At 35.4% G+C, this 72,089-nt stretch overlaps 5 protein-coding genes and 1 pseudogene across 5 annotated transcripts; 3 read left to right on the top strand and 3 right to left on the bottom strand.

Annotated features, from left to right (window-relative positions):
• The first annotated feature begins 5,533 nt into the window (after window positions 1-5,533).
• On the top strand, window positions 5,534-7,592 carry LOC126703397 (cytochrome P450 71A1-like; annotated as a pseudogene).
• Window positions 7,593-30,843: 23,251 nt separating this feature from the next.
• LOC126701722 (quinolinate synthase, chloroplastic) lies at window positions 30,844-37,103 on the top strand. Its single transcript, XM_050400053.1, has 7 exons — window positions 30,844-31,726; window positions 33,662-33,946; window positions 34,445-34,663; window positions 34,754-34,933; window positions 35,461-35,958; window positions 36,530-36,691; window positions 36,783-37,103. The coding sequence occupies exons 1-7, from the start codon at window positions 30,992-30,994 to the stop codon at window positions 36,861-36,863; spliced, it is 2,160 nt and encodes a 719-aa protein (XP_050256010.1). The 5' UTR covers window positions 30,844-30,991; the 3' UTR covers window positions 36,864-37,103.
• Window positions 37,104-39,940: 2,837 nt separating this feature from the next.
• Window positions 39,941-42,859, top strand: LOC126701860 (manganese-dependent ADP-ribose/CDP-alcohol diphosphatase). Its single transcript, XM_050400281.1, has 2 exons — window positions 39,941-40,206; window positions 41,457-42,859. The coding sequence occupies exons 1-2, from the start codon at window positions 39,985-39,987 to the stop codon at window positions 42,450-42,452; spliced, it is 1,218 nt and encodes a 405-aa protein (XP_050256238.1). The 5' UTR covers window positions 39,941-39,984; the 3' UTR covers window positions 42,453-42,859.
• Window positions 42,860-46,009: 3,150 nt separating this feature from the next.
• On the bottom strand, window positions 46,010-47,281 carry LOC126704281 (uncharacterized). Its single transcript, XM_050403290.1, has one exon. It carries the CDS (start codon window positions 47,279-47,281, stop codon window positions 46,010-46,012), a length of 1,272 nt encoding a protein of 423 aa, XP_050259247.1.
• Window positions 47,282-49,788: 2,507 nt separating this feature from the next.
• On the bottom strand, window positions 49,789-50,951 carry LOC126702572 (high-affinity nitrate transporter 3.2). The gene is made up of 2 exons (XM_050401317.1): window positions 50,732-50,951; window positions 49,789-50,397 (listed from the first exon to the last, which is right to left on the bottom strand). The coding sequence occupies exons 1-2, from the start codon at window positions 50,862-50,864 to the stop codon at window positions 49,904-49,906; spliced, it is 627 nt and encodes a 208-aa protein (XP_050257274.1). The 5' UTR covers window positions 50,865-50,951; the 3' UTR covers window positions 49,789-49,903.
• Window positions 50,952-65,975: 15,024 nt separating this feature from the next.
• LOC126703454 (cytochrome P450 71A1-like) lies at window positions 65,976-67,993 on the bottom strand. The gene is made up of 2 exons (XM_050402410.1): window positions 67,019-67,993; window positions 65,976-66,754 (listed from the first exon to the last, which is right to left on the bottom strand). The coding sequence occupies exons 1-2, from the start codon at window positions 67,952-67,954 to the stop codon at window positions 66,140-66,142; spliced, it is 1,551 nt and encodes a 516-aa protein (XP_050258367.1). The 5' UTR covers window positions 67,955-67,993; the 3' UTR covers window positions 65,976-66,139.
• Between the last annotated feature and the right edge of the window lie 4,096 nt (window positions 67,994-72,089).

Here is a 72,089-nt window from a genome sequence, read left to right as displayed (position 1 = left end):
ATAGAGAGCTAATGGCAGTATTGTTTCTCTTGGGTGATTTTCCAACAACTTCTGCAACACTACCTTATGGTAATAATAGTTCTTTAATTTGCTATCATATTTAATATGAGAAGTTCCATATTATAAAATCCTATTATGATTAGAAATTATTCAATACAGTTGGTGTACTGCATTTCATTCACAGATGAGATGTGAACCACATGTGTGGGATTTATAGATTAGCATAATCAGAATGGACCCAGGATTTTAAGCTAGCTAGGGTCGGAGATTTTTTTTTTTGTTGAAATTAGAGCATTCACAGTGGTAGTACTAAAACTTTTAGTTTTTAGCACCTCAAAAAGTTACTTTATTTATGTTATCTTCTCACTTTACAATACACCCAATATCAAATGTTCTATTTTTTTTATCACTTCATTTAAAATAATATAAACAACTCATTAAAATAAAAAAAGAAGAGAGATAATTTAAGTTTTTTTAATTAAAGGAGGAGATATAATTTTATTTTTAGTTTTAGCTTCTCCAATAACACATGATTTTTTGATTCTTTCATGATAAAATAGTTTTTTTTTTTTTTTTTTTTTGCTAAAGTACAATTACTACTGTGAATGTTTTTATTATTTTTATTAAGTTTTTGGATTAGATAGTTGCTATTTGAGTTATGTTAACTAGGTTGATTGGGAAGTGGGGACTTACAGTTTTGGAAAGAGGATATAATAACTATATATATATATATATATATATATAATGGACCCGAGGGGCTGGGTCCCCATGGACCCAACCTGGGTCCGTCCCTGAGTATAATACACTAAGTACACTAAATAACTGTACTTAATTAAATACTTCAACGCACCTTGACGTTGAATTACTGATATTTTATAGTTTATCATGTTTCCTCTTATAAGTCGAAAAGGAACAAAAGCTCTGCCCTCTACCCCTTGCTCGATCTTTGGAGTCTTAAGGAAGAGAAGATAAGCGTTTCCTTTCTATTATTGATGTTGTTTCTTTTTCTTAATTCAAAGTTTACTCAAGGAAAAAGAAAAGAGGTTTATAGTTTTCCTTGTTGCATATCAATTTTCCTATAATAATTTAATTTAGTTTTCTATAATCTATATATCTTTGGCCTGAAAGGTGGTGGAAAGACATTATTGCATGTATCTGACAGTGAAGATGGTTCAATGAAGACGATTCCGATAGAAGAACGCAGCTCTGAAGGTCTGAGCATTAATAGTAAGAGAAGAGTTTCCTTCCGGAGCTTACGAGAATCTCTATCATCACCACCCTCACCCACCTACGCTCATCAAATAAAAACATACGACTATGAACATGATTCCATGTTATCTGGTTATACTCTTATACATTTACAAAATTTCAAGATGATTAGGCAACAATAGTAATTTTATTTACAAAATATATAAAATTTTTTTTTCATTTTAAAATTATACATATAACATGAGTTTATGAATCAAAAAATAAATAATATCTCATCAATACAACATTTGGCATGCGTGTTAAAAAGAACGGAAACATAAAATTTAGTGATGAGAATTTTTAAAATATAAATCCATTAGGTGAAGTTAAGAACCTTGATGTTAATTTTACAGCAGAGTTAAACCATTTTAACAAATTAACCAATTAGTTAATTTAGATTCATCACAGATTAATTACCACATATTAACAAACACCATATATATCATAAAGCAATAAAGCAATAAAATCAAGACATGCAATATGGGGGACAAAGTGGAAAATGGATGAAACAACACCCCAATAAAAAAACTACTATGAGAGAAACCTTTCCCAATAAGCAATCCATAGAATCAAGAGAAGTTTTTACAACCTAGAATAAAACCTGTACCTAGACTCTAGAATTCCAGTAGATTAAATTACTACAGAAACCTTCTACATCTTCAAAAGCTCTAAAATCTTCAATTATTTGGATGCTTCATGGATGACCCACCCGCACTTCATCAATCAACTCCAAGAACCTCTACAGGATTTGAATTACCTTAGCGACAAGCTAAGTTCTGTGGTTTCCAACTTTGATCACACCAACTGATAAAGATCAGCGGATCACAAAAAGGAGGCTACAATATTTCTCTGTTTGGGACTTTGTTTTTGGCTCTCTACCCATGTGGAAGTGGTTCATAGTAGTCCTTGTATAGGAGACTTCAAAAAGGATTAAAAACAATCAAATGGCTTCAATAAAAACAAGTCAACAAAAATGAATTTACGGTTTTTTATCGATCTTCGATAGATTGAAGGTCAGTTGAAGATCAATTGAAAGACAGTCAAATTTACAGACTCTTCTCTTTTGAGTTGTTTCTTGAACAAATGGTCTTTGACCATAAAGAATGAATTACACTCTTATCTGATAATTACATTGTAATGGAATTTGCTAACTCTAAACCTAATTACGATATCTCTTTCCCTTTAGTAATTTTGTGATAAAACCCATATCTATAAAACTCATTTCTTGTAAGCTACATTAGTGTAGCATTTCAATCCACTTTGGTCCACATTGAGGTCACATTACTCTAAAAGAAAAAAAAATCAATGAATCAAAATCCCAAAGGAAAAAACCACTACAAGGGAAACCTTCCTCCAACAAACAATCCACTATAATCAAGAGAAGTTTTTACGATCTAGCATAAAACCTTTATCTAGACTCTACAATCTTAGTAAATTAACATATTACGAAAACCTTCTACAACTTCAAAACCTCTAAGCTATTTGATAATCTAAATGCTTCATGGGTGACTCACTCGCACTTTATGATTGAAACCTCTAAATGACTTTGAGAACCTCTTGAATACTTGATTTACCACAATGAAACACCGGCCTTTGTGGTCTCAGACTTTGATCACTCCAACTGATAATATATTTTTCTTTCTAATCACAACTAATCAAGTTTGAAAAAGCTATCATTTGAGCAATCAAATGGGAAGTTAAGAACATGGTTGAAAGTTGAAACTAGAGGAATGGACCCAAAGGGCCTCAGGCCCCCCTGGCCCAAATGCCCATTTTTTTTTTTTTTAATATTTTATTTTTCAATTCTGTATTTGTGCCCTCTTCTTCCAAAACCTTAGGCCCAGCTCCTCTCCAATCAACCTAACCCAACTAGCAATTATCCAACCTGAAAACTTAACAAAAACAATAAAAGCATTCACAATAGTAATTGTATTTTAACAAAAAAAAATATTTCACCACCAAAGAACCAAAAAAAACCATGTGTTATTGGAGAAGTTAAAGCTAAATTTTTTGTAACTACAGTAAACTGGTATAAATACCTGTTGACTGTAGCGAGTTATTAAAAATAAAATACAATATTTTTTAAGATTATCTCTCTTCCTTCAATTAAAAAACTCAAATTCACTCTCTTCCTTTATTATTTTAATAAGTTGTTTATATTATTTTAAACAAAATGGTAAAAAAGTAGAACATTTGATGTTGTGTGTATTACAAGTGAGATGGTAAAATAGATAAAGTAACTTTTTTAGGTGTTAAAAACTATATTTTTAAGAGCATGTGCATCAATGTTACAATTCCCAATTATAAGAGGAAAAAAAAAAAACAATAATTCAAATGATTATTAAAGTAAGCCCACTTTGATTACTTCACTATATACATTCTTTTTGGAAACAATGTTGTAGAAATGTACCTAAAAGTCTTCTCCTACAACTTCACATTTAAGGTCTGTTTGGTTGGAAGGGTGGAAAAGTGAAAAAGTGGGAGGATAGAAAATGGTGGGAGGCTAGAAAAGTGGGAGGATAGAAAAAATTTTAATTTCCCTCATTTTTGTTTGGTTGAGAGTGAAAAAATTGAGAGATAGAAAAAGTGAGTTTACATAAACTTACTCATATACCCTTGTTAAAATATGATGCACAATTAAAACAAAAAAAAAAAAAGTGACAAGCAACCCAAAAAAGAAGAAGAAGAAGAAGAAGCAATGACCCAAATTATATAAAAATAAATAAAAATCATGTCCAAAAAAAATGTCTAGTTAAAACAAAAGAAAAAAAGGAAAAAAAAGAAACAAAATAAAGCACCACGCCACAGCTCCAAGAAATCACACACACAAAAAAAAAAATAATAATAATAAGAGCATTTATAGCAATGGAGCTAAAAATATAGCAATTTAGCTCCACCAAAAGTTACTTTATTTATTTTACCTACACACATGCTACAGTAGTGAATCTATTTTAGCTTTCAACAAAATAAAATAATATAAATATCACAATAAAATAATATAACTACTACAATAAAATAATATATCTCACTTCCCAAAAAACTTCCACAGCACCAACCACAACCACTTCTACCACCAGCCACAACCATAACCACACCCACAACCACCTCTACCACCACCACCACCAGTCCACAGCAGAAAAAAAAAAAAAAATAAATAAATAACCCAAATCTCCAATCTTTTTTCTCAACCCAAACCAAACAAAATCACCAATTACAAACAAAATAAAAAATCACCAAACACAAACAAGCACAACGTCAACGAGCTGGGTCGGCGAGCTCCCTGGGTTGTAGACCGACGGCTTGATAAGTAAGCGATCGGCGGCGTGAGATGAGATGAGATGAGGTGATCGGCGGCGTGAGGCAATCGGCGACATGAGGATCGGCGGCGGAAGAGAAGTTTGCTTGAGAGAGTTTTGAGAGATGAGATGAGAGAGTGACTGAGAGAGCTGAGAGATGAGAAAGACTTTTTTATTATTTTATTAACCAGCCGATTTTTTTTTTTTTTTTTTTTTTTTTTTTGCTCTTAGCTACAGTGCACATCTATAGATAGATGTGCACTATAGCTGAACATCTAAAATTTTTACTTATGCCTCCACTGCTGCAAAGTGACTTTTGTGTCTGTGGAGCTAAATTTTAGCAATATAGCAATATGCCTCCACTGCTGTGAATGCTCTAAAGGCAAATGTTCAATGATGCAAAATGCTATTAAAGAAGCAGCAATGTAAAGCCAAAGGCTAAAAAAAAAGAAAAGAGCAGCAATGTTAAGCCCATGTGCTTGCACATGGGCATTTTTGTCATTCAGCCATCATATTTCCTCTCCCAAGTTTTCTCTTCATTTTGAGGAGAAAAATTTTTTGTGAGCCCGAGGAGAAAACACCTAAACCCTACCATTTATTTTTCTTCCCACCCAACCAAATACACTCCAAAATTGTTTCTCTTCCCATTTTCTCTCCAAAATTTTCCATTCACCCTATTTTACTTCCAAACATACACACGAATATCAACAGATCTTAATACAAATCAACCAGCTAATATTTATATTTCTCACTTTATTTTATAGTAGTTGTAGGTTGAAAATATTAGGTACATCTTCATTCTTAATTTTTTATAGTAAATATCATATACTATTTTGTACCAAGATCCAAATTTTTTGTCTCCGAACCATAAACAATTCAGATTTCACATGTCATAAGCATTCCAGCCTGGTCATTGACATTTGCTGAAAGCTTCTATGATTTCTAGGCTGAAATTTCGCTAGAATTTTTTTTTTTTTTTTTTTGTCAATTCATATGGGTGTTTTTGTCTAGAGTCTCTCACTGCATACTATTTTGATGAGAAAAGAAGAGCTAAACAAGGAATGGATCCACTAACCTTATTGCATCAATGGTGGCAAGAGCTACATAGAAGCACTTTGTTCAACCCCCTACCTATTCTCTTTGCTTCTTCTCTTTTCCTTACTCTATTTCCTAAAGCACACTAGAGGTGGCAAACTCAACTTACCTCCATCTCCTCCAAAGCTACCTATAATTGGCAACCTTCACCAGATAGGCACACTCCTCCACCGATCTCTTCATGCTGTCTCTGAGAAGTATGGCCCTCTAGTGCTCTTACACTTGGGAAATGCCCCATTTCTTGTAGTTTCATCCTCTGAAATAGCTAGAGAGATCATGAAGACCCATGATACAGTTTTAGCAAATAGGCCCCAGATAAGGGCAGCAAGAGTTCTCTTCCATGGATGCACTGACATTGCATTTTGTCCCTATGGTGAGTATTGGAGACAAGCAAAGAAAATTTGTGTTCTTGAAATTTTAAGCCAAAAAAGGGTGCAAGCCTTTCAGTTTGTGAGGGAAGAAGAAGCTGCGGAAATGGTCAAGAAGATAAGAGATTCATGTATGAATGGAGCAACAATTGATCTTGGTGAGATCTTTGTTAATATCTCAAGCAATATAATTTGCAGAACCGCCCTTGGTCGAAAGTATGAAGGGGAAGATGGTAGCCAGAGTTTTGGAAATTTGTCAAGGAGAGTAATGGAACTTATAGGAGCATTTTGCTTTGAGGATCTTTTTCCATATTTGAAATGGTTGGATGTTCTGACTGGATTTTCTGCAAGATTGAGAACAACTTCCAATACCTTAAATGCAGTCATTGATCAAATAATTGAGGAACATCAGAAGAGTGATGGTGGTGACCAATCTGATAAGAAAGACTTTGTGGATATTCTTTTAAATATTCAGAAGAATGGCATGCTTGACATCAATCTCACTCAAGAAAACATCAAAGCAATCCTACTGGTCTCTCTCTCTCTCCCTCTCCCTCTCCTAAATAGCATGCTAAGAATTTTCATGGACCAGTTTTTTGCATATAATTTATTTGTCTATATTGAAAAGAACTTCAGTTTATAGGTTATTTGATTATTGAAATTTTCTAAAATAGGATAGGCTACAATTTTTATTAATGGGTTAGTTTGATTTTGTATTTTTATTTCCTTTTGTACCTGCCTAATATCTGCAAGATAGTGGATCAAAGTTAGGTAAAAACTAATATTTTTCTTAATCTTACCACATAATATCCACATAATAATGGCTCAACCACTGCACACACATGCCCAAAAGACTAAAACTAAAGCTTTCCATTCTGTACATCTTACAGGACATGTTTATGGGAGGAACTGATACCACTTCAACAACCATGGAATGGGCAATGGCAGAGCTTGTGAAAAATCCTAATGTGATGAAGAAAGCCCAAGAAGAGGTAAGAAGGGTGGTAGGAGAGAAATTAAAGGTAGATGAGACTGATATAGATCAAATGGACTTCTTAAAGTGTGTTATCAAAGAGACTCTGAGGTTACATGCTCCTGTCATGGTTACTAGAGCATCATCTGGGAGCACTAAACTGGAAGGCTATGATATTCCTCCAAGAACAGGGATCTTGATCAATGCATGGGCAATTCAAAGAGATCCCAAATTATGGGATAGACCAGAGGAGTTTCTCCCAGAGAGATTTGCTAACAATTCAATTGATTTCAAAGGCCATCATGAACAATTCATACCCTTTGGCATGGGGCGTAGGGGTTGCCCTGGGATATCATTTGCAATCATAGAAGCTGAATATGTGTTAGCCAATCTCTTGTACTGGTTTGACTGGGAGTTGCCTGATGGTGTTACTGTAAATGATTTGGACATGAGAGAGGTTTATAGGCTAGTCATTCGTAAGAAAATTCCACTTTGTCTTGTACCAGTACTACATTCTCCTTCATAAGGAGTACATGGTCATCTTTCCTCTTTTTTTTTTTTTTTTTTTTTTTTTTTTTTTTTTTTTTTTTTTTTTTTTTTTTTTTTTTTTTTTTTAATCTTTGTCCTATCCATTTCAATAGAATTGTTTGTTTAATATTAGCAAGAACCTTCTCTTTGTAGCAATTAACATGTCATGTGTACGATTTTATTTTCATTTTAACTTTAGTTATTTTATAAAGAAAGTGAAAAGAATACATGCTAAGTTGTGATGAGTGGAGTATATCGTGGAATACAAAAAGTGGTAAAAAAATATTTTTATGTGTCACATAACTACTACAAGGAATATTATGTTGTGAAAAAAAAAAAATCTATTACTACGTCTATGAATAAAAATCCTCTTTATGTTTCACCAATTACAATATATCATGAGTCTAGTTTTTTATTTATTTATTTGAAACTTAGGTTATTTTATAAGGAAAGAAAAAGGGATGTGTAACAAATTATGATTAGTGAAGCATAGTGAAACACTCAATGTGGGAAGAGGATTTGTATTATACACCTACTCTGCTCATGAAAATAACAATTGTATGTCTATGTATATACAGAATAGGCAATGATTTACGTTTTATTTATATAGACTATCACATGTCCCTACTTTTCTTATTCGTGTATGACTTACACTTGGTCTAAGGAAGTGTTTATGCTAACAAGAGCAGGGACGGACCTAGGTAGAGGGCTAAGGGGGCCCAAGCCCCCCCTGGGTCCAAAAAAAAAAATTTTAGCAAGTAAAATTTTCAAAAAAAAGGGCTTGGGCCCCTGAGTTTTTAGCTCGGCCCCCCCGAGCTTTTAGCCCGGCCCCCCTCCAAAAATCATGAACCCTAGCCCATCATTTGGCCAGCCCAGGAGCCCATGACCCATGTAAATCTTTTTTTTTTTTTTTTTTTTTAAAAAAAACTCAGCTCTCACTCTCAACAGTCCAAAACCAAACGGAGAAAGCAAAAAACGAAGGAAACAAAAGAAAAAAAGAAAGGGAAGTGAGAGGCGAGACAGAGAGATAGAGAGGCGAGACAGAGTAGAGATAGAGAGTACTCAGAGAGACGGAGACCCACTCACCCACGCCGTGACACAGCCGCCCCCGCCCACGCTGTGTCGCCGTGACGCTTGCGAGTTGCGAGACCCATCTCATACTTCAACGGCTTTTCGTTCTCGTACTTCAACGGCTCCACGAAATTACATCTCTGAAATTGAAAATTTTTCAAAGAATTGGGGTTGTGTTAGTTGAAAAGTTCGTTACCTCTAACAACCTTGGTAGTGCCTCTAATGGTGTAGGCATCCAAGTCCTTTTTCCCAGGTCTAGGTTTGGCCATGAGCAAAGACAGAGATTAAGGATGTCTAAAAATAAAAAATGTAGGAGTTTTTAACAAAATGAGAGAGGTTTTTGTTTTTTTTGGGTTTTGCAAGTATCAAATTTTGAGAGAAGAAGAGAAAGGAAACCCAAAAGTCCTCTCCTTCATGGAGGTGGAAGGAGGAGACAGAGAGAAAGAGAGTGACTGTGACGCTTGACTAAGTTACAGTGACTTTATTGGTACAAGAGAGAAGCGTCGCCGTTTCAAATTTTATCAAACGGAGCAATTTTTTGTAATTGCTATAAAATAAAAAAGTGATAAAATTTCAGAGTCCCCTTGATAAAAAATTTTCAACCCTAATATAGCAATTTCTTTTATAGGTTGTTAAATGAAATTCGACGGGCTTACATTAAAAAAGGTCCGCACCAACCTCCCGAAATTTTTTTTTTTCGCTTATTTCTAGCCCCCCTAGCTTGAATTCCTGCATCCGTCCCTAAACAAGAGTACTTATACAAATTGTTTGCAACTAATAGCTAGAGGGACTTGCCAAGTGTAAAATTAATATTGGCTACAACTATTAGATGTCATGAAAGCTAAAAGAAAACAAACATTTTGTTTTTTGAATGAAAAGAAACTAAACATGTTAGCTTCTAAATTAAATCCTCGAATCCACGAGTGGGTCCTTGAATCCAAAAGAAGAAAAGTTCCTAGAATCCACTAGAGAAAAGCAATAGACAAAATTTTGAATTTTTATTAATTTGATAACTAAATTCACTCTAATCATGAAATAGTATTAAAAAAAATTAAAAAAAAAACCACCTAGGGCAACTAGGAAAATATCTAGAAAAAACCTTAATTCGCACTAATCACGAAATTAGGTGGCAAAAACATAGATTTCACCAAAAATAGCAAATTTGAGATAATTGCGGAAATTAAAATCATTTTCTTTAAGAGACATCCCAAAACAGAAAGGATTTTATTTTGACTTTTAATCTAAAAGTTATTAAGGAAACAAATATTACTAAAAATGACAACAACACAGAATTTCAAGGGCTAAATGATGGAATTTGTTAGAAAAGCGGCTTCAGTGCCTACTCCCAGCGGTGCTTCCCTTCATGTCATCAAATTTCACGTAATCCCATTACTGTAGCCAATGACTTCTGCTAGTACTTTTCTACTTCTTGAATTTCCCGTGCGTTGACTTCTAGTGGTCTCTGGAAAATCTGTGTTATCTATTCTACAGCACTAATATAAGTAACTAACCCAATAACAAGAACATCTAATTAGGATAAGGGTGGCTGCCAACTAACTAACTGCCTCGAATTTCCTTATTTAGGCACAAGGATAGCTGTAACTAACCTCTCTTGAATGAACAAATGGGGCTTCCAGTTTGCACAAGTTGCTCCAATATGATCCAATTGACTTGGCATTGCCTTGTAGTCTTAGATAAGGTCCTTAATGGCCTGTTTGAAAGTTTAAAAAAGGAGAGCGAGTAGAGTAGAAGGAAGGAGAGTAATTCAATTACCTTGTTTGGAAGTTTTTTAAGGAAGGAAGGGGAGGAGTTTGGAGGGGTTTCAACCACCTCTAACCCCTCATTTTTAATTCCCCCAAATTGGAGAGATTTGGAAGGAGAGTAAAGTAGATAAATTATTGACTAGATAAATTTCCCAATTTACCTTTTTTAAATTAATAATAGACTAATGTTGCAAGTCCATTTTCAAATAGGGGTAAATTTGTCTATTTTAATCATTTTCTCTCCTCTCCATCTTAATTTTTAAAACATCCAAACAAGGAGAAGGGCTAATTACTCCCTTCCCCCTTACTAATTTTAAAAACATCCAAACAAGGTGGAGGGGAACCATTCCCCTCTACTCTCCTCCCCACTACTCTCCTCCCCTCTACTTCCCTCTACTCTCCTCTCTCTTTAAACTTCCAAACAGGCCATAAGTGTCACCTAAATGGTTGCACTTGAGATTGGACTCCAACTAGCTAGGTTGCCATTGAATGCAACATAAGAAAGTTTATAGAAGAACTGTTTGACCTTCTAGCTTGTCTTAGCAGCAACTTTCAAGGAAACATCTTTAACACTGCTTGCAACCACTAGACTTCAATCAAGACACCTGAAAACAGCTTAGTAGATGCTCTTGCATCAAATAGTCTAATGGTAATTACACAATATTGTGTGGTGCCTCATGTTTCTAATTTGAATCACACCTTTTCCCCTTCCTCACTATCTACCTATTAGAAAAGACTAACACATAATGTATAGAAATGTAATCCTTCAACCATGAGGGAGTCCAAAATTAACAATAAAACCTATAAACTAATCCTTGTATAAGTTGGGTTGAAAACATATCATGTTGCTTCTTAGTAGAATCGCATAAAAATACAATCAAAATGTCATTTAATTTATAATAAATCTAAACTTCCCACAGCCCTTTCATAGGCCTCAAGTGGTGAGCTCTTGGGCTTCTGAGCATCTTGTTCAGCTAGAGATCTTGGTCAGGGTTCCTATTCTTAAAATTCACCCACCTATGTCACCCTATGGATAGTCTTCTTCTAAAACAGGATCGATCAATACCTTCAACTTCTCCAAGCACCCTTAAGAATCCTTCAATAAATTCCTATCTGTAATGAATTCTTTTATCTTCTAGTATCTCAAGCAAAATACTTCAAATGCAATGCATAAGCCTTCAGGGAAACCATGCCCACAGTTAAGGTACTCAAATGCGTGCCAAGTATGTACCACTTTCTCAAGAACAAGTTCATTCCAGTTAGTATCTCTTTTGTGTTGGGCTTTGTGGAGCCTAGTTGTATTTGATCTAGATTATGACTCAACTTGAAATAATATTGTTATGATTTTAATGAGAGATTTTCTAAGGCTTAGTCCATAATTAGGGTTTTATGTTGTTTTGAGAGAGAGAGAGAGAGAGAGAGAACTATACTGCCGCATTCTGTATTTTTCCCCTAAGAATAGTGAAATTCCTCAACTTCGTAGACATAAGCAAATTGCTGAACTATACGTAAATATTGTCTTATGTGTAATTATTTTTTCTTGGCGTATATTTTTTCTCTATTTTTGGATCTCACAGATTTGGGAATTTCGTGGTTATTCCCATCATTTGTTTTTTCAATGCAAACAAGAGGTTTGTCTAAAAACCCATTGGCTACTCATAAGCTCTGCCACGCACGTTTCTATGGATGTAAGCACTTTATGTGTAGTAGTTTAGGTAATTAATACCAGCTGCAACACATTCCTCATGCTTCACTACGTTCATATGATTGATAATTCATCACATCTAATGTAGAAAAACAGAAAATGAGATCAAACAAGAAATTTTGCTTTAGAAAATCTTCACATTAAATCCTTCATAGATTCAAACTAAATCTGAAAACAGTAAATGAAATCAAATTAGAATACATTACAAAACAAGCATTTTGTGTTTTTGAAAATAACTAGTTGCAACCCCGCACAATGCATGGAAATATCTAATTATTTTAAAATAAAATGTAATATATAATTTATTTTTTAAAATATTCATAAAATTATATATTAGGACTAACATAGTGTTTTCTCATACGAGAATTTCATTTTAAATGTATTAAACTATTAACTAAGATTTTTTTTTTTATATATAACTATTTACGAAACCGACAAAGGGCAAGGGTCTTTTTTTACTTTTAAGTAATGAATTTTTTGTTCCCTATAAATAAAAAATTATATATATTTTTTAATTTTATTTTATATTAAGATAATTTTCATCTATTCATATTATGAGCCAATTTGCTAGTGATAGAATATAGTGTGGATTAAAATTTTACAATTATGACGTTTAGAAAAGAATGAGAAAAATAGCTTTTTATTATAATTTATTAAGATTATTTTCTTTGCAGAAACAACAAATTTATCCACTCAAAAAGATTATAGAATGAAAATTATTAGCAAAATCTCATAATTAAGTTTCTATGTGCATCATCATAATAATTAATAATAACAACAACAACAATAACAAAAATAATAATGAAAATACAGTTGTAAAAGCTAAAATATGTCACTCATTCAATTATTTCCATTTGATTAACCTTTGCATTTATCTAAATAAGTGGCACTATAGAGTATTTCTAATACAATTATTAAGAGTACTTTCTCTACAAAAACTATAGTTTTGTTCATACAAAATGATTTAAAAATAAACAAAACTTAGTAAAGTCTCATAATTTGACATCTAATTGAATCACTAAAAAAAAGGAATTTTTTTTAATTGGGAATTGGAATACCAAAATACCTAAATATGCATAAAAGTCGATACAAATTTGCCTAAAAGAGAAACAAATGTGAAATGACAATTAAATCTATTAGGTTTTTTAGATCCCTGTGAACTAGATTATTTAACCTAATTAATTAACCAAGTGAATACTTAGGTTTATTATTTAGATCTAGGTTAAAACAATAAAGTCATATCATGTAAAGCAACAGAAAATAAAGAACACATTGATATGATCACCCAGGAAAACCAAACCGATAAAAAAAACCTAGAGATGATTTAACCTAACTATTCTTAAGGTAAAAAGCAAATTCACTAGAAATAATTGAAGTTTACAATAAGACTTAGACCACTAACATCCTATTGCTACTACATGTAGAACTTACTACAAGAACCCCATGATAACTCTGAGTCCACGAACTACTTCTTTCCTTGGCTTTTGCAACGCAAGCACCCACACTTGTGACTTTGAGACTCCACTCAAAGGTTTAGCAATACAAACTCTCTTGTTTGTGGCTCCAAGATCACCCTTGAAGGTTTAGATCATCAGCTATTGTTGATCTTCATGAAGCAACTTTAGATCTACTGGTTCTAAAGATATGAGAGTGACATCTGGTAATGACTTTAATAGAGGAAGGCACAAAATCTTTTAGATCTCACAAGAGCACCTCCAAAGTCATAATAAAACGTGCCTAGGGTTTCCTTTATATACTAGAAGAAGTAGATCTGAAACCCTAATCCTTTTTGGGCTTGAACTGTTGTTGGGCTGAACTTAAAATTCTACAAACTCGTATTTCAATTGGTTGAGCCTGTTTCTCGATCAGTCGAACCAAGCAGTTTCTGAACTCTTCTTTCTGCAGCTTGTATATTCTTGAATCTTAACTAGTATCGCCTTGAGCATTGTCTAATAATACCTATAGACTCTAGGATTTATATCTAGACAAGTTTGTGTTCACAGTTTGCCAATTGTTCTAAACTTTTAGAATCTAACAAAATCAACAATAACAAAAAGAACCTTTAGGGGGGGGGGGGGGGAAAGTGGTTGAAACAATAAAATGAAAATAAAAAACATCAAAAGAGACAAAATTGGAGAGAGAGAGAGAGTTTACCTTTTTTGCAATGAACAACTTGGAAGAAATAGGGGAGAAAGTTGGAAATGAAGTAAAAGAAATTTATAATAAAATCAATTTGGAAGAGGAAGAGTAAAAGTAGATGAAAGGTTCAAAAAGTGAACCGTAGAATTTATGAAGATGAAAGGTTAGAAGGGTGGAAGTAGATGAAATGTTCAAAAAAGTGAAATCGTAGAATTTATGAAGATATAAAGGAGAAAAATTAAAAATTTATAAAGGAAATCAAATGAAAAATTTAAGAAACCAGTGATTGGAGAAAATGAAAAATTGAACTAAGAAGACAATGGTTGAAAAAGATAAAAGGTTAAACAAGCTAAAAATTGCAAAAAATTAAAAAGGATTGCTAATGACATGACACAAAAAGAGCTTTTGTAAAATTTATTTTAAAGCTTCCACTATTATATAATAGTATAGATAGATGTGTATATACATTTTTTTTTTTTTTTTTTTTTTTTTTTTGCTTAGTTATAATATCTAAATTAAAGTAGATGATGTGTAAAGGTAAAGTTATATATAAAGTTAAACCGTTTAAGATGAATATGTAAAGTCAATAAAGTTAAACCGTTTAAGATGAATATGTAAAGTCAATATATATATATATATATTAATATATTCTCAAAAAAATATTTATATATATTTAATATTGTCAACAAAATTTTGGAATAAAAATTAAATAAGAAAAAGAATGATTGCGTAATCAATGACATAACTAATGAGGTGACACAATATGAACATAGCAACAATAAATACTACGCTTCAGCTTATATATTAATGACCGTTCATATAGTCAAACTAAATCTAGTTTGAATGATTGCGTATATTAAGTTATTCAGAACTTTCAAGACTTTCAAGTGCCACCCATTAATTTTTGGTTCTTACCTAATAAAAAAGGACTAGATGATTTGTATCTTCATAAAGTGTGGTTCTCAAATTTGTAATATCTTTCAGGTTTGTACTATGGTCCTAGGCCTAAGATTAAAACAAACCATAGAGCCAAATGCAACTTTTCTTCCTTAATTTATTATGTTAGCACTGTTTGTCTTTTGCCTAATATAAACAAAAATCATACAGTCGTGAACAAAAAGGCACCATCGTAGCAATTTGTCCATTTTCAATTATCAAGGTAAAGATAAACTACAAACAACCAAGCATGGGCTGATGGGCATTGGGGTCGAGATCAGATCATCCATATAACTCGCCAAAATATATATACATATTGAGATTGCATGAGAAACAATCTTATCTTACCAGATACCATGTGCAAATGTCATAAATTCTAACCTCACGAGTCAGTAGTCACGCTATCCTCAGCCCAAAGAATGATAATAACAGGAACAAAGTTATACAAACTATGCACTCAACTACTGGAGTTTTAATTTCTTGCACCATTATAAGAAAATGAGACCAGTTAACTGGTGTTTCCTTTTTAGAGTATTTATTAATAAACAATTTTAAAAAACTTTTAATATCACTTTCATAAAAAATATAAAAATTGTCAAGAAAATCAATGGTCAAAGTTCTAAAAAAAATATATATATATATATATATATATTTTTTTTTTTTGGTTAACAAAGTTCTAAAAATATTTCATAAACGAATATGACGTCTTCATGAAGTTCATCCCAATTCCCAATTGTTCATTTTGACTGGGAACAAAGAATCCAAGTCAACTTGCCTATCTTCAATAATTATCTTTCAGTCACGAGTCACGAAGATAAATTCCACATAGACTTTTCCTCTTCAATAAAGAGACATAAGTACAAGACCCTGCAAAACATCATAGGAAACTTCAAATTCATGTTTTTTTTTTTTTTTTATCAGATCAAATTCATGTTTTTGTAATAGCTAATGTGCTTTTTTACTTTTTAGGCTCAAATAGCTGTACCAAAGGGCACTTTGACAATCTCTGAGTGGTGAGATGAGTCCTTGAGTTTATGGATTGATTGGATTCTGTTACGGACACGTATTAATGAATAATATATATAGATAAAATTTAAAAAAAGTTTAATTAGAATTTGAAATTAAAATTAAATTTTGTATCGTATGTCTAAATTTATGTGGGGGTCACACCATAATTATCTACTTAAGTTATTTAATATTTGTATCAAGTGAATTAATAAATGCAAAATACTAAGAATCTAATATTAATGAACTATAAAATTTAGGGGAAAAAAAAAAAAAAAAACAAAACCAATCACATATACTCAATAAAATCATTACACAACAAAGATTATTGCATGTTCTATCTTTTCAAAAATTAAAAGAAAAAAAAGATCATAAGTAGTATTAAACTTAGGTAAGAATTTTAATATGTGACAATTACGTTTACTTTTAAAAAAATAATAATTTAACTAATTATTTATATTTTTATGATAAAAATTGTGTTTAACTTTAAATGTATATGTACGTATGCATGTATTACATGCTATTTTTAAAAAAATAATTTGACTAATTATTTATATTTTTATAATAAAAATTGTATTTAATTTTAAATGCATCCATGTGTTTGCATGAGTTACATACTAGTAATTACTATTATCAAATAATTTATTCCAAATTCAAATTCATTATGATTGTCTTACTTTACTTTACTTAATATATTTTTTTTTAAAGTATAAAAATATCATTTAGTGTACCTCCTTAATTTATATATATATATATATATATATATATATATTAATAGATAAAGTTTAGTGAAAGTTCAATCATAATTTGAAATTAGAGTCTAATTTTATGCTATGTGTCTAAATTTATGTGGAGACTACACTATAATTATCCACTTAAGTTATTTAATATTTGTATCAAGTGAGTTAATGAATGCAAAATACTAAGAATATAATAGTAATGAACTATAATTTTTTTTTTAAGAAAAAAAGAACAATCACATATAGTTAATAAAAATCATCACACAACAAAGATTACCACATGTTCTATCTTTTTAAAAATTAGGAAAAAAAATGATCATTAGTAGTATTAAATTTAGGTAAGAATTTTAATATGTGACTAATTACATTTACGTTTAAAAATAATAATTTGACTAATTATTTATATTTTTATGATAAAAATTATGTTTAATTTTAAATATATATATTTATATATATATACACGTATGCATGTATTACATGCTGTTTTTTTTTTAAAAAATAATTTGACTAATTTTTTATATTTTTATAATAAAAATTGTGTTTAATTTTAAATGCATCCATGCATTTGCATGAGTTACATACTAGTAATTATAATACAAAAAACCACCGCACACCCTTGGTGCGATGGTCACTCCACAGGTATAAGTGCTTGTGGGGTGTGGGGGGCAAGGGCCGAGGTTCAAATCTCCAGGAGGGAGTTTCACACACATATACACTTAGATTAGGCTAGAGTAGAATTCTATCTTGTATAAAAAAAAATAAAAAAATAAAAATAAAAATTATAATACAAAAATATTATTATCAAATAATTTATTGGAAATTCAAATTCATTATGATTGTCATACTTTACTTTACTTAATATATATATATTTTTTAAAGTATAAAAATATCATTTAATGTACCTCCTTAATGTGTGTATATATATATATATATATATATATATATTAATAGATAAAGTTTAGTGAAAGTTCAATTAGAATTCGAAATTAGAATCTAATTTTGTGCTATATGTCTAAATTTATGTGGGGATCACATCATAATTATCCACTTAATTTATTTAATCTTTGTATCAAGTGAATTAATGAGTGCAAAATACTAAGAATCTAATATTAATGAACTATAAAATTATAAATAAATAAAAAAAAAAAAAAAAGCAATCACATATACTCAATAAAAATCACCACATAACAAAGATCACCACATGTTCTATTTTTTAAAAAAATTAGAAAAAAAAAAGGATCATAAGTAGTAGGGACGGAGTTAGAATTTCGAGTGAGGGGAGGCGAGATACACTCAAACCCAAATGCTTACAAAATTTGTTATAGTCTAAACCTTAATATCGTAGCTCTAGATTAACCCAAAGACAACCATGTTTTTTTTTTTAATCCAAACTACTTATAAAAGAACATATGTGTGTGTGTATGTGTTTATCCCAAGCTTCTTTGGGGAACTTCATCAAACACTGAAACTGTAATTATCCTATGCTAATGTTTTAAGATAAATTTCATAAATCATTTAAAACCCAAATAGAAACTCACAAAAAGAATCAAAATTTAAAGAAAATTTGAATAAAGAAAATGTAATTTTTATATAAGTATGGAAGTATTGAACAAAAATAAAGCATGAAAATTCAAAACCAAGTTTTATATAATGAGAAAACCAAGCTTTTCTCATTAGGCCGGGGGGCCTTTGCCCCCCTGGTTCAAGCATAGCTACGTCCCTGATAAGTAGGATTAAATTTAGGTAAGAATTTTAATATGTGACTAATTATGTTTACTTTTAAAAAAATAATTTGACAAATTATTTATATTTTTGTGATAAAAATTGTGTTTAATTTTAAATATATATATATATATATATATATATACGTATGCATATGTTATATGCTATTTTTTAAAAAAAATTGACTAATTATTTATATTTTTATAATAAAAATTATATTTAATTTTAAATGAATCCATGCGTTTGCATGAGTTACATACTAGTAATTATAATATAGAAATATTATTATCAAATAATTTATTGCAAATTCAAATTCATTATGATTGTCTTACTTTACTTAATATATATAATATATATATTTTTAAAGTATAAAAATATCATTTAATGTACCTTCTTAATTTAACAAAGAAAAAGGCATAATTTAATGAAGAAATAGACAAAGGCACACATGTGGCCAAGTAAAAGTGTATGGTCTTTGTTTTTCTGCATTTTTTTTTTTTTTTTTAACTAAAAAAAAGTAATGCAAAGACCTATACCTCGCTAGTTCGCTCTCTAGTTGACGCCATTTATTGGAAAGTTTTCTTGAAAGTGGGTTGGTTGGTGAAGACGGTTAGAAATACGGTATACCTGACGGGCCCATCTGATGGGCCCGACGGACCCACCTGGACGGGCCTGACGGCCCTGCTTGACGGGCCCATCTGAACGGGCCTGACGGGTTGGGACTGTTGGGCCTATGCAAGGGCTATCCCACGTACTTTGAAGGCCCATCGCTGACAGGCCCAGTAAGGGTCCATGATCCGAAAACGGAAATCTTAACTCACTACGCTCAAGGGAATTTGTATGAGAATCCCACATTGAAAAGGTTTGGAAACCAAGGAGAAAAGTCAACCCTTTATCACTATAAAAAGCCTGCCACCCTCAGGGATCGAGGTACGCTTTAATTGACCCTCTCTAACGCTCAAAGTAAAAAGAACAATTCTAATTTGATCGTCGGAGAACCTTTGGCCGGCACCACACCGGTGCTCTCTGAAGGACTTCCGTCGATTGTTCTTGTCGTGCAGGTGCGATTCGAGTCGCGAGTACGGTGTGACCCATTGGTGACAAATTTCGACGTCATCAGTTGGCGCCGTCTGTGGGAAGAAGAATTTTCCTAGACAAAAGAGTTACATGGTACTCACACGCTCGATGGCAACCACAAATGACGTCCAAGAAGAAGCCCCTACGACTGCCCTTGAGAGACAGGTCAAGACGCTCGCCGCAGCCGTGGAGCGCCTCACCAAACAAAACCACGACCTGACAGAGCAGCTGAATCAAAAGAGTGCAGCGGTGAATAGCCAAGGAGAAGATCAAGAAGGGAACAGTGAGGAAAGGAGAAATAATGACGGACCACAGGAGAGTAACGCCCCGAGCAAACACGTGCGACGGGACGCTAGCATCCCTTCAGTGACGGATACAGCTCCACAACCCATCATCGCGGAGATGCAGGTGATGAAGGAACAGATGGAAGTCCTGATGAACGCTCTCAAGGGGCGAGTGTCCAGCGATCTTGACGACCTTGTCAACCGGACTGACTCGCCATTTACGGCGTCCGTCAACTCCTTCCCCTTGCCGAGTAAGTTCCGCATGCCAAGCATGGACAGTTATGACGGAATCAAGGATCCCCTCGATCACCTAGAGACCTTCAAGACCCTGATGCACCTTCAGGGAGTGGCGGACGCAATTATGTGTAGGGCATTCCCTACAACCCTGAAGGGCGCAGCAAGGATTTGGTTCAGCCGGCTAACACCAAACTCCATCAGCACCTTCAAGGAGCTGAGCGCTCAGTTCACTACGCACTTCATCGGAGGACATCGGTATAAGAAGTCCACAGCTTGTTTAATGAATATCAAGCAGAGAGAGGAGGAGACGTTACGGGCCTACATATCACGCTTCAATAAAGAAGCGCTCTCGATCGACGAAGCCGACGACAAGATATTGGTGGCAGCGTTCACGAACGGGCTGAAGAGGGGTAAGTTTTTGTTCTCCCTATACAAAAACGACCCAAAGACCATGTCAGAGGTGCTTTACAGGGCCACCAAGTATATGAACGCTGAAGACGCACTGTTAGCCCGAGAAGACAGACCCAAGAAAAGGGACAGACAGGAGGACCCCCGACAGGACCAGGGGCGGAAGAGAGGACGGATGGGAGATCGGAGAGAGGAGAGACGCCCAAAACCAATGGGCGGAAGGTTCACAAGTTTCACTCCGTTGACCGCCCCGATAGACCAAGTCCTAATGCAGATTAAGGACGAAGGATCCCTGACGTTTCCGGGAAAACTGAAGAGTGATCCCAACAAAAGGTCCAGAGACAAATATTGCCGCTTCCACCGTAACCATGGTCACGACACGGCCGACTGCTATGATTTGAAGCAACAAATCGAAACCCTTATCCGACAAGGGAAATTGAAGAAGTTCGTCAGTAAGGAGAGAACAGATCAACCCCCACAAGAACAACACCCCCGTCGAGAGAACGAGCGACCAAGGCCCCCATTGGGGGACATAAGGATGATAATTGGAGGAACAGGTGCGGCCGGATCGTCAAAAAAGGCTCGCAAAACATATCTTCGGATGGTACAGAATGTCCAGTTGGCGGGTACAGTGCCAAAGATGGCAAGAAGGGAAGGCCCCATTATCGGGTTCTCGGAAGAGAATGCAAGGCGCCTACACCATCCACACGACGATGCCCTCGTCGTCACCTTGCGGGCAGGCGACTACAACATCCACCGAGTGTTGGTTGACAACGGTAGTTCGGCCGACATCTTGTATTATCCGGCGTTCTAACAAATGAGGATTGATAGGGAGCTGCTGATACCAACAAACGCCCCGCTCGTTGGTTTCGGAGGGAGTAGAATATTCCCTTTGGGCGCAGTCACGTTATCGGTGACGGTAGGAGATTACCCACAACAAATCACCAAGGACGTAACATTCTTGGTGGTCGATTGCTCGTCAGCCTACAATGCTATTATTGGGCGACCCACGCTCAACTCGTGGAAGGCGGCAACATCAACTTACCACCTGATGATCAAGTTCCCAACAGAGTATGGGGTAGGAGAGCTACGCGGAAGTCAAATTGCCGCACGAGAATGCTACGTAGCTATGATGGAGGTGGAAGACCAGATCCAGGCCTTGAACATAGAAGAACACCGAACGACGGCAGAACCTACAGAGAAGCTAGAGGAGATAACTCTCGACAGTTCCAATCCAGACCGAACCACCAGAATCGGAACGCTTGCCAAACCCGCAATCCGTCAAGAGCTCGTGGCTTTCTTGAGAAGCAATAAGGATGTGTTCGCCTGGAGCCATGACGATATGCCAGGAATTGATCCCTCGGTCATGGTACATAAGTTGAATGTGTTGCCTTCGTTTCCACCCGTCCGACAAAAGAAGAGAGTATTCGCCCCGGAACGAGACCAAGCAATAGCGGAAGAGGTCCGCAAACTCCAAGAGGCAAGCTTCATCAGGGAAGTCTACTACCCCGATTGGCTGGCGAATGTGGTAATGGTGAAGAAAACGAGTGGCAAATGGCGGATGTGCGTGGACTTCACCGATCTTAACAAAGCATGCCCCAAAGATAGCTATCCCCTTCCAAGGGTCGACATCCTAGTGGACTCGATGGCTCAACACCAATTGCTAAGCTTCATGGATGCTTTCTCGGGTTATAACCAGATCCGCATGCACGAGGACGACCAGGAGAAGACTTCGTTTGTAACCAGTCAAGGTCTCTTCTGTTACAAAGTAATGCCATTTGGTCTGAAGAATGCAGGGGCAACATACCAGAGACTAATGAACAAGATGTTCGCACAGCAAATCGGGAGGAATGTCCAGGTTTATGTCGACGACATGCTGGTGAAGAGCCGGAAGGAGGAAGACCACTTGTAAGATCTCAAGGAAACATTCGGCACACTTCGATCCTACAACATGAAACTCAATCCAGGAAAGTGCGCGTTCGGTGTAACGGCAGGCAAATTCCTAGGATTCATGGTATCTCAAAGGGGGATTGAAGCTAACCCGGACAAAATCCGAGCCATAATGGAGATGGCCCCCCCGAGAAACGTGAAGGAAGTACAGAGCCTTAACGGCAAGGTAGCGGCATTGAATAGATTCGTGTCGAGAGCGACGGACAAATGTTTACCTTTCTTCCGAACATTGAAAAAGTCATTCGAGTGGACGGACGAGTGTCAACGAGCATTCGAGGAGTTAAAAACCTATCTATCTTCACCACCTCTACTGAGCCCCTCGCAACCAGGTGAAGAGCTCTTCCTCTATTTGGCCGTCTCCACTGTGGCCGTCAGCGCGGCCTTAATCAGAGAGGAGGACAGGGCACAGAAGCCCGTGTACTACGCCAGCCAGGCGCTCCGCGGTGCCGAGGAAAGATACCAACCTATGGAGAAACTCGCTTTCGCGTTGGTCACGGCGGCTTGCAAGCTCAAGCCCTACTTTCAAGCCCATACCGTGAACGTAATGACAGACAAGCCCTTGCGAAGGGCACTAAGTAATCCTGAGGCCGCAGGTCGACTGACGCTGTGGGCAATAGAATTGAGTGAGTTTGACATCAAGTACCGTCCACGTGTGGCTATTAAAGGACAAGCTGTAGCCGACTTCATAGCAGAGTTTACGCATGACGCGGACAAGGGGGCAGAAGAACCCCCCCAGTGGAACATCTACACCGACGGATCATCCAATAAGCGAGTTGGAGGAGCCGGCATAGTATTGCTGTCACCTGAAGGAGACGAGATTGAATGTATGGTCCGTCTCGACTTCCCCATTACCAACAATGAAGCAGAATACGAAGCGGTAGCAGCAGGACTCGACCTAGCCAAAGCCGTCGGAGCTGAAAGTGTGGTCGTGCATTGCGACTCTCAAGTCGTGACCAATCAAGTAAACGGAGATTATGAATGCAAAGGGGAAAGGTTGAAGAGATATCTTGATCAAGTGAGGGCTAGAGTCGACGGGCTAAAAGCAATATTCGTCCAGATCCCCAGGGGAGACAATGAGCCCGCCGATCGGCTAGCCAAAGCCGCTTCAGCAGAACATATGATAACACCGGGTAATGTACTTTCCTTTGTTCAAATCTTTCCGCTAATAGACCCCGACAACATGCAGGAGATACGCTCCGAAAGAAACTGGACTACGCAGATAACTTCATACCTAAAGGACGGGATATTGCCTGAAGAGAAGGAGGCAGCGAGAAAGCTAAAAGTCCGAGCGGCAAGGTTCGTCTTGATAAAAGACATTCTTTACAAGAGAGGTTTCTCCCGTCCTTACCTAAGATGTCTCGGGGTTGAAGAGGCAGACTACGTGATGAGGGAAGTACACGAAGGAATATGCGGGAATCATTCTGGATCGCGGTCGTTGGTGCACAAGCTGTTACGAGCTGGGCATTACTGGCCGACCATGCAAAAGGATGCTGAGTCCTACGTTAAAAGATGCGACAAATGCCAGAGGTTCAGCAATTTTATCGGACAGCCAGCAGAAGTGCTAACCCCCATAACGGCTCCATGGCCGTTCGCTCAGTGGGGACTGGACATCATGGGACCTTTCCCAACGGCGATAAGGCAGCTAAAGTTCTTAGTAGTGGGTATTGACTACTTCACGAAATGGGTAGAAGCGGAAGCCTTGGCCACCATTACAGAAAAGAACATTAGAAGTTTTGTCTGGCGGAACATAGTATGTAGGTTTGGTATTCCTAGAGTCCTTGTCTCAGATAACGGGAGGCAGTTCGATAACGGCCCCTTCCGTGATTTCTGTACACAGCTAGGAATAAAAAACCACTACTCATCGCCTGCCCATCCTCAGGCTAACGGTCAGGTTGAGGTCACAAACCGATCCCTGCTAAAGATTATCAAGACTCGGCTTGAGGGGGCAAAGGGCATATGGCCGGAAGAATTGCCAAGCATATTGTGGGCGTATAGGACAACGGCGAGGACTCCGACAGGAGAGACACCGTTTCGACTGGCATACGGGAGCGAGGCAGTCATCCCAGCAGAAATTGGGCTCACAAGCTACAGGGTTCACAACCACGACGAGGGAAGGAATGACGAGTCCATGAGGCTACAGCTGGACCTTATAGATGAGGTCAGGTCGGCAGCGGAACAGAGGATCGCTAGATACCAGGATCGCATGTCCAGACATTTCAACTCCCGGGTCCGACAAAGAAGCTTCCAAGTAGGAGACCTCGTGCTCAGGAGGGTCATGGGTACAACTAGAGACCCTACACAGGGAAAACTCGGCCCCAACTGGGAAGGACCCTACAGAGTTATGTCGTGGAAAAGGAAAGGAACATACCACCTGGAAACGATAGACGGAGAAAAGCTACCGCATCCGTGGAATGCCGAGCACTTGAGGAAATACTACCAGTAATAGCGACACGACGACCAGTTTCTCTTTTAAGACTTTTTGGCATTATTAACTTTTTTTGGCACTGTTTAACTATTTTTGCTACAATATTGTCGTGCCTTTTTTAAGCCCAAGGGGGCAGGCACTTTTCCTTTACGCATTTCTATAATCAGATGCAATTTTGATCTTCTACTTGAATGTATGTCATTGCAATTGTCCACAAAGTTAACGGAAACAATAGAAGTCCACAAGATGGACGGAGTATCCTACAGGGACGATCACCCTAAGTCCACAAGGTGGACGGATCATCCTACAGGGATGATAACCTTAAAGTCCACAAGATGGACGGATACAATATGAAGTCCACAAGATGGACGGATCGTCCTACAGGGACGATCACCCTAAGTCCACAAGGTGGACGAATCATCCTACAGGGATGATAACCTTAAAGTCCACAAGATGGACGGATACAATATGAAGTCCACAGGATGGACGGACCGTCCTACAGGGACGATCACCCTAAGTCCACAAGGTGGACGGATCATCCTACAGGGATGATAACCTTAAGTCCACAAGATGGACAGATACAATATGAAGTCCACAATATGGACGGATCGTCCTACAAGGACGATCACCCTAAGTCCACAAGGTGGACGGATCATCCTACAGGGATGACAACCTTAAGTCCACAAGATGGACGGATCGTCCTACAGGGACGATAACCCTAAGTCCACCAGATGGACGGATGAAAAATATAAGCCCACTAGATGGACGGACACAACAGAAATCCACAAGATGGATGGATCGTCCTACAGGGACGATGACCCTAAGTCCACAAGATGGACGGACGCAAAATATAAGTCCGCAAGATGGACGGACCGTCCTGCAAGGACGATCGCTTTATGTCCACAAGATGGACAGATCATCCTGCATGGACGACCACTTCAAGTCCACCTTAAGTCCACAAGATGGACGGATCATCCTACAAGGATGATCACCATAAGGTGGACGGACTATACTAAATGGGGATAACTTAGTCCACAAAATGACCACTTAAAGTTCACAGGTTGGACGGATCGTCCACAACGTGGACGGAAATAAGATGAAGCAAAGAAGACGGACTAATCATCTTAGATAACAAAGCAGTATCAAAAAGATGGACGGAGCATTCCATAGGTTTTGCAAAGAATAAGTTTTTAAGATCAAAAACATACTTATACGCAAGCGGATGTAAACAGGTCAAGCAACGACAAAATTCAAAACATATAAAATGAAGTGCACGGATTCATTTAACAAAATAGGCCATTAAACGGCAATGTTTACACATCATCAACAACGGATGAGAATTGTTCCAAAAAGAAAAATAATAAAATAAAAACAAAAATCCTTCTACTGAGCCTTGTCCGCATTATCGACGGGCTGTGGAACTGTCTCCGTGTCAGCCTCAGCTTGGTTAACTTTTGCTGGTGCAGACGCCCCGTCAACAACGGTGTCGTCGACATCAAAGAGGTTGTCTGTATCCTCGGAGGCAACAGGCACGACGGATGACTGGACCGGGTCTTCAACTTTGAACTTGGAAGGGTCCACGTCTGGATAAGCTTGCCTGACTTGACGGAGGGCATCCATGAAGCCCTGATGGAAAGAATCGCCCAGCTCAGTGATTAGGGCGTCGGAGTCACGGTATTCACGGACCGCCGCGTCCTTAGCCTGACGGACTTCGTTTTTCAGCTCGGCTATCTCTTTGTCCTTGCTCTCTAGAGCCTTCTTTGCCTCCTCCGTCGTCTGTTCAAGGCTCTTCCTTGCCTTCTCCGACAGCTCAAGCTTTTTCTCTATTTTGGGTCTCCAGTTACGCAGTTGGAGGAGTTCTTCCTCCGTCTTCTCCGCCTTGGCCCGTACACGATCTAAGGCCGTCTCTTGGCTGAGGCACCGTCCCATCAGCCCCTTCATCATGACCATTGCCTGAAAAATAACAACACAGTTATAAAACAAACTTTCGACAGATGATTTAAGTTGTATTTGAGTAGTAGACGGACTATCTTACCTGTGTAATGGCAAACAGGCCCGTCTCCCCCATGGCCTCCGTCGAGTGGTTGCCTAAGTCTTCATAATCCTCCGCCGAGATGATGGAGGAAATCTGTTCTAAGGCATGCTTAGAATCCTCTCGAAGAAGGATGGGCGGCTTCTCGTCAACCTTCGATGGGCCTTTCATCAAACCCTTGCCAACCCTGTGCTTGGTTGGAGTGACCGTCTTCGGAGGCTCCGCCATGAGTCCCACGACGGGATCTAAAGACACTTTGGCCTTCTTGGCCTGACGGTCCGCTTTGGGCTGAGTCTTCCGCTTAGCAGACGGATTGCTTGGGCCCGTCGCAGGAGGAGTGTCGTCAGCAGTCTTCTTTGCAGCCTTTGACCGAATCAAGGCTCTTCTCTTGGCATCGTCCATCTCTGAAACGTGGACGGGGGAGTTAATTAACAAAAAATAAGATGCACAATTTCTTTAACTAAAGGGTGACGAACTTACGTCTCCTTATCTGTGTTTCGTACTTGACGGCAGCCGATGTAGGTTCCGGTCCGTCGCAATACCAGTGAATGGTATTTAGTGTTACCAGCTTCGCCCAAGTCCTTTCCTCCGGCTTGGTCTTTCTAAGGATTTTCTCAATGAAAGCAAACTCCTCAAGGTCAATTTGGGGCCGTCGTCTAACTGCAAAAGAAGAAAGAGGACGGTTAGATTATATTCAAAAAAAAAAAAAAAAAACTTAGTAATGTTAAAGTTTGGAGGATAGTCCATACTAGACGGATCCAATATGCCCCAAGTAGTGTCGACGGGCATGAAATCTGTCTCCCCAGGACGACCCATCCAACCGTCGCCTTCTAGGAAGAAGAACCGACTCTTCCAATCCCTATTTGAGTCCGGCGTGTCATAGATGACTTTCAGCAACGGACTCCTAGGGACGAAGCTATAAATTCCCCTGGATTTGTCAATCTCGTCCGGACGGTAGTAGTGAAAAAACTCCCTAACCGTCAGCCTCCTTTCTCCGTTGGACATGGCACCGTACAGTACCTCCATCGCTATAAAAACTCTCCAAGCGTTAGGGGAAATCTGGTTCACAGATAACCCCAGCTGACGGAGGAGCAAACGGTGAAGCGAACTCAATGGAAATCTAAGTCCGGCCTTCAACATTTGCTCATACACCCCGACTCCCTCTACCCCGTCATAGTAACACCTCTCTGATTTGTAGGGCAGACGGATCGTAACATTCTCTGGAAGTTGGTAATTATCTCTAAATGTTTTAAAGTGCTTTTCCTTGATAACGGACGTGAAGAAATTCACCGTCCACTCTGGTAGCATGACGAACTTCCTAAGCCCATCAGCACCAATGACGGATCTGACAACTTGATCCTCACCAACACCATGTCCCTCGTCTGGATCAACCACCTCCAGATCCTCATATGTTGAGGACGAGGAGGATGTGGACGGACTACTATCATCTGGACTACCTTGTTCTCGTTGACTGGACGGATATACTTCCTCGTAATCCACCCCGTCACGAATAACTGACTGATTACTCGACGCACTAGACATTTCCTACACGAAACGACAAGAGCCTAAGACTCTGACGGTCTATGTGTCTATAACGGATGTGGATTGTAAGGAAAATTAAAACAAGTATAAGTTTTAAGAAGAGCACTTACCAGTTTTGCCAACGAAGTGACGAAGGACGGCGTTGACGTCTAAGGTAAATGAACGGATCAGCAAGTTATGACGGGTGCGCTCTGACAAGGGTGACGGGTGAGCTCTGACAGCTTGATTTCTACTGAAACTGAAGAAATGAGAGGAATCACTCCATTATTTATAAGAGAGATGCACGGAAGTCGAAGCGTCGCTTCGATCCGAGACAAGGTCCAATCAGCTTGTAACACGTGTCATCGGCATTAATTACCTTCGTACAGCCTGTCTGTAATTGGTGTGATCGACGGACTCCTCATTTGAAAACCTTCGTACATCCTATCTTGCGTTGATCCGTCAAACCCATTATGACAACTTTAAACTCCCCATCACATGAGCCTTCTTCCGTCGTAAAAATACCCGTCATACCCTCACATTCGAATCGTCACCCCATTGATCCTTTATCCTAAAAACTCACGGACCATTGGGGTGAAGGGGGCAACTGAAGACGGTTAGAAATACGGTATACCTGACGGGCCCATCTGATGGGCCCGACGGACCCACCTGGACGGGCCTGACGGCCCTGCTTGACGGGCCCATCTGAACGGGCCTGACGGGTTGGGACTGTTGGGCCTATGCAAGGGCTATCCCACGTACTTTGAAGGCCCATCGCTGACAGGCCCAGTAAGGGTCCATGATCCGAAAACGGAAATCTTAACTCACTACGCTCAAGGGAATTTGTATGAGAATCCCACATTGAAAAGGTTTGGAAACCAAGGAGAAAAGTCAACCCTTTATCACTATAAAAGGCCTGCCACCCTCAGGGATCGAGGTACGCTTTAATTGACCCTCTCTAACGCTCAAAGTAAAAAGAACAATTCTAATTTGACCGTCTGAGAACCTTTGGCCGGCACCACACCGGTGCTCTCTGAAGGACTTCCGTCGATTGTTCTTGTCGTGCAGGTGCGATTCGAGTCGCGAGTACGGTGTGACCCATTGGTGACAAATTTCGACGTCATCAGTTGGTACAAAGAAAAAGGCGCGTATGGACCTTGAACACTATTTTGAGTATTTTCATAGGAACTGGCTCCACAGGGACTAAGGCACACATGTGGCCAAAGTCCCACCAGAGCCTGCTATCATAAGAAAAACCTACCAACATCTTGCTGCCATGGTGGTTCTGTTTGTACTTATTTTTGCTGAATTGGTTCAGTTTGGATTTGAAGTTGACAATCTTAATATGTATGTATATTCTACTTGTGAGTTTGTCAATGGTTATACTTGAGCTTAGTTTGATTAATAATTAAACTTAAATTTAGATTTGAGTTTGACTTTTTTACTTAATAAACAAACATAAACAAGTTTTTATTCGAACCCAAGCTTATTATAAATGCTTTTGTTCATTTATAACCCTAATAATAAGAGTTCAATTCTCATTACTAATTAGAAACAAAGAAAAAAAATTGCAAAATTGTATGTCTATTACATTAAAAAACGAGAAATTATAATTTAGTCCATATACTTTCTATTGTTACATTTGATCTCCTAAGTTTTTTGATAAAAATGTAAATGTAGGTTTCGCTCAAAATTAACAAATATTGTATTTCATGGACAAATAATTAATTCCCTTACAATTTGGCTTCATCACAATTTAATCCCCAAACTTTTCACTTGCTACATTCCCATGATCCCATCTCCTAAAATTTGGATTAAATTGTAATCCTAAATTCTATTTGTTAAGAGATTAAATTATTAGGAAATTCAATTGCTAGTCATTTTTATGTAATTTTTCCAAAAAAAAAAAAAAAAAACTATACTTTCAAAGGGTCCATATAAAAAATTAATAAAAATCTCTTATGTGCTAAGCGCATGAGACTTGCCTCTCACATGTAGGTGGGCTCTATAGTAACGTATGCTACCTATAAGAGGCAAGTTTCATGTACCTGGGCGCATGAGACTTGCCTCTCACAGGTAGGTGGGCTTTATATTAACGTATGCTATCCATAAGAGACAAGTTTCATGTAACTGGCACATGAGATATTAGTTCCAAATTAAAATGGATAAAAAAAAAATTCAAAAGATGTAAAGATGGGACCCATTGGATTTGCAAACTGTGGTGCTCTTTTTGTGGAAAAAACACAAAAAAATAAAAAATAAAAAAACCACACAAAGAATCTCACATTTTCTATTGACCATGAATAATGTAATGGGTAGTTTCCTTTCTCTTTCTCAGCCCGCCTCTTCTGTTGCCTCGTCATTTATTTATATACCTACGGCTCTGCTTTCATTTCTCAGGCTCATTCCTTCTCGAAACTCCAAACTTTTCTCTCTCTGACATTAACACAAACACATAGCGAGCAACAATGGAGTCCTCTGCAACCATGTCCTTGAAATCTCCTCCTCTTCCTTCTTCTTCTTCTTCGTTCTTCTCCACCTCTTTTACCCAAAACCCAAAAGCTAAATCCCTCTCTTTCGCTCACAAGCCACGTGCTTTCAAGTGTATGCAATCTCCGCCACCCGGTCCTGAGAAAAAGCCATTCACGTGCTCGGCGGTGACGTTCCCTCCGTCGCAGTCACTGACGGAAACCCACGTGTCCTCCAAGCTCAACCGCCTCATCTCCGAGTTCCAGTCTCTCCCAGAACCAATCGACCGTGTCAAGCGCTTGCTTCACTACGCGGCTCTGTTGCCGGAGCTGGACCCATCGGCCAAGGTCGACTCGAACCGAGTCATGGGCTGCACAGCCCAGGTTTGGCTCCAGGCCGAACTGGGCAGCGACGGAAAGATGAGGTTTTTCGCTGACAGCGATTCCGAAATCAGCCGAGGCTTCTGCTCTTGCCTCGTTTGGGTTCTCGACGGTGCGGCGCCGGAGGAGGTGATGAAGATTACCACAGAGGAACTGGTGGAAATGAATGTGGGAGTTGTTGGGAAAGAGAGGTCGAGGGTGAACACTTGGCACAATGTGTTGATCACTATGCAGAAGAAGACCAAGGCGTTGGTGGCGGAGCGTGAAGGGAACACGCCGCCTTTCGAGCCGTTTCCGTCTCTTGTGGTGACTGCTGACGGAATAGAAGCTAAGGGGAGTTATGCTGAGGCTCAGGTAAGTTATAATTCGTGTCCGGTTTTATTCGTTTTCGGCTTTTTTTTTTTTTTTTTTTTTTTTTCTTTGATGATATTAGTCTGAATTGTGAGTTTATAGTTTTGAAATGAATTGAATTGTGATGGAAATTAAGTGGGCAACTTGGTTTTTGATAGTAACAATGAGTTGAGCTATAAGGCACTTGACATGATAGAACTTGTTATGCATACAACAATAATAACAACCTTGTCTTAGTTCCAAGATGCTCTGCTGACTAATCAGGGTCGCTCTCATAATGATTTTAGGAATCTCAAAACCCATATAACATTTTTTTTAGTGCTGGATCGTAAGTTAATTTATATAAGTAAATAATGTGATCGAGACTTTTTCCTTTGTTTTCTTTTCAATTAATTTGCGAGAAGGCGATCAAATTGCTATTGGTTTTTCAAATTAGAACATGTTATTCATACAACAACAATAACAACCAAACTTAGTTCTAAGATGCTCAGCTTACTAATCAGGGTCACTCTCATAATGATTTTAGGAATCTTAAAACCCATATAACATTTTTTTTTTTTTTTTTTTTTAATGCTGGATTGTAAGTTAATTTATATTATATTATTCATAAGAAAACAGTGTGATCAAGACTTTTACCTTTGTCTTCTTTTTAATTAGTTCACGAGAAAGTGATCAAATTGCTCTTGGTTTTTCAAATTAGAACTTGGTATTCACAAGGGTTGGTCCTCTTAATGATTATAGAAATATAAAACAAATATAACATTTTTTTTTGAATTCTGGATTGTACGTCATCAATTTTATATTATTCATTAGAAAAACAGTGTGATTGAGACTTTTTCCTTTGTCTTTATTTCATTTAGTTCATGAGAAAGTGATCAAATTGCTGGCATTCCAATACCTCTAATAGTTATGATTTGTGTTTGGTTTTATTCATTTTCGGGTTTCTCTTAATGATATAAATAAACTAATCAAATTGGCCACATATTGATAATAGAAATCTTAAAACCCATATAACATTTTTTTTTTAATGCTGGACTGTAGTTTACTTATATTACATTATTAGTAAGACAACAATGCAATAGGGATTCTTTTTCTTTGTCTTCATTCCAATTCGGTCATGAGAAAGTGATCAAATTGCTGGCATTCCAATACCTCTAATAGTTATGATTTGTGTTTGGTTTTATTCGTTTTTGGGTTTCTCTTAATGATATAAATAAACTAATCAAATTGGCCACATATTGATAATAGAAATCTTTTTTTCTTTTTCTTTTTTTTTTGTCTGAAAAGGTAGAGATAATAGAAATCTTAAAACCCATATAACATTTTTTTTTTTTAATGCTGGATTGTAGTTTACTTATATTACATTATTAATAAGACAACAATGCAATAGGGATTCTTTTTTCTTTGTCTTCATTCCAATTAGGTCATGAGAAAGTGATCAAATTGCTGGCATTCCAATACCTCTAATAGTTATGATTTGTGTTTGGTTTTATTCATTTTTGGGTTTCTCTTAATAATGTAAATAAACTAATCAAATTGGCCACATATTGATAATAGAAATCATTTTTTTTTTTGACTGAAAAGGTAGAGATAATAGAAATCTTAAAACCCATATAACATTTTTTTTTTAATGCTGGATTGTAGTTTACTTATATTACATTATTAGTAAGACAACAATGCAATAGGGATTCTTTTTTCTTTGTCTTCATTTCAATTGGGTCATGAGAAAGTGATCAAATTGCTGGCATTCTAAACTCTAGTACCTTTAGCGTATGCATAAATATCTTCATTTGAGTTTTCTAATGCTGTTCTTTCCTTAAGAGGAAAGATTAGAATCCTAATCTCTAATAGATATTTGTTTAATTGCTTTGCGTTCTATATTGTAATCAATGTTCTGGGAGGATTAAATTTATAACTTCCATTGTAGTTTAATTGCAGGCGAGATATTTGTTCCCAGATGAGTCAAAGGTTGAAGAACTTGTTAGCATGCTAAAGGAGAAGAAGATTGGTGTTGTTGCACATTTTTATATGGATCCTCAGGTCCAAGGCATCTTGACTGCTGCTCAGAAACAGTGGCCACACATTCACATTTCTGATTCACTGGTAATGGCTGATTCGGCTGTGAAGATGGCGAAAGCTGGATGCAAATATATTACAGTTTTGGGTGTAGATTTTATGTCAGAAAATGTGCGTGCAATCCTTGATCAGGCTGGCTTTGGAGATGTATGTTCTTTCCCTCATTTATTCTTATTTTGCAGTTTGTGTTTTATAGACTGAATGTAGGTGTAACCACATTCAAGTGAAAGTCCTCTGGTTCCATTGATTGATCAGCCTGATACTCGTATACTAGAATCTGGGATCAGACTCTTTAGGGGTTTTAGGGTGTGCTTGCATACGGGCAAGCCTAGGATTTGAAGGAAAAATTGAAGTTATTGGCTGTGCTGCTATATTAATGTTTGACTTAATGGTGCCTAATTTATTAGCAATTTTACCAATTTTCTGTGTATAATTTCTTTTTCTAGACCTCATGCGCTATAAATCAGTGGCTTTAATATATCTGTTTGATGGTGGAATGTTCTACTGCTAAAATGCAGGTTCTTCATTTTAAGCTGCTACCTCTCAACTTTGGTGCTTTGATTAAACGTAGCGTGTCCTGGTGTTTGTTCCGCAAAGTAGTGAAAAATTCATGATTGTTACTGCTTTTGTGGTATTTATGTGCAGGTTGGTGTGTACAGGATGTCGAGTGAACGTATTGGCTGTTCCTTGGCGGATGCTGCAGCTACGCCTTCTTATATGAATTATCTTGAGTCTGCTTCTAAATCTCCTCCTTCGTTGCATGTCATTTACATCAACACTTCACTAGAGACAAAAGCATATACTCATGAGCTTGTGCCAACAATCACATGTACTTCTTCAAATGTTGTGCAAACCATTCTGCAGGTGAGTTTCTTTTCATCCACTACCTGAATTTATAATGCTTATATTAATGCTTCAAGTGAATAAACCTGCAAGTCACATATTTTTCTGCAGGCTTTTTCTCAAGTGCCAGATTTAAACATATGGTATGGGCCCGATTCCTATATGGGTGCAAATATTAAAGAGTTGTTCCAGCAGATGACTAAGATGACTGATGAAGAAATAGCCGAGATACATCCAGCTCATAATAGAGACTCTATTAGGTCATTGCTACCTCACCTGCACTTTTATCAGGTAGTTTTTTTTTTTTTTTTTTTTTGGTGTTTGGGGGGTGGGGGGGGGGGGGGGGGTGGTGCGATGGGAGTTGGAATTGAGTTTACTGCATTTAAGGGCCTGGATTTTGCCTTTCTTCTCAACTGCAGGAATTACCTCCTCCCCCTTTTTGCGCTCTTCAAACTTGAGTATGAATTGTTTCATGATGGATCATACATGTAGAGGAGTTTATTAAAATAAAGGGTTAGGCAGAGATATATTGGTGGAAAGGATAGAAGAGTGTATACAGGAGTGCTTTGTCCCATGGCTACTTATGGAGTATTTGTTTGTTTTAATAAGTTTCTTGGAGTTCATGTGTTTGATCCTTCACCCTGCCTTTTAATGGACGCTTATGTAATTAAGCATTTTTCACCTGGTTCACCTAATTATACTTGAAAACATAGCTAGTGAACACCATTTTATCCCTTATTTTATCCTGTATTTGCAGATATAGGCCATAGGATTGCTTTTTTGTTTTATTTGCTGATTATATCATGTTCTTGTATCAGGATGGAACATGCATTGTACATCACCTTTTTGGACATGAGGTTGTAGAGAAGATAAATGAAATGTATTGTGATGCATTCCTTACTGCTCATCTTGAGGTCCCTGGAGAAATGTTTTCATTGGCAATGGAAGCAAAGAGAAGAGGAATGGGAGTTGTTGGTTCCACTCAAAACATATTAGATTTTATAAATCAGAGGGTTCAAGAGGCGTTAGATAGAAATGTCAATGACCATCTCCAATTTGTGCTGGGAACAGAATCGGGAATGGTGACTGCAATTGTTGCAGCAGTTCGCAGGTTGTTAGCTTCTGGAAAGTCGTCTTCTGGAGGAGCAAAAATTAAAGTTGAAATAGTGTTCCCAGTTTCATCAGACTCAATGACAATAACTTCGCCAAATTCATCTGTTACAATGGGTGACATTATCCTACCTGTTATACCTGGAGTAGCTAGTGGAGAGGGATGTTCTATCCATGGAGGCTGTGCATCCTGTCCATATATGAAGGTGAGCTTGTTCTTTGCTCTTGGTAGTGTTAACCTACATAGATTTCACTGTTTCTATTATTGGAGTAGACTATCTGCTGCATGTCTCAATGTGCATGCAAGCATGTGTGTTGATTGCAGTCATGTATTTGGATGTATACATGCCTCAATCTACGCTCTAGCCCAATCATGCACATAGTTCCACCAATTTACATTATCTTAAAAAGACTCCAAGAATGATTGGTTTGTGCCTTAAAAAAAACACACACAAAAACCATTACCAAGAGCTTGAGAGATTCCTTGAAAGCTTCCAGAAATTGGATTCAGAAATGAGCAAGTCCCAAATTTGTTTTGACCTATTTGTTTATTGAGGGGAACATATATATTTACGTTGCCCCCTATGCAGATTATATGATTTTTCAGAAGTCTACCATTTAGTTCTTTTCAATGCCATAAAAGACAGGAAAATAGTTTCAACCTCAAAATCTATTATGTCTAGGCTAAGCTCTATTTTTTTTTTTTTTTTTTCTCCTCTTTTCAAATTGATGCTTGATGTTGGGCTTCTCATCTTTGTATTTACTCTTATTTGCCAGATGAATACCCTTAGTTCACTCCTCAAAGTTTGCCACCAAATGCCTGATGAGAAAAATATTATTGCGGCATATGAGGCCGAGAGATTTAAATTGCAAACCCCTAATGGAAAATCAGTTGCAGATGTTGGGTGTGAGCCAATTTTGCACATGAGACACTTTCAGGTACATATTGGTGAATTCTTTGATGTGTATCATTAATGTACCACTGCATTTTGGATAGTTAGATTCATTTTCTTTGCTATCTCTCTTGTAGTCTACAAAACAATTGCCAGAGAAGCTTGTCCATCAGATTTACCATCCGTATAGCAGTGGGAATTCAATGACATCAAGTTGAGGCGCAATAATAAATGCTGCTGCTTTTTACAGATGAGCTGTGAATGCCAATCAGTTTTGAATCTGACCTCAACTTTTGCTTCGAGCAAAATTTTCACTGCCATAATTTTTATGTAATTTTTGCTATTAGAAAGCTCTCAATTTTTATTGTTCACAGCATAGATTAGTGTATTAGATTTATAGAAAGAATGAAATTACAATTTTAATAATTTTTTTATTCAACTGAATAGCTGTTGGAATACGTGACATCATTTATCTGCTTATTTTCTGGGCAATGCCAAACAATTTCAAGCCTTCCATATTCTTAGAAAACTCTGAGATTCAGCATCTCAATTGTGTTTTTCCCATTTACCTCAAAAACCAATAAACATGTGTGAGAGCTCGCACACTTGTGTCACTTACTAAGAGGGAAACAAGTGGCCCTTTGTTCCATCCCAAACGAATGGACTAGAAGAAAGGTCATTGGACACTGATACAGTGAGATCGATTGCGTTGAGTTGAGCACTTGGACTGTTTTGCTTAATGGCTTGGGTGAAAATAGCCAAATATCATGTTTTGGTAAAATTTGTGGTAACTAACATTGTTTTAAAAATATTTAATAATTTATCACTTTTTTAATACTCGAGTTCTACAAAATTAAATTCTAAATAACAATATATTAAAAAAGCAATATGGTCTTCAGAGGACAACACCACATGTGATATTTGAGAACTTGTCAGATTTCTAGTCTATTGACCTTTTCTCTTCACCCAAATCCACACTTTGGTAACTTGTGCATGACCGAACCCAAAAGCCTAAAAATCAGCAGAGAGATCTATAATAAAATTATTTGCATGCGTACTATGTAGAGGGCATATATATATATATATATATATATATATATATATATATTCTAACGTGGTTTTCCCTTGATCTGCAGAAACCCACCAAATATCCAAAGAAGTTAATCTGCATTTTGCAGAAAATATAGTTGAACACAACGTGATGCATGATAGCATTAGCACCCAACACTTGCTCATTAGTAAAATATTAGTTCTCATCAAAAAAAAAAAATATTAGTTTTCTGCTCAGTGAGCCAGACATATACTTAGGAAGGTAAAAAAGAAGCTGCAGATTTTTAGGTTTTTGGGTTCGGTTCTATATAAGTTACCAAGTGTGGATTTGGGTGAATAGAAAAAGTCATATAGACTAGGCTTGAGGCCTGACATGTATTCATCCGTGAAGAAAATTAATGGTAGCAGGTGGCAGAAAAAGAAAAAGAAAAAAAAGGGAAAAAAAGAACAGAAAAGAAGGCCGTATAAAAGAAGATGGGTCAAGGTGGATCTTCACGAAAAAAAAAAAAAAAAAAAAAGGGAAAAAAAAATACTTGATTTTGTAAAGCTCGAGTACCATAAAAAAGTACTCGATTTTCATAATATTGAGTATCATATTGTTTTTTTAATTATACAAATTCTAGATTAGCAGACGACTCACCTAGGAACTCGAGTACTATTTAGAACTCGATTTTGTAAAACTCAAGTACTAAAAAAGTGGTAGTTTGTTAAATATTTCCAAAACAGTACTAATTTGTCACAAATTTTGTTAAAACGTGATATTTGGCTATTTTCACCTAACGGCTTGGGAAAAATCTTGCATGAGATTCATGTCGCAATTACATGTGGGTCTCATGTCTCATGAGACCGACGTAGGAGATAGTTTCACGAGGCACTATATGATCTTAATAGTTGAGTTTTGAGAGTTAAAAAAAAAAAAAAAAAAAAAAACTTTTAATCTCACTCCTAAATAAGTTTTGAGAGTTAAAAAGACAACATTTAATCTCAACTATGAATAAATAAATAAATTTTTTTTTTAAAAAAAAAAGTGAAGGTGAAGAGGGAAAAAATTTTGTGAGGGGAATGAGAGTAAATGGATGTCTATTTTTTCACAATAGTCTAATATAACATATTGTGATTAATTGCTCGTCTCTTACATATGAATTAAAAAAAAAAAAAAAAAGTCTAGTATCACTAAGTATCATACAAGTTTTGTGATACAATAGAGTATAGGTGATATTGAAGCAATAATAAACTTATTGTAAAAAAAAAATTAAAATAATTTATGATAGTAAATTTACCCTTTTTTTTTTCTTTCTTATACATAATTTATTACATCAAAATTATGTACCCGGATGCAATTTGCACTTTGCCTACCAACATGATTGATGGAACAGCTCTGCCCTTTCTGCTCCTTCATCCTGATTGACTGGTTTGGGCTACCAAACAAAACATAACAAAACAAGTAGCCAACAACCAAAAAAGCACCCAAATTGCGCCACGTCTCATGCCATCATCTCTTGTCGGTGAGATTAAAATATATAATATATATAATTATTTAAATAATAAATATTAATAAATACAAATTTGAATTAGAGTCGAGAGTTTTTTATTATTATTATTATTATTATTTTTTTTTTTAGAAAAAGAGTAGAGTTTATAGAAAAAAATACTTAATATAATTAAAATATATTTAGAGAGATCAAATCAAATTTAGTATTGGGATGATTTATATATAAAAAATTATTTATTTAAAATACGTTTAGATAGTTCAAACCAGGGTATGCTTCAATCATTTTTTTTTTTTTTTTTTTAACATTGAACAGCCTTATCCAAAAAGATGACATTGGAATTTAAGTTTTCTATAATTATAAAAATAAATAAATAAGTACTCTATAAGTAGTAAGTAATGTCACTCAAAATAAATCCTTTTTAAAAGTTTATGCTAATATTAACCAAAAAAAAATCAAATGCTTGACTAAATTAGTAGCTAGCTACTAGATTCAACTATATTAATTCTTCTTTTTAAGAGTGATAGTTTCAATTTGTGACATTCGTTTTTGAAAACTATCGAAACTGATCGGAAGTCTATTTCAAAGATTAAGACACCAATTAGTAAGAGATTTAACCAATTAAATAAACTGAAACCAAATTCTAAATAATAAATTAAAAAGAAAAGGTTGAGAATGGCAATCCAGTGATTTAGAGTAGGAAGAAAGAGCATTTGAGACATTATCCGAACAACCAACTACCTCACGCACACGCACACCCACGCGGCTACCTTAAAATCAAATCAATCAATGAAAACCGATGCCGACAGAATCGTGTTCCTGTTGGAAGTTGAATGGTTACCTCTCCCACCGAAACGCCGTCGTCGTCGTCTATCCTCCTCCGTGTTCGGGGACTACGACTCTCAATTCTGACACGTATAATAAATCCTTAAAAACAACTCTCAACTCTCGTCTCTCTCATAAGTACAACAACAAACGCACAACACCACTTATTGCTACCTTTTTAGATCGTAAAAAAACTGTACGTCTCTCTACAACTCTCTCTCTCTCTCTCTCTCTCTCTCTCTCTCTCTGTGTGCCTGGCTTTTCTTACTCAGATTGTTCTTTTGCCATATTTGGTTTTGGTTTTACAATCAATAAGCACCATGAAAATTCCGTTTTCAAAGTTTGGTTTTTTATCTGCTAAAAGTTTTAGCTTTGTTACTTAGAACTCAATTTGCGAATGCCCATCTGCATTTATGCATATAATGATAGTTTAATCTTTCTGTTTAGTGTTTCTTTGGTTGGATTATGTGGTTCTGCTATGTTGGATCAGATCCATTGTTTGTTAACACACGCACATAAGACTTTATTGATTCGGAGGAGTTTGTGTGATCTGGGTTGCGGAGAAAATTAAATTCTGACTCTGGTTTTGTGTGAAAATATGTAGGAGATTTGTGAGACCAATGTTTTCATGACAATTTTGTAAAATTTAATTAGCATGATTTAGCTTGATTTACATTGTTGGCTTGATTTTTATGAACTTTCAACAACTTGATTCACTTGTACAAAAAATTTCTTAAAATAGACCATTGACAAATGCTCTAAAGAGCATTTGTTAACCAGATCCTTTATTTAATTAGTCCCGCCTTTTTTCTTTTCTTTTTCATATGTATTTATTAGTTTTGTTATAGATTTTGAGTTGGGTTTCTATGAGTTCTAATTATCAAGTTGTCTGATTTCCCACTTATCTCTACTGCAATGTGTAAACTGTTAATGTTCAAATCTCATTTGGAGTAGAGAATGAGGTAGTTTAGGTGAATTGCCTAGCTTTGAAGTTCCTTCTCTTTATCTGGATTTTTGTTCTTAGTAACCTAGTTGATGATACAGAGAAAGGTTAACTTCTTCAGTGATATATGAGCAATGACATCATTTTCTAAATAGCGCCATTCTAACAAAGCTCTTGCTATTTGCTAAACTTGGATAGATTGGTAATCCTATCATGTATCAACCCCCCTCCCCCTCTCAAATTACAGATAAGTGCTCTATTTGAAGCCGCCAAGAATGGCTCAAGCACTAAACTCCATTATAAAATCTCCTTCAACTAGGAACTCATTTTTGCATCAGAATTATTAGTATAGCAGTAAATTCTTTGTTGTGTCTATTTGGTGGGATTGGTGAGGAGGAGGTGGATCAATAGGAACCCCAAGCCACCCTGCAGGTTCTTTTTGATCCTTTACTAATACACAAAATGAATTTGGCTAACAGAAATTCATTCACTTTGTTTGATAGGTGTTAAGTGCTAGCTGCACCATGGGTTCTACAAATGAATCAGCAAGTGCACAAGAGAAGCAACCTCTTTTTTCTTTTGGGATTATCTCTGACGTTCAGTATGCTGATATTCCTGATGGTCGCTCATTTATTGGGGTTCCTCGTTATTATCGACATAGCATTCTTGTGTTACAAAGGGCAGTCCAAAATTGGAACCATCACAAGAAGCTGAAATTCGTGATCAATTTGGGGGACATTGTTGATGGGTTTTGTCCCAAAGACCAATCTTTAAATGCTGTGAAGAAAGTTGTTAATGAATTTGATAAATTCAATGGCCCTGTCTATCACTTGATTGGCAATCACTGCCTCTACAATCTTCCTCGCAAACAGTTACTTCCATTATTGAAGATTCCAGGTGTTGATGATCATGCCTATTTTGATTTTTCACCAATTCCAGAGTACAGATTTGTTGTACTGGATGGCTACGATGTCAGTGCCATTGGCTGGCCTCAAGATCATCCAAAAACATTGGAAGCATTAAATTTTCTTCGTGAAAAGAACCCAAATTCCGAGAAGAACAGCCCATCAGGACTAGTGGGCCTCGAGAGGAGGTTCCTTATGTTCAATGGAGCAGTTGGGAAAGAACAATTAGAATGGTTAGATGGTGTACTTCAGGAAGCATCAAACTTAAAACAGAAAGTAGTGATCTGTTGCCATCTACCTCTAGATCCCGGTACATCGTCCCCAGAAGCACTTCTTTGGAATTATGATCAAGTAATGGATGTGATACACGCATACAATTGTGTAAAGCTTTGCCTAGCTGGACATGATCACAAAGGTGGGTACTCAATTGACTCCCATGGAATACACCACAGAACCCTTGAAGCTGCCCTAGAATGCCCTTCAGGCAGGGATGCATTTGGTTATGTGGATGTCTATGATGACAGGTTATCACTTGTTGGTACCGATAGAATGCAAAGCACTGACATGTGTTTCAAGCTGCAAGCAAATTGCTGAAAATAATGGTTTTAAGGAACAAGGAACCCTGTTACTCATTTGTTAAAAATGATGGTAGAATGTACATACATATTACATAATCTCCAGAACAATATATGATGAAGCATTGAAAGGGTTCCAAAATTTAACTGAGTTTCCTTGCAATATTTGGGAGAGTCAGCAAATTCTTTGTGCTCTAGTTCTTTCTTCTGGTGAAGAGGCCAGGATGCAACATGCAAAAATATCTACATCTCATTACCATGCTACCCTGCATTTGCTTTCTGTTAGATCTTCTTCAATTCTAAGATCCTTTGTATTCGCATGCAATACTCTGTGTTATTGTCACTTACAAGCACCTCTGAAACACAAGCCATGCATGTTTGATGTTCCTTTTGAGAAATGCTAAAATAAAATTCTTTTGGGGGGTATCATGCGACTTGTGACGCAGGCAAGGTCAAGTACTCAAAAAGTGTTTGGTGTGTGTTTTAGAGCAAGTAATTTCAGAGCTTTTTTTTAGGTTGAATTATTATTATTTTTAGATAGGATAGAATAGAATGGCGAAAAAGACTACATGTACCCGACTCAATTATATTCAACCTCAAAAAATTTGGTGGTTTTTAGATTTGATAGGATTTGAATTTATGATATCAATTACATAATAATTGTTTTTTTTATCTCAAGGTAGACATTATTGATTTTGGTGTAGACAAATTGTGATCCCAAATCTCTTATTTTGAGGAGTACAAGAGACTTTTACCAATAATTATAGTACCATATATAATCTGCCACTTTAGAGCTTTTTAGCCGAAGGTCTCTATGATTTGCTTGCAGTGACAGAAAGATGCTTTAATCAATTGCGTAATTGACTTCCTCTTTCGTGCTATTACAATTTACAAGCGATAGAATGGAGTACTTTAATGCTATTATTAACATGTTGTGTGGGAGAGATGTTTGTAAACCATCTAAAATTAGACTACTAATTCATTATTCATAAGTCATGACTCATGACATAACATCCATAGTCAAAATACCCCCACCAAACCTTCATAATTTACATGACGGTAACTTGAAGGCACCCAAATTCCCTTTGCACTTGTCATTTGGGATCAATCAAAGTAAGTTTAGTCAAGAGTCTAATCCTGCACCTATTTATTTTATAGTTAAAAAAAAAAAAAAAATACAACTAGCATGAGAAGGATGCAATGTGTAATAGATTATGAAAGGCTATCAGAGATAAAATGAAGCATGATTAACAAGTGATGGATGAGATAGCAATTTTTCATTAAAAATACGAAGAGTAGAGCACACGTTACTATCTCCCTAATATTTGAAAAAGAAGAGTTAATTTTTAGTAATAACATAGTGGGCAAGTGTCCAAAAAAATTCAAGAATGATACTCCATATAATAGAAATAACAATAACTCTCAATATAGATACTCACATTTCTAGCAAGGGACACCTCAGACTGGTCATTCTTGTTATCTACTTTAGTTTAGTTGGGCTACTATGTAATCTTGTCTTGGCCTAAATATAATGTAACTAGTTTTATCCGTTATAGTTAATTTCAAAGTTGTCAAAATCGGGATCCTACGTAAGATCATAGGAGGTAGGTAAGATTGTGGATCGTAGGATCGAATCGTGAATCGTAAAATCGAATCGTGGATCGTAAGATCCTACCTATTTTCAGATTTTAAGCAAAAATCCTATTGATAATGACTTTGTACGTTATATAATCACTTAAAATATGAACCCATCCATTAAAAAACAAAAATTGCATCATAAAATGTAATTTACACGCACTACATTGTTCTTATGTTATTCTAACGAAACAAAATATATTTAACTTTTGACATAATATATCTAAAAAGTTCAATACATGTTTAATTAGCAACTAAGTACCAAAATATTATCTACACATATGGAAAATGTTTTCCAAATTCTAAGTTCCAAATCCAAAATAAGTTAGGCTAGTTAGCATATAAAAACTAGCTAACTACAAATTTACAATATGTAATTCAAAAAGAGAATTCTCAATCTAAGGTAAACTAGCTAATTACAAATATAAAATCCAAAAGAGAATTCTCATTCTAAAGTTCTTCTAATCTAGTCACTATCATTGTCATATCTCATTTCATCATCTATATCCTTCCTAGTATCAACATCCATGGCGTAATCATCGAAATCCCTAACTCTCTCAAATCCAGGTGGGGGCCGATCACTATCATCATCATTAGAACCATCATCATTCTCATGAAATTCATCACTAACATCATGAACTAGCACACTTTTTCCTTTGGCAGCAACTCTTGAAACCTTATCATCACCTAACATTGATAACCAAAATATACAAATTTTTTTGATAAGTAAAGTATACAAATATAAATTAGTGATTAGTGGTCACACATTCAAACTATACATTGATAACTTGTATAAATATTAGCTATAAAGGAAGGCTTTAAAGTTATAAATTAATACCTTCATTGTCTTCATCAAAATCTGCACTATCATCTTCTGAATCTACAGAATCTGCTGCTAACCACTCATCATCAGAAGACAAATTCTCCAAACCAATTTCTTCTTTTGTACTCAATGGTTTAGCTCTTTTCTGTTTTATCTTCAAGTTGTACATAACGAAGACCAAGTCATTCATTTTTTTCTGGTGTAAGCGATTTCTCCTTTTTGAATGTACCTATAGTTGTAATAATTTTAATTGAGAATTCTCAAACACAGGGGAGGGGGGAAGAAACAAACTTTTACTAAGAAAGAAAATGGAAAACCATCTTGTCATAATATACTAAAGTCATTTGGTCTTACCATTTCAAACGCACTCCAATTTCTTTCACAACCAGATGAGCTACATGTTAAGCTCAATATTCTTATAGCAAATTTTTTTCAATTCAGGACAGTCATCTCCATATGAGTCCCACCACTTAGCTGATACATATATGAATTATAATATCTCAGTCTTAAGAATAAAATTTACAACTAATAAAGATGAATTTGAATGTAAAACAAAAAACAAAAAACAAAATTGTTACCTGGCTGTTTAGTATCTCTGGCTAGTATGGCAGCTTCAATACCAAAGAGTCCCTTTGCTTGTTTGAATTTTTCAAGTTGCATATCTATCTTTTTCCTATCACTAACTTCTGGAACCATTCGTTGAAGACACGTATATAGTCCTAATTTAATATCTGAACCCATATCAAAAGAAGGATCATAATGAATAGAAGGGTTCAAATAGTACCCCGCAGCATGCAAAGGCCTATGAAGTTGCATTTCCCATCGATCATCAATAATATCCCATATCTCTTTGTAACTACAATTTAAAACAGTGGATATTATATTTAAAAAAAAAAGACTATATATTTAATAAGCTAATGAATTAAAAACAAATGTAAATTTAAGGAAGATATAAATAAAATGGTTACCTCTTTTGAACATTATTGAAATTTTTCTGTATTTCTATCTTTTGCTTTTACCATTTCTTGATAAATGAATCCCATTGGAGGTGTATCAGAATCAACCATGCGAAGTACCTTTAAAAGGGGTATTGCAGCCTTCAAGCATTTGACAACAAGTCACCAAAAGCCATTGTTATCCATAACTATGGCATGAATTCTTTTCCCTTCTTTTGTTTTTGCAAATTTACTACACCTCCATTGTTCAGAAGAAAACATTGCCATCAATTCTCCTTTGAACTCATTAAGGCATGAAAATGTCAAATATGATGTTGCAAATCTAGTGGCAGCAGGTCTAATCAATTCCCTCCCTTTAGTGAAATCCCTCAACCAATTTAAAAGCATAGCTCTAGAATATATGAACGTTGTAATCTTCTTCTCCTTTGCAATTGTGTACTTATGGTCCTTAATCTTTTTTTCAAAATCCTCAAGCATCAAATCCAAGCAATGGGCAGCACATGGAGTCCAAAACAAGCACTTTCTCTTCTGCATCAACATCTCTCCAGCTAGTTTGTAGTTAGCAGCATTGTCAGTCACCAATTGCACAACATTCTCCTCTCCAACCCTATCGACAACTTCATCTAACATTTGACAAACTTTTTCAACTATTTTAGATATGTTAGATGTGTCTATAGAGTATAGGAAAATGGTTCCTTTGGGACTATTCACCAAAAAATTACAAATGGATCTCCTTTTCTTATCAGACCAGTCATCAGACATAATTGAACAACCTGTTTTTTTCCATTCAACCTTATATTCTTCAAGCATTTGTTGTGTAAAATCTACCTCTTTCTTCAAGCATGTCTCCCTAATCTCATGATAGGAAGGAGGCTTAAGGCCAATCCCAAATCTTGAAATCATATCAATCATTTGCAGAAACTCCGGATTTTTGACACAATTAAAAGAGATGGCACTAGTGTAGAAGAATCTAGCAATTTGTTGGATCACTAGATCACGTTCTCCTTTTTTAAACACACGATTCATTGTTACTTGCTTTTTTTTTGTAACAAACTTATCCATGGAGCCTATGTGTTTGCCCCTCCCTTTTGATGAATGTAGTTGTTGTACTTCAACTAATTCATCATCACTGCCATCATCCTCTTCTTCTATAGTATACCACCTTTTCTTTTTTATAGATGCTTCAGATTGGGCATACAAAAGAGTTGCAAATTTTTCCCTCACATTTTCTGGCACACTAGGACAAGCTGAAACATTTTTCCTAGTCCCAGCTAAATGATGCTTCAGCCTATATATACCCCCACTATGAATTTCTTTGCAATAATTACATTGAACTTGCCTTGAACCTACTTCAACACCATGTTCCCATCCTAGGTCAGACCTATTTCCTGGTGCATTTTTTCGCTTAATTTTCTTTCTAGCCAAATTAGACATTGTATATTTGTACTAGAGCTGCAAAAAAAGACACCAAGATACAGAGCATGCTCAAAAAAATCACACAAAAAATTCATCAAACAGGTTATGTGCAATTCTAAACTACTAATTGTGTTTACTAATATTTCTCAAAGAATCAAATACTAAAGATCCTGTTTCATAATTTTTCAAATTTTACTTAATTTAGTTAACAAAATAGAAAAATAAAAACATAAACACAACACAACACAACAATCTGGAATCAAGCTATCAAAGTACAAATAAATGATAAACTACTAACTTAATAAGTACTAACTACCAAAAAAGATTACCAGAAAGCTTAAAGGCAGCAATGGCTCACGACAACATCATTGAGAGGGCTGAGAGGTGCTGGGTTTTTGACAGAAGATTGAGGAGGCACGGGACTGAGGTGCTGGTGCTGAATGTTTCTAAATGTTTCTAAATACTTAAGAAAGCTTGGAAGCAGCGATGGCTCACCATTGAGAGGGCTGAGAGGTGCTGGGTTTTTGACAGGGGACTGTGGAGGCGTGGGACAGAGTTGCTGCATGCTGGAGTTTTTGACAGAGGATTGAGGAGGTGTGGGACTGAGGTGCTGGTTTTTGAATGTTTCTAAATACTTAAGAAAGCTTGAAAGCAGCAATAACTCACCATTGAGAGGGCTGAGTGCTGGGTTTTTGACAGGGGACTGTGGAGGCGCGCGGGACAGAGCTGGTGCGTGCTACTGCTGACTGCTGAAGCTTTAAGTGTTTCTAAAATATTTAAGTTTTGTTTTTGAAAACTTAACTTAAGTAGTATAGGTTTTTTTGAGATTTTATTTTGAGAGAGGGGTAAATTTGGGACTTTAATTCATTGGGCTTGTGGCTATTGGACCTTTAGGTGGACCGGGCATTATTTTACTGGACTTACCCAAATGACCTAAATGAATCCCACTTAAAAAAAAAAAAAGCCAAAAAAGCCTAATGGTAGGATCGGTAGGATCCCATACGATCCTACGATCCTATACGATCCTACACGATCCTACAAACGATCCTAACATTTTTGCGATCCTGCTACGATTTTAATCTTTTTGGTGAGGTGGGATCGTAAAATCGTGCGATTTTACGATCCGGATCGCGATTTTGACAACCTTGGTTAATTTATCGTCTCAATACTTAGTAGATAGTACCATTACTTATTTCCAATTAAATTTTAGCATTGGTATTAGTAGTCAGTGCTTTGACCATGTTTGCAATCATGTCTATATCAGTAAAACTAAAAAAGCATTTTTCTTTGCATTGTTTTGACAAACAAATATAGACCTAACTTACTAGGGTTGTAATTGTAAACAATCTAAAAATCAAGCCAAGTATTAAATGCAAAATATTTTTTCCTTTCATTGTTTTTTTAATTATATTTCAAAAACGAGTTGATTTCAAACTAATTAACAAGTTAGATTACTTGTTTAGCCTTAATTTATTTTCTTATATACACAAGTTTGAATTTGTTTGCGAACTACTCAATAACTTCTTTTTTCATACATAATGTAATAGTCAAGCTTAAATTTGAGCTTGAACTTATCTCGTTTGTTAAATTTATGAATAGAAACAAAAAATTTTCTCAAAGAAAGTCCAGACTATTCAAACTTATCTCATTTGTTAAATTTAAGAATAGAAACATTAAAAAAAAAAAAAAAAAATTCAAACTATTCAAGGTTATCTTGTTTATTAAATTTATGATCAGAAACAAAATCTTTTTCTGAATAAAGCCCAAAATATTCAAGCTTATCTCGTTTGCTAAATTTATGAATAGAAACAAACTTTTTTCTTGAATAAAGTCCAAACTATTCATAAACCCTTGTGTTCATTTATAGCTAGACAATTGTAACCTAACCAACCAATTCAAGCATCTTTTTAATTTTTTTATGAGCATCCCATAAAAAATAAAAATATCTCATTTTGTTTATTTCAATGGAAAACCTTATGTAAATATAGTTTTTCTCATTTTCTTGTGTTTGATAGTATAAAAACAAAATTAAATAAAAAATATCTCTTAACTTCTCTTATTTAGCTTGACATGAGATAAAGTTTTTTTTTTTGAAAAAAAAAAAAAAAAAATCTATCTCACGCAAAGCTAAATAAGAAAAACAACTATATTTCATATAAAGTTAAATAAGAGAAGTTAAGTGATAATTTTCTAACTCATTTTTAGATTACTACCAGGCGTTAAAAAAAAAAAAAAAAAAAATTGAAAGATATTTATTGAAAAATTATTCATTTCTCAAAAAATAATCGAAACAACATAGTGCTAAATACAATATCATCTATCAAGTACTATTTTAGTTATATCAATCCCAAATAAGCCCTACGGCCCCTACCCCAATCCCATCCAAGTCCCTTGCCTAGAAAATCCATGTTTGACATTTCTTTAAGATCTCAACATTCAACATGGACAGCGGTGGATAGTGAAAAATACAACTTCTATAATATTTATCCCAAAAAAGGAAAAAAAAAAAAAAAAAACACTAATAATGGAGCCTTAATATATATCACATATATATAGGAAAGCCAAAACACCATGAAAATTATTATTACTATTTAACATAATTTGACACAAGCAAATATTTGATTTTTTGCTTCTTTTTTTTCACTTCGGCTGAGACTGTTTTGCCCTTCTCTTCTCAACTACAAAGAACCCAATGAGGGACACAACCGAGAAAGCACTGAAGCAAGCCGAGGCAATATCTAGGGACACGTGGCGGCCACTGATTGCTTGGACTTGAAACAAGTCAGTGGTTTTGTGTGAGTCGGTTGTTTGACCATAGGCAACCTCAACGTTGTCAGAGTTGTAAGCATAGGCGCGTACAAAGTACGTGGCCGTGGGCACGTCACGCTCTACTGTTCCTTCGTAGCTCTGTACCGCCTTGTTTGACCCATCGTACGGTCGAGAAACGATCAGGAACTGACATGTCTTGTCTTTTGCTAGGTTGTCCACTGTCTTCCTCCACGCGCGATCTACTTGGCTTATGGGCGCGTAGCATAGCTTGAGTTTTATGGTCTTGTAGGCAGAGTCAACCCCAGCTGGCAAACTCTGGTTTAGGCCCCACGTTACAGCAATTTTATCTTCACCAGCTTTTAGAACTGCAAAATTTTGATCAAGAAAACTTAATTCAATATCTCCAATAAGATAGATCTTGTTTTTCCAAATACATAGATAGTGGATTTTATTGAGTTTTGATAGTTTTCTAGGAAAGTCTTTTCCTTTCATGAACGAGAACTGAAGATTTTAGGAAATTTAATTGAAAACATTGTAGATTTGGTTGTTTTGAACAGTTTTCTAGGAAAATCATCATGTGGGTATCTAGCGTTTCAACCAAAAGTGCAAATTTAAGAAGCATAACTTTTTGAGAAGTTGGAAATGAACAAAAAGTGAAAAACAAAAACAAAATTCATATGCGAAGAGTGGTACTAGTACCTTGTCCTTGTTTGGGTGAAGCAGTGACTACAAGGGTACTTGGTAGAGAAGAAAAGAGAACAATTCCATAACAGGTTACTGCTAGGCAAGAGAAGAAAAGAAGTGAAGCTAAGAGAATTCCACGTGCTGCCATTTTCGACTTTGCTGCTCCGAGCTATTGCCAGAAATCAGAGGCAAAAGATATGATGTAATCTTGACTCTGATGCTAAGTGGTACTTTGGGTACTGTCATATATAAGGCCCAAAAGAGCTATAGAAAACAAAACTGGGTTTCAATTTTTTTAATATAAACTGAACAAGTCAAAGGCCCAAACCAAATTGCTGGCAGTTAGAGGACAAGTATGTGAAAGATCTTTTTAAGAGGAAAATGGCTCTTAAGTATGTTGAAGGGGTGGGGTTGTGAGCATGTGTTTGACATAATAAGAGGGATTTGTGATGGATCCATTGCCGTTTTAGTTTATGCATTGACTTTGTTTTCAATTGGGTAGAAGATTATGATTCTTGAGAAGATTTTCAATGAATTTTCCCAGTTCCGTTCTTCTTTGTTTCTATGATTCGGAGTGGCGGAGTGCTTTTCTTTTGTCCCCAAGTGTCATAGGACAGATTTTTAACCTCAAATTTTCTGACTATGATGGCACTAACTAATGCCCACTTAGTTTCATCCATTAACCCATCACACTACAAAGAAACCATCCTACTGTTTGCATAGAGTATGCAACATGACACACCATACGGGACAATACTCCTAGTCTTTATAACTTTATCGCAATTAAAAAAGGCAACCAATGCTCCCTCTCACAACACAATCGCCAGGGATTTTGCCTTAGTCTAAACCAACCACTAAGGCTTACAAAACACACAAATTACACTTATCCTACGTAATACAATTTTGTATACCCCTTTAAACCCCATGTTGTTGACACCTCCAATAACCTAAGGGAACATGTTTTGCCTCTCACAACACTCATCCTTGCTACCTAAGTACTTCTCATGCATCTCCTCTACCTTATGTTGCCTCCCACAACAGCCTTCTAATCATGTAAGAAATAACTATTAAGTAAGTTTACTACCACAACAATTTCCATAATTTTTGTCACAACTCACCTACCTGGAGAGTTGTAAGTAGTGGAAAAAAATGGTTAGCTCATGTGGGTCTACAATTCCACCACTTACAAGTCGCTATGTGAACAAGTTATGACAAAACTGTGAAAATAGTTGTGGTACCAAACTTACTCATAACTATTAGGATAGTTACTAACTGCCCTTTAACTTTGTTGCCACACTCTTAGTTTTGCTCACAAGACCCAATTGCTGGTTGTTCTTTTCTTTTTGTTTTTGTTTTTTGTTTTTTTTTTGTTTTTGTTTTTGTTTTTTTGTGTTTTTGTTTTTTGATAACAACTGCTGGTTGTTCAAGTGTTATGATCCAAGTGTCTGACATGGTTGAAGTGCATGCTTAACTACATGTATATAAGCTCTTGGGCACCCTCCCTTTACAAGCTAATTTTCAATGTTGAGTTCTACTCATGGGTTTGTATCATTTGGTATCAAAGTTAGCCACCACATCGAGTAATCGAACATAGCTTGTTGAGTATGAGATCAAATGAGTTGAGGTTTTGTAGTTGGATCTCAAAGGGAGTGACCTAGAGACTAGATTAAAATGTCTTGCAAAGTCATTGAATAAACTAATAGCTATTTGGTAACAGCCCCACCAAGATGTTGTAACTTGTGAGAGATTGCAACATCAACCCATGAAAAGTTTTTATTTGGACCAAACCCACATGAATTGGTAAGATCGCGGTATTGTTTCTCAAAATGGCTGTTGGAATAATGATACAATTCCCCCTAGATTGAAGGTTTTACATTTGGAGTTGCCTCTTATTTTAATTTAAGGAAAAAAAATTCTTGCAATACAAGAAATTCTTCTTTTTATTGATTGAATTTACGTTAGATAGAAAAATAAAAAGAATGACATTGTCTTGGTCCTATATACAATTTAAGAAAGTATAGAGCTTTGATTTTTAATTACAATCTAAAAAATAAAAATTACATGGATAAAACTTAATATACGAACCATTAATATAAGATTGGCGGTTAAATTATGGAGTGGGAAGGTATTCAGAACCCACTCTGCCTAGTCAATTAGTCTTCTAAAATATGGTAGTCATGGATTTATGTTATACAATAAAAGCATCCAAACATGTCACAAAGAAGAAAACATGTTATCATGTTAGGGTTTTGAAAAAATATTTTTGAGCATATGAGTTTATTTCATCAACCCTAGGTAGATTTATCATATTCAAAATGGGTGTCTAATACCTTCTCATCTCCATAACCATACCTCCATATTCAAGTCTCTAGTTTGTAGACCAAGTCCTTATTGTCTTATATGCTTTCTATTCTTAGAATGTATCTAAAAAAGAAAGTAATGGACAATTTTTCTTTCATTAGAATGTAACTAGTACCATAGTTTTGTAATTTTCCCTTTCATAGAATGCAACTAAAACCAAAGCCATGTAATCTCAATGATCCTAATGCGAAGTGGTTCTTGGGGTTCTGTTATATACAAGGCACAAAAGAACAATAGAAAACAGCAATGGGTTTCATTTTTTTAACATAAACAGAAAAAGTCAAGGGCCCAAGGCATTTGCTGGCAGTTAAAGGACATACGAAAGATCATTAGAGGAAATTCTAACACTGTGTTTGCTTGCAAATGGATGAAGAAAAAAAGAAGAAGAAGAAGAAGAAGAAGAGAGGATTAAAGGGAAATTAAATGATAAAGAAATGAAAAAAAAAATGTATCCTTTGTATATGTTTGGAAGTAGGGAGGGGAAGGGAAAAGAAAATGTTTACCTTTTATTTGTTTGGTTTGCAAAAGAAGAAAAATATGTGTTTTTTACTTTAAACCTCATTAATTGGACAAGTGAGTAAAAGGCTAATAGAAAAAATTATAATTTCGAAAGCAATAAAAGTAAAGAAAAAAAAAATGCAGCTAAACTCCCCATTATACATTTTATAATTCTCTCCATTTCTGCGCAAGTTGAGCGGATTGGAAAAAATGGGCTCGATGGATTTCATTTGCTTTGTTTTCTTTTCTCTCAAGCCAACCAAACAGCGGGAAAACAATTCCTTCCCTCCATTTTTTTTCCCTTCACTCATCTTCCTTCCATTCCAAATACAGCGTTAGAGGAAATGACCCCTAAGCACATTGAAGGGGTGGGGTTGTGAGTGTGTGTGTGACATAATAAGAGGGATTTGGGATGGATCTATTTCCCTATTTCTTTTTGGAATTAAAAAATGGGGTTTTTTTTGGGGTGGACTTATCGACTCAATGCTACATGACGACAATGGATAATATTACGTATACCACTAAGACCTTGATAAGACTATCATTGCGAGCACAACACATTTGTTGAAGCGTCACTATTTGAATTGCTCAACTCCTTCTAAGCATCATGCATGTGAAGCCATACAATGACTCCTACCACTAAGTCATGTATTCTATGTCATTTTGCGTACTTTATGCAAACAGTAGGATGGTTTCTTTGTATGTGTGATGGGTTAATGGTTGAAACTAAGGGTCTATTTGGATACTGCTTATTTTGCTAAAAACTAAAAACACTGTAGCAAAATAAATTTTAAATGTGTGAATAGTGTCGAGGGACCCATTTTTAATGAAAGTTTTGATGAAAAAAAGGGTTTGTGGGTCCTGTGAACAATGCATAGGACCCACTGGAAAGCACTGAAATGCATTTCTCAATGAAAAAAAAAAAAAAAAAAAACGTGAAACGCTAGAAAATGCAGACACACTCAATATAATCAGTACCCAAACGAGTACTAAGTAGGGCTTTAAATTGTGCTTTGATAAGCAAAAATTGAGGTTAAAAATCTGTCATATGACACTAGGGGACAAAAGAAAAGTACTCCATATCATAGAATAAATAAAAATGGAATTGAGAAAATCATTGAAAATCTTCTCAAGAGTGGTCAGTAGTATGTATTATTTTCCATCATTCGATTTTATCCGAAGTTTATTGAATTTTATTTAATCAAAATTTAAATATAATAAAATATCTCACTTAAAGTTGTTGCCATATGCATTGAATTTTATTGCAAAAAGCCTTGTAGTTGAATTAGCTCCTCTTGGTGATTCGATCTCCAAGTTCAAATCTCTCTTCCCAATTAAACAATTGAAGTAGTGACAAAATATGAAAAAAAAAAAAAAAAATACCTTTATTGGATCAGCCTGATGGGTATAAAATGAAGAGATGCTTTTACCTTCATTTCCTTTTTTGTATTGCTTCATGATCATCTACCATATAAAAACAAACAATTATCAAGTGATTTTTTAGAGAAACATATAATGTCGTTTATTTTATTGTATAACAGTACATTTTACGAGTTTCTTTTACAACATTACTAGGGAATATGTATTATAATATTATTTTTAAAAAAAAGTCAGGAGTTCCAACCAAGGGGAAAAAAAAGCACTTGCCTTGTTGACTTCGACATAGATCTATTTATAATCGATTTCAAATTACCAATTCTTTCTTAAAAGGATATTGTTATTTATTTGAGAGTTTTTTGAAAAGTTTCATATCATTCCTGAATCCTAATTCCTAAATTAGTGTTGTTGAAACATAGTTTTTTGCATCTATTTTTCTATTGGTCCAGAAATTAGAAAACATAATGCATGTATTTGTAGGGCAATTCTTAATGCATTACTTCTAGAAACGTGAGTCTAAGGCCTTGTACATTGGTCCCTCAAACTAAAACTTCCTATTTTCAACCCATAGCCGTGCCTCTATCAGTGTAAAAAAATTTAAAGCACTTGGAGGTATAGAAATGCTAACCACATATCTGCTAACTATATCCCAAAATAACTGATAGGCTAAAAATGTATTGATCGCTTGTGATTAATTAACCAATTAATTAGCCAAGTTAATTAATTAACCTGATTAACATGTAATACGCGTGATAGAACAAAAAAATTACCAACTAAGTTAAATGCAGTGGAAAAATAAATTTGACACGGTGATTTGTTTACGAATGAGGAAAACCTCCAAGGCAAAAACCCCACCGGGTGATTTTAAGGTCACCATTCCCGAGAATCCACTATTATTACAACAAACGGTTACAAGTAAAGGAATCTCAGTACCTTATACCAACCTACAGTTGAACTCTTATCCCAATACCCAATTGGACTATTTCTGTAGTGATAATTTTTCCTTTCAATGCACGGCTCCCAGTATGTGACTAACCAATCGATGCACGGATCTAAATACGTGACTAACCACCAATTTGAGAAGGATGTTGACTGCAAAGTTCTTCAGTTCATCAACACGATGAAGATCATGAAACTCTTTGGTTACAAAACCCTACGGCGTACAAATACAGCAGTTTCTTCAAGAGAAAGATAAACTAGGGCATATGTCTCCGGTCACAATATGCTTGTGAAAAAACTTTTGCATTAAGTTACATCCACTTGCATCAACTGTGATGACCCTTAAAATAATCCTTATATATGTTTAGGGTTGTAAGAAAATAAAGCCTAAACATGTATACACGGATTGAGGGTGTGTTTGGATAGAATTTATTTTGCTGAAACTGAAAACTGAAAACACTGTAGCAAAATAATTTTTAAATGTGTAAATAGTGCCGTGGGACCCATTTTTAATGAAAAAGTTGATGAAAAGTGAAGTTTATGGGTCCATGAACAGTACATCCATATACTGTTCATGGAAGAAAAGTCAACATAAGCTGCTAAAGAAAAAAAAAAAAAAGGAGAAAACGTAGGAGAAGAAAACGCAGCCGTGAAAAGTTGGATCCAAACATGCACTGAAATGAAATCAAAATTGAAAATTTGATTTTCGTAAATCTTGACAGATAGCTTATCTATCGAGTAGCTGTCGAGCATCAGGCTTACACAGCCTTTTAAACCTCCATAGATTCTGTTAGGTTCTAAATGCTTAGAACAATTGACAAATCGTGAATACAAACTTGTCCAGATATAGATCTTAAAGTCTATAGGTATTATTAGACAATGCTCAAGGTGATTCAAGAAGATACAAGCTGCAGGAAGAAGATTTCATAATCTGTCTGGTTCGATCGATCAAAAGACAAGCTCGATCGATTGAAAGTCGTATTTGCAGAATTTTAATTAAGCCCAAACAGCAGTTCAAGCCCATTTAGGATTAGGGTTTCTAATCTACTTCTCCTAGTATATAAATGAAACCTTAAGCACATTTTTATGTGGCTTTTTAGAGAGAAAAGAGTGTGCCTCTTTTGTATTTAGGGTTTTGTTCCTAAAAAGCTCTCTTATGTCTTTTACCGGTATTATTTCTTGAAGAATCTCAAGATCCGATATTGTAGAAGTTGCTGCCTTCTCTAGTCATCAAAGGTGCTGATGATCTAAACCTTCAAGGGTGGTCTTAGAGTCACAAACAGGAGAGTTTGTGTTGCTAAACCTTTGAGTGGGATCTCAAAGTCACAAACGGGGGTGTTTGTGTTTTGCAAAGGCCAAAAAAAGAAGGAGTCCGTGGATTCGGAGCTTGCACGTGATCGTGTCAGTAAGTTCTACTGGTGGGTAGCAATAAGAAGTCGAGCGTGAGGGCTTGTAAGTCTTATTGTATGAACTTCGATTCTTTCTAGTAGATTTTCTTTTTACCTTGAGAATATTTAGGTTAAATCCTCCCCAGGTTTTTTACCGGTTTGGTTTTCCTGGGTGATGTCTTATTTATTATTTGCTGCTATGCATGATATGATTGTTTGATTATGATAACCTAGACTTGGAATTTGGACTAAGTAACAACTTGGCTAATTAACTAGGTTAATCCAATTGTGTTTTAAGGGGTCTAAAAACTAACAAGTGGTATCAGAGCGAGTTGCTCTTTTGTTTTAGATCTTTAGATCTAAGAGCTGATCCTTGACTCCTGTTGTCATGGATAATTTGAAGTGTTTTTCTGATCATGTGTCTGCTCATGCTTCTGTTGATTTTATTGATGCCTGTGAAACTTTTCGGAATGAATTATTGAAATCTATGAAAATTGCTAAGAAATTCAAGGAAGAGTTAAAATTGGCTAATCATGAAAAAGAGGAATTGGTTGTTAGATTAGATGAATCTAATAAAAAAAATGAATTTTTGAGAAATCAAATTTCCTCTCAAGATGAGAAGATGAAAAGCTTGGAACAAGAGTTAGTTGAATCTAGGACCAAAATTGAAAATTTGACTAGTACCAAGCCTGCTGTTGATAACAAAAGTGTTTCTGTTTCTCTTAAGCCTAAAACTGAGAAAGTTTATATCCCTCCTTTCAAGAGGAATAATAAAGAAAAGGCTTATTTTGCTAGGTTAGACAAAGGTAAAAGTTCTGATATTGACGCTGATGTTTCTAAACCTATGTCTAAACCTACTGTTAGAGAGCATAATAAATCTGTTTTTGTGCCTACCTGTTACCTTTGTGGTGTTATTGGTCATATTAGACCAAATTGTTCTTTGTTGAGGCAAGAACCAAAGATTGTGACCGGAAACCCCACTAGGAATACTAATGTTCTTAAATTTGTTCCTGCTTGCCACTTTTGTGGTGTCTGTGGTCACATTCGTCCTAATTGTCATAAACTGAAATTTAAGCATTCTGTGTTTCAGTCTAGGATTTGTGATGATATTTCTCCTGCCATAAGTCCATATAAATTGTTTCATATTCTTTTGAAAAATTTGAGCTTGTTGGCTTGTGAAAGGAATTTGCAGGATTTTAGTCTTTCTCAGAAGATTGGTGTAATTCCTCAAATACACTCTGCTTCTCATGGATTTTCACCTACAAAGCCGAAGACTCGTGCTATATGGGTGAGAAAAAATTCTCTAAGGTGAGTGTTGCTAACTTGTCCCTGATTTAATTCTTTCAATTATTTGTGGACATGTCTTGATTCTGTTTTTGGTTGTTTTGTTTTTTTTTTTTAAGTTGTTTTTTTTAAAAAAAAAATCCAAAAACATTGAAAAATTTCAAAAAGACAAAAATATTTTATTTTGTGTCTTGTTTTATTTTTCTTGAGGATTACATGAATTATGATATCTCTTTTGATTTAGAACATGCTTGACATTGTGGAGAAACTTGAATAGTATGTGTTATATATGTGCTAAGCTATTTTTGATTTTGTGTGAGTATGTACTAGTTTGTACATGTACTCAAGGGTTAACTAAGAAATTGATATTTCTTGTTTGTATACCCTCTATAGCTTAGTTAAGCACTGTCATGCATTGCATTTGCATTGTTCATTTAGCATAATATGTGCTTTTTGTTTTCGGTCATAAATTTTTTAAAACCAAAAGATTTTTGTGTTTTATATTTCACATCTTGGATTTATAATCAAGAATTGGCCATATTATCTTTACATAACAAGTTTATGTACCTTGTTTAGCTTTGATGAGCTTACTTATTGCATTTTACTAGTTGAAACTTTGTAGTGCATGTTGTGTGAGAAAGATGTTTATGGTTTTGATCACTTTGTTTTGATCTTGAAGTCACATGTCTTTGACTGTCGGACTTGACACTTTAGAAAAAGGCATAAATAACCATTTCACCACTGTTCACTAGCCAATCATGAACACCTTAGTGCATATCCTAAGATTTTGTACTCGAGAAAGTATAGCACATGCACAAAAATAACATAAGGTGAAGCCTCGGTTTAATTGCTTAATACTTAAAATTGGTGTGTACTATTAGGCTTGATGCCAAAATCACATGACTTAAAATTGGTGTGTATATTATGAGGCAAATTTCAAGAAACTTACATGATTGCAAACTTGTTTTCTAGGAGATGTGAGAGTTATATGATGTAACTCTTTTGGTGATAGTCTCTTTCAAATTCTATGTGATGAATTTTGTAAACTTTGTGATTGATTTCTATTTACATATCACCTCACATGTAGTTTTTGCTAGTTGCACACACTACATAAGTTACTCTTTGCTAAACTTGGTACATTATATTGTATGTGATCTTGTTGTGGCCATCCAAGATTAAAGTTCCTTGATTTTGATGCAAAATGTGCTTAATGTTTGAGTTTTTGAGGACAATTGGTTGAAAAACTTGTTTTTGGAAAATCTGGGTTGAATTCAAGTGTTTTTTTTTTTTTTTTTTTTTAAACTTTTAATCTCATACTCATGCATTTCATTCATGAAATATTGTGCTTTGAGGAGTTTCTGCATTAAATTGCTCTGTTTTTTCAAAAATTTGATTTTTCCATGCATTATTTATGTTTAGGATTCACATGCATTGCATTGTTTTCTGTATCTATCTTGCAGTTTTGCAGTCATATCTCTCATTATTTTCACACATAACATGCATACACTTTGCTAAATTGGGTACTCAACTTGATTTAAAAATTGATTGATTAATTTTTGAGTTATGTACTTTCTAGTATATGCTATTTTTATGTGTGAATTCTAGAAAATTATTTTCTTAAGAGTTATGATGGATAATCAATGTGCAAATATTTTCTCTACTTATGCAACTATTTATGGGTCACATAGTGCCATGTTTGCATTTTATTGAAAGAGAGAATATTTTTTCTTCATGTGTATCCTCAACTTAGTTTTTTTTTAAAACTTGGTTTGTGTCGTTTTATTTATCCCCACCCCCTTTATTTTTTCCCAAAACTGTTTTTCCCAAAACTTGTTTTGTTTTTCTTATTTTTATAGGGGGAGAAATTTTTTTTAACCTTTGTGGTTCTTAGGGGGAGTTGTTTCTATTTTCTCTTACTCTATTGCGTATGTTTTCTGTCTACCTTCTGATTGGGTAGTCTTTGTTAATACGTGACAAAAAGGGGGAGACATAAATGACCTGTTTGTTTTGTTTAGGGGGAGAATATAAAAACTTTTTGATATATCTAACTTAGGGGGAGAGTTAGAATTTACTTTTGTTTTTTATATTTTGTTTCATATTATTGTTTATATGTCTTTCTTTCCACACATGCAGTGATGTGTTTGTTGAGTGTTTCAGGAAAGACAAGTACATTCTGATCAAGACTTTCTACCTCTTATTGGCAACTTCTAGGTTAGGAGTCTTAGATTGGGATTTGTGATGTAATTGAGAATTTTATTATATTAGGTTGTTCTTGTATTTGAGCATTTCATTTTGTATGAAAGTTTTGTCACGAATTGCCAAAGGGGGAGTTTGTTAGGTTCTAAATGTTTAGAACAATTGGCAAATCGTGAACACAAACTTGTCTAGATATAGATCTTAGAGTCTATAGGTATTATTAGACAATGCTCAAGGTGATTCAAGAAGATACAAGCTACAGGAAGAAGATTTCATAATTTTTCTGGTTCGATCGATCGAAAGACAAGCTCGATCGATCGAAAGTCGTATCTGCAGAATTTTAATTAAGCCCAAACAACAGTTCAAGCCCATTTAGGATTAGGGTTTCTAATCTACTTCTCTCAGTATATAAAGGAAACCCTAAGCACGTTTTTATGTGGCTTTTCAGAGAGAAAAGAGTGTGCCTCTTTTGTATTTAGGGTTTTGTTCCTAAAAAGCTCTCTTATATCTTCTACCGGTATTGTTTCTTGAAGAATCTTAAGATCCGATATTGTAGAAGTTGCTGCCTTCTCTAGTCATCAAAGGTGCTGATGATCTAAACCTTCAAGGGTGGTCTTAGAGTCACAAATAGGAGAATTTGTGTTGCTAAACCTTTGAGTGGGATCTCAAAGTCACAAACGGGGGTGTTTGTGTTTTGCAAAGGCCAAAGAAAGAAGAAGTCCGTGGATTCGGAGCTTGCACGTGGTCGTGTCAGTAAGTTCTACTGGTGGGTAGCAATAAGAAGTCGAGCGTGGGGGCTTGAAGTCTTATTGTATGAACTTCGATTCTTTCTAGTGGATTTGCTTTTTACCTTGAGAATAGCTAGGTTAAATCCTCCCCAGGTTTTTTACCGGTTTGGTTTTCCTGGGTGATCATATCATTGTCTTATTTATTTTCCGTTGCTATGCATGATATGATTGTTTGATTGTGATAACCTAGACTTGGAATTTGGACTAAGTAACAACTTGGCTAATTAACTAGGTTAATCCAATTGTATTTTAAGGGGTCTAAAAACTAACAAATTCTATCTGTCGAGCTTTAAAATCCAGCACTTCTTCACTTGATTTTTGGACAAATTTGCATGACTTTAACACTTGGACTTTAAACCTTGTTCCTTGAAATATTAAACACATCCTACATTTACTTAATTAGAAGTAAAGTGTGTTTTGTCAAAGGATTAGCCAATTCTACATTGACATATGTTCCTAACATGATTCACATATGTCTTAACAATAACTAGTCTAGTTAAAATTGACATTCTTTATAAATATTCATAAAACTCAAAATAACCTAATATATATCTGACGTGAGACTTAACTCACACCACACGATACACCTAAGTTGTAATGACAAAGAAAAGTTCTAATCATATCTAAGTTATACTCCAAAATGACTAGTCTAGTTATAATTGATACTCCTTCCAAATTATAATGCCTAAATCAAATGTATATGTTTGATATGAAACTCACACTTAACTAATTCAATCAAATACCTAAATCCATGACATCACAAGTAATGTCACTTTTCCTATGATCAATATTATATTATTTAGGTGGGTTCTAGTTAGCTCAACTTGTAAAATCTCTGATGGTTGAATAAGAGATCTGAGGTTCAATCCTCGCTTACACTAAAAACCAATTGGTGTCTTGGTCTGATGATAAAGAGCTATTATCAAGAGCAGACGCCATAAGTTGCAAAATTCTAAAATAAAAATTATATTATTTAGTTAAGAGAACATTTGAAACTAATGAGATAATTTTTTTCACTATTTTATCTATTTATGTATGCGAAATTTTTCAAGAAGAATGTAAGCAAAATGAATATATATCAAACAAATACTCTTTTTTAATCAAACAAATAGCTATCTACGATCTCAAATTATCAATTGATTCAATTCTAGAATAAATATATTTTATTAATTTTTTGTCCAACATTAACAGTCGGTAACAATTTGTTGCCTTAAAATTTTTTGTGAAAATATTGTGAACATGACATTTCTTAATTTTATATTCTAATTCCTAGAATAGCATTGCTAACACATAATTCTTGCACCTATTTTCCTAGACACTACAACAAAATGTATTTTTAGTGACGAATTTTAGTGAGGAAAATTTTTTCGTCACTAAAAAGTACCATTTAGTGACGAAATTTATATTTCGTCACTATTTATAAAAAAATTAGTAACATTTAGTGACGAAAAATAGATTTCGTCGCTATATGTTGGGTTGAACTAAAGGCGCCAAACGAAAATGTAGGTGCCAAACGAAATTCATCTATAGTGACAAATTAATTCGTCACTAAAATTTTAAGTTTTTTGTGACGAAAACTTTCGTCACTAAAGGTGCTGATAAGAACACTATTAGTGACGAAACCTATTTCATCGCTAAATGTCACAACTAAAGACAAAAATAAGTTGTCACTAAAAACAAAATCATAAAATCAGTCTCATTATCAGCGACGAAGCTAATTTTTGTCGCTAAAACTATCTATTAGTGACGAAATTTAAGTCATCACAATAAGTTTTACTTAAAATCCTATTCAGCTGAGCCCCTTTTGGTTTTGTTTCTATTCCTCACTTCACCCGATTCTTAATCTCTCACAAAAAAGTGCTCACTGTCGCCAAACCCAGCCTCACCAGCCTCACCGTCGTCAAAACCAAAACCCAGCCTCACCATTGCCACCAAAACCCAGCCTCACCGTCGCCAAAACCCAGCCTCATCGTCGCCGCCAAAACCCAGCCTCACCGTCGCCAAAACCCAGCCTCATCGTCGCCGCCAAAACCCAGCCTCACCATCACCAAACCCAGCCTCACCATCGCCAAAACCCAGCCTCACCGTCCTCACCTTACCGTCGCCGATCCACCTCGCCTCACTGTCGCCAATCCACTTCGCTCGCATCAGCTCGTACCGATTTACTCGCATCAGCTCGTACTGGTGTGCTCGCTTCAGCTTGCAATGGTTCGCGACGGTTCAGCTCATTGGCCGTTCGCGATGGTTCAGCTCGCCGACCATTCGCGACATTTCAGCTCATAGCCGTTCGCAACACTTCAGTCCTTCGCCGACCGTTCGCGACGTTTCAGTCCTTCGCCGACCGTTCGCGATGCTTCAATCCTTCGCCAACTATTTGTGATGATTCAGTCCTTCACACCATCGGTATTTTTATTTATTTATTTATTTTTACCGATGTGATTGACTTTTATCTCAAGTTTCTTTTAAAAGAAGAATTGTTGAAAGTGATTTGTTTGAGGGTTTTGGTTTCTTTGTTAAGTTTTGATTCATTGTTGATGTTTGAATTCATTTTTACATACAGCAACTATTGGTGTGGAAGTTCATCCTTTGGACTTTTTCACTAACTGTGGGAAAATCCGTTTCTACTGCTGGGACACAGCTGGGCAAAAGAAATTTGGAGGTCTTAGAGATGGATATTAGTGAGTATTCTGTGAATTTAGTTTGGCAAATTTTCTTTGTTTTTCGACAATAATATTTGCTTTTGAGGCATATGAATTACAAGTGAAGAATGGTAATCCTGTAACTATGTTCTTGGTTTTGTTTGCAATTACAACCTGCTAAGCTAGAGGTGTTTTTGCTGATTAAATTGTTCAATATAACTTGAAGTGAGCTTTGTATGAGCTTTGTATGTTAATATGAGTTAATTTTGTATCGGTTTCCTGTTAACATGCACATATGAGTTAATTTTTGTTTAATGATTCTAGTTCCTTTGGGTATTTTTGTTTAATGATTCTAAATGCTTCATGTTAATTTTTTTGTTTGATACAGTAATGGGTATATGCATTTTTGTTTAGTTTGGGTATTTGATATTTCTTGTGTAATGGTTGTGAAGAAAGTTTCTTATATATGTACTTATCAATTGCTGTAATTCTTTTAGATTTCTATGGTTCCTATTGTTTGGATGATTCTAGTTTTGGATCCTCGCTCTCTTGGTTTGGTTTCCACATTGATACCAGTGTTAGATATATGTAGTGTACAAGTGAAGGTGTAAACTTTGTTACCTAATTCTAATGACTTTATGTCAATTATCTACTTATTATTTATTATGTGAATCTATGGTATTCTAGATTGAGAATCATCTTTTTATTGAAATTCTTGCATTGTCTCCATCAAGAGGTAAAGCTTCATTGTTCTATGTGTTGCATGTAGGTGAAATCCTATTGATACATAGAATGTGTTGATGACTGCAGCCATTAGATCATTGGGAGGCTTTAATGTAGTAGTGTTTTTATATTTGTGCAGATTTCTTATTGGCGGCTTTAGGGGTTTTACTTTTGGCATTAGTTGAAGACATATGGAGATATCTTCCGTTGGTTCTAATTATATTATGCTACATTTTTTGTATTGTTATAAAACATCTTAAGTTATTGTATGTGTTGCAAACAATTATTGTATGGAAGGAGTTTGAATTGGATACTTGTTTTAATTTTAACTTGTGGAATGTATGGATCGATTTTTTTTAAATGTGTTGTTGAAATAAATGTATTAATCAAATGTAAGGTTTTAATAATGTAATGACAGGTTACAGGTTAATATCAAAGCCATGAAAATAACAAAAATAGAAAATAAGTTTTAGTGACGAATTTTTTCGTTACAAATATAGCAACAAAAAATTGTTTTAGTGATGAAATATTTTGTCACTAAATATAGTAGAATTTTGTAAGAAATGGTTTTAGTGATGAAAATTTTCGTCGCTATATGTGCTTGGATTTTCTTAAAAATAGTTTTAGTGACGAATTTTTTTTGTCACTATATGTATCCAAAAGTAGTTTTAGTGACGACGTTATTCGTCACTAAATATGATTTAATAAACTGAAATGGTTTTAGTGATGAAAAATTTTCGTCACTAAATACTGTTTTTAGCGAGGAAAACATTTAGCGACGAAAGGATTTCGTCGCTAAAAGTTTTTTTCTTTTTTAAATAAATCAGATTTTTAGTGACGAAATTTTTCGTCGCCAGGACTTTTAGCGACGAGGCTATAGCTACGAAATGAATTTCGTCACTAAAAGTCCGATTTCGTCACGAAAGGATCTTAGCGTTGAAAAACTGGACTTTTAGTGATGAATTTTTTCGTCACTGAAAGTACATTTTGTTGTAGTGTAAGAATAATATATATATATATATATATATTTACAAACAACACACACACACACACAGAGGCATATACATAAGCTACAATCGTGACACAACTATTTTTATTATTGTTGAAGTCCCTTTACATTTATTTCGATAAGTAAGAGACGACAATAGATTCTAAAACACAACAAGATAACAGGGAAAGATTAAGTAGATATTGAATATGCACAAGGATGACCAATTAAAGGAGGATAGATCAAGAAGAGTACAATATTGGTACTAGATAGAGTGGATTTTTCCGAGATGCTGTGAGAGCGTTAACTTCAGTCATGTCCAAGGCTTCTCCCTGTGCATTAATGGTAGGCAACCTCCAATCAAACCAACATAAGAGGTTGGCAAGCACGTATTCCACTACAGCAATGCCAAATGTCAATCCTGGGCACCCCCTTCTCCCACCTCCAAATGGGATGAATTCGAAGTTTTGACCTATGAAATCAACTACGTCGTCTGTGAATCTCTCTGGGATGAATTCTTCTGGTCTATTCCATAGTTTAGGGTCCCTTTGGATTGCCCATACATTGACAAATACTCTTGTTTTCTGTGGAATATCATAACCTCCAAATTTTAAACTTTCTAATGTTTCTCGGGGTACAGAAAGCGGAACTGGTGGATGCAGTCTTAGACTTTCTTTGAGGATACATTTCAAGTAATCCATTTGATTGATATCATTGACGTCTATCTTTGACTTATTTCCCACCACTCTTCTTACCTCTTCTTGTGCTCTTTTCATAATACTTGGATTTCTTATGAGCTCTGCCATTACCCATTCCAAAGTTGTTGAAGTTGTATCACTTCCTCCAACAAACATATCCTGAAATTATGATAAAATAAAACTTTAGGTATGTTTCCAATGGTAGTAGCTAGATTATCTCCATCTAAAATGAATCTATTTTATGGTTAGATCAAATATTACAAATAAAATTTTAAATGACATAGTAGGTAGCACTTTATATATTATTAGTTTCAAAAACATAAAATTATAAGAACAAAGTGTCTAAGAGAGAGAGAGAGAGAGAGAGAGAGAGAGAGAGAGAGAGAGAGAGAGAGAGAGAGAGAGAGAGAGAGAGAGAGATACTAGTAGGATTGCTTTGACGTTGTCATGGCTAAGCTCAAAGTCAAGCATGCTGTTCTTTTGAAGTTGGAGGAGAATATCCACAAAATCTTTTTTATTGGGATGTTCATCATCATCACATTTCATTGTCTTGTGTTCTTCAACCACTTGATCAAGAAAAGCATCTAGTTCTCCACAAGTGGATTTTAGACTTGGTTTAAATCCCATTAGAATATCAATCCAACCCAAAAAGGGAAAATAATCCTCCCAAGAAAAAGCTGCTAGTAGCACCATTATCTTTCTTGGTAGTTCTAAAGACTTGCCCTTACCATCCACTTCTCCAAACTTTTTACCAAACACACATCTTGTAACGATGTTGTTTGAGTTTTCAATCAATAACTCACTTAGATTAATAGAAACCCCTTTGAGGCACAAGTCCTGTACCTTATTGATCAATATAGAAACTTCTTCTTCCCTTGTATATTGAAAAGATTGCACTCTTTTAAGGCTCAAAAGTTCTAGGACACAAATTTTCCTCACTTGCCTCCAATATTCACCATAGGATGAGAATGCTAAGTCTGTGCATCCATAGAGTAAGGAATTGGTAGCCGTGGTTTTTGGCCGGTTGGAGAAAAGGATGTCATGTGTTTTCATCATTTCTCTTGCCATATCTGCAGATGACACCACAAGTGTTGGTGCATGGCCGAAGTAGAAGAACATTATAGGGCCATACTTGTTAGAGAGGGCTTGAAGAGAACGGTGTGGAAGTGAGCCAAGTTGGTGAAGGTTGCCAATGATTGGTAGCTTTGGTGGGGATGGAGGTAAATTGGGTTTTCCAGTACTTCTAATGCATTTGAAAACATAAAGAAAAGAGAAAATGAAAAGAAGAGGGAGGAGGAGAATGAAGGTTATTTTGTATAGCTCTTGCCATGATTGTTGGAACAACGGTAGAATAACCATTTCCTCTTTTTAAGTGTTTACCACAATGCAACTAACACCTCCAATCACAAGATATATATAGAAACCTATAGTAAAGTCTTTTTTTTTTTTTTTTTTTTTTTTGGAGGTAATACCCAGAGGAGAAGTTAATTAAGGAATTGATATAACTTGTGGGTTCGAGTTAGTAGCTCAACTAGTAAAGTTTATTGTTGTCGGATAAGAATTTGGGATTTCATCCTCACCTACAACGAAAACTAATTGGTATATTGGTTTGATGATAAAAAGCAATCATTAGGAACGGATGCCAAAGATTGAAATTATGTCTAAAAAAAATATTATATTAATTACTCAATCTTGTCTTTTTTATATAGTGGGAGATTTCTTACTTAATTAACTAACTGCATTATTCATATGCGAATATTACAACAATTTTATAAAATTAAACTGCCTCAAAAGTCAAAATTTATGTAAAATGACATTAATTAACCGTAGTTAGTGAGCTCTGCCTTTGGTTAAATTTAATAGTTCAATCTTTAATTAGCCTCCATTCCCAGTAAACCTCTTTCATTAATTTCTAGCAAGATTAGAAGTTGTGGGTAAAGGGTTTTTCATATTTTTCATTGATTAAAATACTTGATTATAATTAAACACACAGGAAAGTATTATGATTTGGGAATGTGAGGTGGTTTTTCTGTAAAAAAAGGTCCTTTTTGAGAGCTTTTGATTAGATGTTGAGTACAAAGCTTGCATAGGAATATTGTTATTATCTTCCTTTAATTATTAGCACATCCAATTCTTGAAAGAGATTGATACACGATGAAACATGTTGTATAGGCCAGGATTAACTATTGACTCACAAGGCAGCAGCCAGTAGGGACACCAGAAGAAGGTGGAGAATGGTTGTCACATCGAGGGAGGCCATGGAGATTGAGTCAAGAATAGACCCACATTGACTCTAAGGGAGCTTCTTAGGGCCTCTCGATAAGTCCAAAGTCACACTCACAACAAATTTTACAACATGAGTTGAAAAGTTGTTAATAATTGATAACAAATGTAGTGTCGGTATTGAACTCATATGAGAATTAATAATAACTTACCAACTAAGCAATTATCAAATTTATTGTGAAAACTATTGTGTAAAACTATTGTGCATGCAGTATAATTCTTAGGACCTCTTCCTTTGTTTTCTCCCCCAAATTTATTTATATAATAAGGGATTTACTAACATGTGCCCTAATTAAGAGAGCATACATTAGTAAATCATTTTAGGAAACTGTTTTTGAAAAATTGAAAAAATTACTAACTTTTTTTTTACAATTTTTTCAAATCTCCATAAAATGTTTCAAAAAATGGATAATTAATATGTGTACTAAGGGCATACATTAACTGGACTCTTACAATAAATATACATATAGATATTTGAATTTTGTCTTCCTATAGATATTATACAAAAGATATGGTAGACTAGCCCATAGCTGGACTCATATAATAAATATACATATAGATATTATAGAAAAGATATGGTAGACTAGCCCATAGCTAGTGGGGGCTCCTCTAATTATCTTATTTTTAAAACATAAAACGTGTTTTAAATAAATAAATAAAAGTTATTTCTATGATTTTGGTATTTTATGTATCTAAATCCTTTAGGGGGAAAAAAAATATTCTAATCAGCTAAAAATTATGGCAAACTGATATGTAAGAGGCTAAAGGCTTTCAAGCAAAATTTTGTTTTCTATTCTAAAGGTAGTTTCTTGCTTTTATTAGTGTGAGTGTTTTCTTTTTTTTTTTTAAACTATGTTTTATGTTAATTTTTTCTTTCTTCTTCAAAATTTTGTGAGCGATAGTAGTTGATCCAAAGCACAACTATGCTTTTTAATTATTTATTTATTCCTCATTATTTCTTTCTCAATTATGCCAAGTGATTCATAAGGGTTAAAAGATCCAGAAAGTACGAACTTGTTACACTTGTAAGCTAAAGTCCTTCAAGCAAGATTAATCTTTTATTATAAAAGCAAGAAACTACCTTAGAATATTCTAAGGTATTTTGTGCGTCGCTATCTACTTTTTTTCACTATATTTTGTGTTAGTTTTTTTTCCTTTCAATATGTTGGACCGTGAGCCATGCCATTCCACCTTAAAACCAATTGGTGATGAAGAAGACACACTCAAATCTTTTATGGGTTACGACATCACACCGCATGGGCCTGTGAGGTGGTTTTTCTGTAAAAAAAGGACCTTTTTGAGAGCTTTTGATTAGTTGTTGAGTACAAAGCTTGCATAGGAATATTGTTATTAACTTCCTTTAATTATTAGCACATCCAATTCTTGAAAGAGATTGATACATGATGAAACATGTTGTATAGGCCATGATTAACTATTGACTCATAAGGCAGCAGGGACACCAAGAGAAAGTGGAGAATGGTTGTCGCATCGAGGGAGGCCATGGAGATTGAGTCAAGAATAGACCCACATTGACTCTAAGGGAGCTTCTTAGGGCCTCTCGATAAGTCCAAAGTCACACTCACAACAAATTTTACAACATGAGTTGAAAAGTTATTAATAATTGATAATAAATGTAGTGTCGGTATTGAACTCATATGAGAATTAATAATAACTTACCGACTAAGCAATTATCAAATTTATTGTGAAAACTATTGTGCATGCAGTATAATTCTTAGGACCTCTTCCTTTGTTTTCTCTCTCAAATTTATTTATATAATAAGGGATTTTCTAACGTGTACCCTAATTAAGAGAGCATACATTAGTAAATCATTTTAGGAAATTGTTTATGAGAAATTGAAAAAAACTACTAACTTTTTTTTTTTTTTTTTTTTACAGTTTTTTCAATTCTACATAAAATATTTCAAAAAGTGGATGATTAATATGTGTACTAAGGGCATATATTAACTAGACTCTTATAATAAATATACATATAGATATTTGAATTTTGTCTTCCTATAGATATTATACAAAAGATATGGTAGACTAGCCCATAGCTGGACTCATATAATAAATATACATATAGATATTATAGAAAAGATATGGTAGACTAGCCCATAGCTAGTGGGGACTCCTCTAATTATTTTATTTTTAAAACAAAAAACGTGTTTTAAATAAATAAATAAAAGTTATTTCTATGATTTTGGTATTTTATGTATCTAAATCCTTTATGGGAAAAAAAATCCTAATCAGCTAAAAATTATGGCAAACTGATACGTAAGAGGCTAAAGGCTTTCATGAAAAATTGTGTTTTTTATTCTAAAGGTAGTTTCTTGCTTTTATCAGTGTGTGTGTGTGTGTGTGTGTGTTTTTTAAAACTATGTTTTATGTTAGTTTTTTCTTTCTTCTTCAAAATTTTGTGGGCGATAGTAGTTGATCCAAAGCACAACTATGTTATTTATTTATTTATTCCTCATTATTTCTTTCTCAATTATGCCAAGTGATTCATAAGGGTTAAAAGATCCAGAAAGTATGAACTTGTTACACTTGTAAGCTAAAGTCCTTCAAGCAAGATTAATCTTTTATTATAAAAGCAAGAAACTACCTTAGAATATTCTAAGGTATTTTGTGTGTCGCTTTCTACTTTTTTTCACTATATTTTGTGTTAGTTTTTTTTTCCTTTCAATATGTCGGACTGTGAGCTATGCCATTCCACCTTAAAGCCAATTGGTGATGAAGAAGACACACTCAAATCTTTTATGGGTTTCGACATCACACTGCACGGGCCTGTGAGGTGGTTTTTCTGTAAAAAAAGGACCTTTTTGAGAGCTTTTGATTAGTTGTTTAGTACAAAGCTTGCATAGGAATATTGTTATTAACTTCCTTTAATTATTAGCACATCCAATTCTTGAAAGAGATTGATACACGATGAAACATGTTGTATAGGCCATGATTAACTATTGACTCATAAGGCAGCAGGGACACCAATAGAAAGTGGAGAATGGCTATCGCATCGAGGGAGCCATGGAGATTGAGTCAAGAGTAGACCCACATTGACTCTAAGGGAGCTTCTTAGGGCCTCTCGATAAGTCCAAAGTCACACTCACAACAAATTTTACAACATGAGTTGAAAAGTTATTAATAATTGATAATAAATGTAGGGTCGGTATTGAACTCATATGAGAATTAATAATAACTTACCGACTAAGCAATT

Source organism: Quercus robur, chromosome 10, assembly GCF_932294415.1.
Source record: "Quercus robur chromosome 10, dhQueRobu3.1, whole genome shotgun sequence".
NCBI classification, from domain to species: Eukaryota; Viridiplantae; Streptophyta; class Magnoliopsida; order Fagales; family Fagaceae; genus Quercus; species Quercus robur.
The sequence above is the reverse complement of the archived record's forward strand: the minus strand, read 5'-3'. Positions and strand labels throughout refer to the sequence as shown.

Coding starts and splice junctions, on each gene's coding strand:
- LOC126701722 (XM_050400053.1), top strand. CDS start 30,992: ATGGAGTCCTCTGCAACCATGTCCTTGAAATCTCCTCCTCTTCCTTCT. Junction 34,934..35,460: donor CTCACCTGCACTTTTATCAG/GTAGTTTTTTTT, acceptor TTCTTGTATCAG/GATGGAACATGCATTGTACA. Junction 36,692..36,782: donor TGCACATGAGACACTTTCAG/GTACATATTGGT, acceptor TCTCTCTTGTAG/TCTACAAAACAATTGCCAGA.
- LOC126704281 (XM_050403290.1), bottom strand. CDS start 47,281: ATGTCTAATTTGGCTAGAAAGAAAATTAAGCGAAAAAATGCACCAGGA.
- LOC126701860 (XM_050400281.1), top strand. CDS start 39,985: ATGCCGACAGAATCGTGTTCCTGTTGGAAGTTGAATGGTTACCTCTCC. Junction 40,207..41,456: donor TTTTAGATCGTAAAAAAACT/GTACGTCTCTCT, acceptor TTTGTTTGATAG/GTGTTAAGTGCTAGCTGCAC.
- LOC126702572 (XM_050401317.1), bottom strand. CDS start 50,864: ATGGCAGCACGTGGAATTCTCTTAGCTTCACTTCTTTTCTTCTCTTGC. Junction 50,398..50,731: donor TTCACCCAAACAAGGACAAG/GTACTAGTACCA, acceptor AAAATTTTGCAG/TTCTAAAAGCTGGTGAAGAT.
- LOC126703454 (XM_050402410.1), bottom strand. CDS start 67,954: ATGGTTATTCTACCGTTGTTCCAACAATCATGGCAAGAGCTATACAAA. Junction 66,755..67,018: donor ACGTCAAAGCAATCCTACTA/GTATCTCTCTCT, acceptor TCATAATTTCAG/GATATGTTTGTTGGAGGAAG.